At 34.0% G+C, this 72,089-nt stretch overlaps 1 protein-coding gene and 2 long non-coding RNA genes across 3 annotated transcripts in view; 2 read left to right on the top strand and 1 right to left on the bottom strand.

Annotated features, from left to right (window-relative positions):
* Positions 1 to 33,684: 33,684 nt before the first annotated feature.
* On the top strand, positions 33,685 to 48,870 carry LOC126699817 (disease resistance protein Roq1-like). The gene is made up of 2 exons (XM_050397794.1): positions 33,685 to 33,857; positions 48,399 to 48,870. Exons 1-2 carry the CDS (start codon positions 33,685 to 33,687, stop codon positions 48,868 to 48,870), a joined length of 645 nt encoding a protein of 214 aa, XP_050253751.1.
* A 5,946-nt stretch (positions 48,871 to 54,816) lies between these two features.
* Positions 54,817 to 56,898, top strand: LOC126700458 (uncharacterized). Its single transcript, XR_007647165.1, has 3 exons — positions 54,817 to 55,884; positions 56,384 to 56,495; positions 56,657 to 56,898. It is a non-coding gene; the product is annotated as an uncharacterized LOC126700458 (long non-coding RNA).
* A 14,674-nt stretch (positions 56,899 to 71,572) lies between these two features.
* LOC126700469 (uncharacterized) overlaps positions 71,573 to 72,089 on the bottom strand; it is a 2,239-nt gene continuing 1,722 nt past the window's right edge. Inside the window, exon 3 of the long non-coding RNA XR_007647183.1 lies at positions 71,573 to 72,089. This exon is cut by the window's right edge and continues 873 nt beyond it. This is a non-coding gene — a long non-coding RNA (uncharacterized LOC126700469).

The following is a 72,089-nucleotide window of genomic DNA, read 5'->3' as shown; positions in this document are numbered from 1 at the left end:
AATAATCAATATATTATAAAAGATAAACAAATTAAATTATGTTAGGCTAAATAATAATTAATAATTTTATAATTAATAAAACAATAATATAACAAATTATAGTTTATAAAAGACAAATAAATTAATGAAACAACTAAACAATAACAATTAATAATTTTATTAATATTTCAAATTAACTTATAGTTTATTATTTATTCTTTTGCTAGAATTATGGACAAATATTTGATAAAAAAAAAAACTACGTACCCCAGATTCATCTACTTGATGATGGCTTTGGCCTTTGGATCTTTCAACTAAAAAAAGAATTTTAGGAACACCATGAAAAAAGTTCTTGGAGTCGTTACTGCAGGAATCCCGTACCCTGTGTCTCACTTTGTTCTTTACTTCTTTTGGTTAGTCACGCTCATGCAGGCAGAAATCACTTCCACGGTTCCACCAATGATGACTTTCCTTATTCGGTTTTTTTTTTTGAGAGGAATGACTTTCCCTATTCTTTTCTAACTTTTTCGAAAAAAGAAAAAACAGTAACGTTAGTCATGTTAGCTTTTGAATTTAAGCAAGCTTGTCATTTGGGCATTATACGAGGACTTTTGTCGCTGCTCAATGCTTTCCTCCGAAACTTAGTTGGAGTTTTATTTATTTATTTATTTATATATATTTGGAACAGCTTATTTGATTTCATTTAATTTATTTATTTTATATACAGTATTATATATTTTTATTTTTTTAATTTATGTTTTTGATCAATTAATTTTTTTAGTTAAAATAAGTTAAGGAAAATAAATTATAACGATGGCAAGTTTACAATTGTAACCTAATTTAAATATTTTCTAGAACAGCATAAATAACTAAGGTAAAATGTTGACACAAACGGTTATGATATAGCCAAAACTAGACTATATGTGTAAGTCTAGGTATCTTATAGCTTTCTATAGTTTATTTGCAGAATATTTATTAAAATATATATATTTTTTAATTTTTATGCTAAATGTATAATAAAAATAGTTTTGTTAAAATTTAAAGCAAAAAAAAAAAAAAAAACACAAAGACAAAAAGCAAAAAGTATACAAATTTTGCCAAACAAAACTCTTGAGAGCACATTCTCCAACATGTTTGATGAGTACATTTGTCATAGTATTTTCACTTCATTATTGTTCCTTAGGTTCTTTTAAATATTAGTAATTTGTCTAATTAATAAACTCAAAAAATTAAGTTAAAAAAGAACTTCTCTTTCTATTATCTTTTTTTTTTCTCCTTTTTTCTCAAAGTTCATAAAAAACAATGTGTCAATTAGTTCAAAAATATGTAGAGATCTATCACTTTTTGAGTACTCAAGTTTGGTGAAATCGAGTTTTCTGTGGTACTTGAGTTTATGGAATCCACGTACATGGAAAAATTTTGAAAATTTTTTACAGTACTCGAGTTCCGTTAACTTAGTACCATAAAATACCAGCTCTATAAAAAACTTGTTTTTGTTCGTTTATTTAAGATACGAGCTAAATTCAAGCTCAAATTTATGTGCAGTTATTAAATAAGTTAAATTTAAACATAATAATGTGTTCGTGAATAAACTTGTTAGACTTATAGTTAAATGATTAAATTTACCATTTTTTTTAATAGTTTAAACATTTGAAATAATCATTAATTTAACATAGTATTAGAATATGAGATAAGTTCAATTCTTAGGCCAAAATGGCCAAATACCACCATTTTCAGAAATTTGTAGTAAAAAAACACTGTTTCGGAACTATATAGGGAAATACCACTTTTTATGGTACCCAAGTTTCTCAAACTCAAGTTCCTAGAAATTTTGCCATTGTGGCACTGCTGAGGTGGAAATTGGGCAATTAAAAAAAATTATGTGGTACTTGAGCATGGTAAACTCGAGTACCACGCAACACAATACTCGAGTATACCAGGCTCAAGTACCATTTTATAATAAAATGCTTTTTAAAAAAAAAAAAAATTTATAAGGTACTCAAACTTCTGTTTTTTTTTTTTTTTTTTTTAATTTCTAAGGTACTCGAGCTCAACAAGCACGAGTACCTTGTAATTTTTTTTTTTTGAATTATCGACAAATAAACATAAACATAAAATGGTGTTTATTTTACTTATAGAGTACTCGAGCTCACCAAGCTTTAGTACGTAGATTTTTTTTTTTTTGGGGATTATCGACAAATAAACATAAAAATAAAAATAAGTAGCTTTTTACGTTTTTATATATTTAAATAGCATTTTGCATAAAATTATTTTTTGTTCAGCATTATTGACAAAATTGATCACTCTCTTTTCTGCGAAAATTATTTTCTATTCACTATTTAAAAAATTGTTCACTATTTTCACATAAAACACCTAGTCTAATCGTTTTTTCTAAATCTAAACGCCAAATATGGATGCTTTTTCATGTTTGAATTTTCACAATAATCGAATATAATTTTTTGCATTAATAAAATCTGTTTCAACATTAATAAAATTTGCCCTCTGCCCATCATGTTTACTGTATATTCAAATCTGTTTACTGCATTCATAAAATCTATTTTTTGTATTAAGTAAAACTGTTCTCTGTTTTCTCATAAAAATTGTTCACTGTTTTCTGCATAAACTATTTCTAGCATTCTACATAAAATTATTTTTTGATTAGCATTATTTAAAAAAATTGTTCATTCTCTTTTCTGCATAAATTATTTTCTATTCACGATTTAAAAAATTATTCCCTGTTTTCTCATAAAACACCTAGTGAAATCTTCTTTTCTAATTTTAAAAGCCAAATCTTAATGTTTTTTCATGTTTAAATTTTAAAATGAATGAATTTGTTTTTCTGCATTGATAAAATCTATTTTTACACTAATAAAATTTGCTCTCTGTACATCATGTTTTCTGTATATTCGAATTTGCTTACTGTATTCATAAAATCTGTTTTTTGCATAAACTATTTCTAGCATTTTGCAAAAAATTATTTTTTGTTTAGCATTATTTACAAAATTGTTCACTCTCTTTTCTGCGTAAATTATTTTTTGTTCACTATTAAAAAAATTGTTCACTGTTTTCTCATAAAACACCTAGTGAAATCGTTTTTTCGAAATCTAAACGCCAAATCAAAATGCTTTTTCATGTTCGAATTTCACAATAATCAAATCTATTTTTCCACATTAATAAAATCTATTTCTACATTAACAAAATTTGCACTTTTCCCATCATGTTTACTGTATATTTGAATCTGGTTACAGCATTCATAAAATTTGTTTTTTGAATTATGTAAAACTATTCACCGTTTTCTCATAAAAATTATTCACTGTTTTCTACATAAACAATTTCTAGCTTTCTGCATAAAATTATTTTCTATTAAGCATTATTTAAAAAATTGCTCACTCTCTTTTCGGCGTAACTTATTTTTTGTTCACTATTTAAAAAATTTATTCCCTATTTTCTCATAAAACACCTAGTGAAATCTTGTTTTCTAATTGTAAAAGCCAAATTTGAATGCTTTTTCACGTTTAAATTTGAAAATGAATGATTTTTTTTTCTGCATTGGTAAAATCTATTTCTACATTAATAAAATTTGCTCTCTGTACATCATCTTTACTATATATTCGAATCTACTTACTGCATTCATAAAATCTGTTTTTTGCATTAAGTAAAACTGTTCACTGTTTTCTGCATAAACTATTTCTAGCATTCTGCATAAAATTATTTTCTGTTCAGCACTATTTTAAAAATTGTTTTCTCTCTTTTCTGCGTAAAATATTTTCTGTTCATTATTTAAAAAATTATTCCTTGTTTTCTCTTAAAACTCCTAGAGAAATCTTGTTTCTAATTTTAAAAGCCAAAATCTGAATGCTTTTTCATGTTTAAATTTCAAAATGAATGAATTTGTTTTTCTACATTGATAAAATCTATTTTTACATTAAGAAAATTTGCTCTCTGTACATCATGTTTATTGTATATTCAAATCCGCTTACTGCATTTATAAAATTTGCTTTTTGCATTAAGTAAAACTGTTCACTGTTTTCTCATAAAAAATTTTCACTGTCTTTTAAATAAACTATTTCTAGCATTTTGCATAATATTATTTTTTTCAGCATTATTTACAAAATTGTTCACTCTCTTTTTTGTGTAAATTATTTTCTGTTCACTATTTAAAAAATTATTCCCTGTTTTCTCATAAAACACCTAGTGAAATCTTGTTTTCTAATTTTAAAAGCCAAATCTGAGTGTTTTTTAGGTTTAAAATTCAATATGAACAAATTTTTTTTCCTGCATTAATAAAATCTATTTCTACATTAATAAAATTTGCTCTCTGTACTTCAAGTCTCTGTATTTTCGAATTTGCTTACTACATTCATAAAATCTGTTTTTTGCATTAAGTAAAACTGTTCACTGTTTTCTCATAAAAATTGTTCACTGTTTTCTGCATAAACTATTTCTAGCATTCTACATAAAATTATTTTCTATTCATCATTATTTAAAAAATTGTTCACTCTCTTTTCTGCGTAAATAATTTTCTGTTCACTATTTAAAAAATTAATCCCTGTTTTCTCATAAAACACCTAGTGAAATATTATTTTCTAATTTTAAATGCCAAATCTGAATGCTTTTTCTTGTTTAAATTTAAAAATGAACGAATTTGTTTCTCTGCATTGATAAAATCTATTTTTACATTAATAAAATTTGCTCTCTGTACATCATGTTCACTGTATATTCGAATCTGCTTACTGCATTCATAAAATCTGTTTTTTGCATTAAGTAAAACTGTTCACTATTTTCTCATAAAAATTGTTTACTGTTTTCTGCATAAAGTATTTCTAGCATTTTGCATAATATTATTTTTTTCATCATTATTTTTTAAAAAATTCACTCTCTTTTAAACGCAAATTATTTTCTATTCACTATTTAAAAAATTGTTCACTCTTTTCTCATAAAACACCTAGTGAAATCGTTTTTTCTAAATCGAAATGCCAAATCTGAATGCTTTTTCATGTTTGAATTTCACAGTAATCAAATCTATTTTTCTGCATTAATAAAGTTTGTATCTACATTAATAAAATTTGCACTCTGCCCATCATGTTTACTATATATTCGAATCTGCTTACTGCATTCATAAAATCTGTTTTTGCATTAAGAAAAACTGTTCACTGTTTTCTCATAAAAATTGTTTACTGTTTTCTGCATAAACTATTTCTAGCATTTTGCATAAAATTATTTTCTGTTCAGCATTATTTAAAAAATCATTCACTCTCTTTTCTACGTAAATTATTTTCTGTACACTATTAAAAAAATTATTCCATGTTTTCTCATAAAACATCTAGTTAAATCTTGTTTTCTAATTTTAAAAGCCAAATCTGAATGCTTTTTCATGTTTATATTTCACAATGAACGAATTTTTTTCTGCATTGACAAAATCTATTTCTACATTAATAAAATTTTCTCTCTGTACATCATTTTACTGTATATTTGAATCTGCTTACTACATTCATAAAATCTATTTTTTGTATTAGGTAAAAATTGTTCATTGTTTTCTCATAAAAATGGTTCACTATTTCCTGCATAAACTATTTCTAGCATTTTGCATTAAATTATTTTCTGTTCAGCAGTATTTACAAAATTGTTCACTCATTTTTCTATGTAAATTATTTTCTGTTCATTATTTAAAAAATTGTTTACTGTTTTCTCATAAAACACCTAGTGAAATCGTTTTTTCGAAATCTAAACGCCAAATCTGAATGCTTTTTCATGTTTGAATTTCACAATAATCAAATCTATTTTTCTGCATTAATAAAATATGTTTCTACATTAATAAAATTTACAGTCTACCCATCATGTTTACTGTATATTCGATTCTGCTTACTGCATTCATAAATTTTTTATTATTTTTTTTGCATTAAGTAAAACTGTTCACTGTCTTCTCATAAAAATTGTTCACTGTTTTCTACATAAACTATTTCTAGCATTCTGCATAAAATTAGTTTCTGTTTAGCATTATTTAAAAAATTGTTCACTCTCTTTTCTGCGTAAATTATTTTCTGTTCACTATTTAAAAAATTATTCCATGTTTTCTCATAAAACACCTAGTGAAATCTTGTTTTCTAATTTTAAAAGCAAAATCTGAATGCTTTTTCATGCTTAAATTTTAAAATGAACGAATTTTTTTTCTGCATTAGTAAAATCTATTTCTACATTAATAAAATTTGCTCTCTGTACATCATGTTTACTGTATATTCAAATCTGCTTACTGCATTCATAAAATCTGTTTTTGCATTAAGTAAATTTGTTCGCTGTTTTCTCATAAAAATTGTTCACTGTTTTCTGCATAAAGTATTTCTAGCATTCTACATAAAATTATTTTTTGTTCGGCATTATTTAAAAAATTGTTCACTCTATTTTCTGCATAAATTATTTTCTTTTCACTATTTAAAAAATTATTCCAAGTTTTCTGATAAAACACCTAGTGAAATCTTGTTTTCTAATTTTAAAAGCCAAATCTGAATGTTTTTTTGCGTCTAAATTTCTAAATGAACGAATTTGTTTTTCTGTATTGATAAAATCTATTTCTACATTAATAAAATTTTCTCTCTGTACATCATATTTACTGTATATTCGAATCTGCTTACTGCATTCATAAAATCTGTTTTTTGCATTAAGTAAAACTGTTCACTAGTTTCTCATAAAAATTGTTCACTATTTTCTGCATAAACTATTTCTAGCAGTTTGCATAAAATTAATTTCTGTTTAGCATTATTTACAAAATTGTTCACTCTCTTTTTTGCATAAATTATTTTCTATTCACTATTTAAAAAATTGTTCCCTGTTTTCTCATAAAACACCTAGTGAAATCGTGTTTTCAAAATTTAAACACCAAATCTGAATGCTTTTTCATGTTTAAATTTCACAATGAAGGAAATTATTTTTCTGCATTGATAAAATCTATTTCTACTTTAATAAAATTTGCTCTCTGCACATCATGTTTTCTGTATATTCGAATCTTCTTAGTGCATTCATAAAATCTATTTTTTGCATTAATTAAAACTGTTCACTGTTTTCTCATAAAAATTGTTCATTGTTTTCTACGTAAATTGTTTTTAGCATTGGCACGATTGTTGCACTCAAATGGTTTTTGTTTTTTGTTTTTTAAATATGTAACCATATGAATAATGGACAAACTCCATGAAAGAAAAATGAATGGTTTGTATAAATCTCCTAATGGTAAATGCCTCGAATAATTCGAATTTGTAAAAAAGTTCGAATTAGTTGAATGTAGAAATTCGGGAAAAATCGATGGAAAATCAATGAACATACCAAATCGTGAAGGTGTACATAAGATGTATAGATAGTCTAGACTATTTGAGAAATTTGACTTTGTTGAAAGTACAAAATAATGAAAATTCAATGGAAAAGTATGTACATTAGATGCATAGATCGTATGAATTTGTTTAAAGTTTTGAATTTGTTGAATGTACAAAACCGTGAAAACTCAAGGAAAAATAGTGTACATTAGATGTACAGATAGTACGAATTTGTTGAAAAATTTGAATTCTTTGAGTGTGTAAAATCGTGAAAATTCAAATGAAAATTGAAGAACACACCAAATTGAGTAAACACAATGGAAAATTAATTACATTAGATGTACAGATCGTCCAAATTTGTTTCCAAATTTGAAGTCGTCAAATGTACAAAATTGTGAAAATTCAATTTAAAACTGTGTACTTATATACTAAGCATTCTGATTTGATGAAAATTTCAAAATTGTTGAATGAACAAAATCGTGTAAACTCAATGGAAAATCAAAGAACATACCAAATCGTTGAGTAGCACATGCAGCATTGCGAACATCAGTGTAGCAATGGTGGACAGCTCACCCCCAAAATTGATGCATAAACTTTCCAGGGATGCTTTGCATCCTTGAAAACGGTGCATTACAAAGGGTTGCATATCTATGTATTCACGTGAGTGTGGATGGGTACTTCTAGTCAGGGCTCAACAGTGCCGAGCTGTTGAGCAGCACATGTAGAACTGTTTACTATCTTTGGTCATTTTCAAGGATGCTAGTCGAAATGCTCTTCCCATAATCTGTAACTACTGGTTAGAAGTAATAGCACATGGGTACTTCTGGTCAGGGCTCAACAAGTAATGTACAATAAATCTAATTTGGGTGATAAGTGTTATGTGTGTAACATTTCAAATTACACAAACAGAATATTGGAAACATCAACATATCTAACTAGAGGCATTTCACTTCCTAAGGTGTTTCCTACATTACAAAGTAGAGGACATTGCCCAACCAAAGCACAAGAATCATATGTAGCAACAAAGAACAGCAGGGAAAAAATGAGCAAGTGATTTCATATAAACTTAGCCAAAACTAATGAACAATTAATCCTTAGATTTGCAAAAGTTGAATGTACATGATCATCAGTTGTCAGACATTAACAACAACATTTTGTATTGCACAGAACGTGTAGACATTAATAACAGCGTCCAATGTTCGTAGGTAGAAATTTTTGGAAATCATCATTACTTGAATCTGAGAAGTCTGAAATATCTCTTTCATCATCTAATGCAGTAACTTCATTAATAGACTTGATGGCTCGCTCTTGCGCATTCCCCTTTAGATGCTTCCTAGCTTTTTGGATTAAATGAAAACGGTCTAATCGCCTTTGCATTTGATTGTTCGCTTGTTCAAGACGAGCAAGTATGTTAGCAGGTTCATCTCTAGGTAACTCGGCTGAGCGTGCCTTAGGAACTCGTAACCCATGCCATCTTCAATACACCTCCAACTCACACCTCTTCTCGTAAAGGGTTGACCATGGTGGTTCTACTACGGTGAACTCTATTGCGGTGGTATTTGTACTTAGTTTTGTAGGTTTGCCAACCATGATGTGCTTGACGCTTCCAAGACTCTCGTACGTGTATATTGGCATATTAAAGAAATCTCTCTTCTTTCTAACCCATTTCCCTCCATAGTGGTCTGTGTATGTCGTAGTTGTTGATCTGTTGGAACTTGTGATAATCCATTTGTTGAAGTAGAACCAAACCTGTTTCGCATTGTACAATTTGATGTTGAGGTGTTGCGACTTATAGCTTAGTCAATCTATAAAGTTAGTGGGGGTAGAAATAAGATTATTATTGTGGTGCATTTATAACCTCATTTCATATTCCAAGCATTATAATTTCAGTTATTAGGGTTTGTCATCTCATTACAGGCTGGAAAAACACTACATGAATAGGATTTTAAATGTTCCCAATGTCACAGTGAGATTTGAAGATGTTGGCGGTAGTTGTAGTGTTCTTGAACAGAGCATCATATTTAATTGACACAGTGCTATGTCCCTGGCACCAAGGTATGATTATTCATATATTTAATTATTCTCATGAATGTGGATGATATGACTGGACAGTGTGTGAAATCGTGTCGAGCTGTTGAGCAGCACGTGTGAAATAGTGGCATCTGTTGGCGCATGTGGTTTGTATGACTACAATTGGTGCTACAACAACAAGTTGGTGATGTGTCTTCAAAAAACTACTCATGCCACAGTTGGTGCTACATCATGTTTACTGTATATTCAAATCTGCTTATTGCATTCATAAAATCTGTTTTCTGCATTAATTAAAATTGTTCACTATTTTTTGCACAAACTATTTTTAGCATTCTGCATAAAATTATTTTTTGTTCAGCATTACTTGAAAAATTATTCACTATTTTTTCTGCATAAATTATTCACTGTTCATTTGGTGTTTTATGATCCGAATGCTCTAATACAAATGACTACCCAGGAGAGAGTACAACAGTAATATGGAAGCATAAACAATGATAAAATAGATAATAAAGAAGTAAAATGGAAAAATAGATATATTCAAAATAAGGTTAAAATGAAGTATGGAATATGAAAACATTAACTAGTAAAATCTTACTTGAATAAAAACTTCAATCTTTGATAAACTTGAAAACAAACTGCTGTCTTTGATACAAGCTTGAAAATAAAACTGTCTGAAGAGAAAGGTTACAAGAATACAAGATGGGGAGAGAGTACAAAAGCCTTTTTGAGGGAGAGGGAAGGCCATTACAAAAGGCTTTCTAAAACTTGGAACTTAAAAGCTTAGAATCTTAGAAACTTAGAAACTTGTCTTCTGTCTTCGTAGTCCATCTATTTTATAGGTGAAATGAACCATGGTAAAGTAACCCGAGTAGGTAACTTTAACTCAAGTTAATCTGTCGGTGGTATGGAAATTAGTACTGATGAGTAACAGTCTGTCTGCGTCTGTCTGGGAATCTTTCAGATCTTGGGAATCTATCGGATCTCTTTTTACACATGCTAGTAAACAGTAGTAGCTTTTGAACATCTGTCTGTATTTGTCTGGACTGTCTTGATTTGTCTGGAAGCTATTCACGCATGCTAGTGAATAGTGGTTTGTTGCCAGTGAAATAGTGATTTGTAGCCAGTGAATAGTGATTTGTCGCTAGTGAATAGTTATCTATCGCCAGTGAATAGTGATCTATCTATTTGTCTTTCAATCTGTATCATTCTAGGATCCTTAACAATCTTTCTTTTCCTAAATAGCCTCCTTGCTGAAGGTATTGGACCATATACGGCTATCCTGTTTGTGTAACTATATAAGTAGAAGCCTCTGTCTAATTATTTCTATATCTCATAAATCTTATTACTCATGAAATTAGATCATTCTTGAGCCAGAGCATCTGGATCATCAAGTGGTAAATAAGTATCTCTTGTATACCAGTTGTATTCAAGGATACAACCCCAATCATGAATAAGAACCAAAATGTGTGCTGGCCAAGCTTCCATATAATAACTACTATCCCAATCTGGAAGAGTACTCTAGATAGTGATCTTCATATAATTAAGTCCTCCAATCTATGCGGCTACTTCTTGGATGACTTTGGGAAATAAACTAATTTGAATTCCAGCTTGTCATGCAGACTTTATTGTGAAATTTCTGAAAAAATATTGTGTCCATAACTTGCATTAAGAGAGGTAATTAAAAAATAAATATTTATATATATATCTTGTCTTTTTTGGTAATTTACAACTCAAACTGCCAGTTTTATAAGTATTAGCCAAACACTCAACTTTGTCAAGAAGCATTTTTTGATAGATTTTACCAAACATACTACTTAAAAAAAAAAACTCAATTTTATATTTCACTTTTTAAAACTTCCACTTTTTCCAAAAGAACTGTTTCAAAAAGCTGAATCAAACTCGCCTTAGTAGAACTAATAGATCGTGGTTTTTTAGTCCTTTGAGCCCACTCATTTTTTTTTTTTTTTTTTTTTTTGGGAATTACACTTTACCCACCTATGATTTGTCTCAAATTTAACTTACCCACCCATGGTTTCATTTTTGACACTTAACCCACTTGTGTTTCACTTCGTTACTATTCCGTAACCAACCTCCCTATCAAAATTTTAAAACTTATATACATTCACCAATAGTCTTGCCATAGAATCTCTCTTGTACCCCACATTTTTGTTTATTTTTTATTTTTTAGTTGCAACTTACGCATATGCAAGTAACAATAATATGCAAGTACTATAAAAGATTTAATTTCTTGAGTTAAAATCATCTCCTTCATTAATAAATAAGGAGTTATAAAAAAAAATTAGAAAGGTTTTTATTGATAATTTAATTACAGATATTATATATAGGGACAAATATACAAAATTATGCATGTTATATTATAATAATCATTCATTTAGTTAGAAAATAATTCAAAAATTATGTAATAATAACTCATTTAGTTATAATTTCTCAAAAATATATATAAAGAAAATTAAGGATTAAAGCCATGCAACGCATGGTACTTTCACTAGTATCTTTTATAAATTTAAGCATTATAAAACATTTCACCCACACTTTAAGGGTGTCATTTGGTTCATTTCTTTCAATTTATATTTTGAACAAATCCTTCTATATATATAATCATTCTATTACATTCCTTCCAAAATGGCAAAATGATAGATAGTTTGATAGCCATCCAAACGCATCACAAAACAAATATCTTTTTTTTTTTTTTTTAATGAAAAACAAAAATCTTTTAAATATCATAGGACATTTCACTTTTGTTATGTTTTGAGTTGATACCACTTTTATTTCTTGCAAAGTGACATTGTCTCCAAGTTCTTGTTCCACGTGCAATAGACAGTTTATTTAATTCACTGTTAACTGTATCTATGTATCTTGTTAGACTTTGTTTCATAAAATTGCTAAAGAAACATGACTTATTCTTTACCTCTTGTTTCAAATTTAATTGACTTTCCTCTACTAATGGTTACGTTCTAATGTCAACTCGTACTTTTGATTGGAAGATTACTGCATAAATTAAGCCTATGTGAGTGGACTCTGATTGGACCATATATTGTGTATTGTTCCCCATTCAGCAATCAGCTAGAAAATCTTTAGGTTTCTAAAGCATGGAAGCAATAGGCAGTAGAAATCTAAAAGAGACATTTAGCACTTGTGTTGCATTAAATTTTGTAGAAATACAATGTAGCTTAGTATGAAAATAATACACATGAAAAATACTTTAAAAAAAATTATGAGAATGGTATAATAATGAAATTAAAAATGTGCAATTCCTAGTGTTTGTACAATGCAGTTGTGCAATACTAAAGATTAAGTACCCAGGCCATGAGTATGAAAGAAGTGGCTGCACAATCTGCAAACTGGCCAGCTTTAAAAGACAACAATAGGAGGTGTATGCATCCCTATAAAAGTAGATTTGTTCCTTGCAAAGCCTGAAGGTAGGCAAATAGACAGACACAATCATTCATCTACTTGATGCTCCAGAAAGGTAGACTGTATGGCTAAAAGTAGATTTTATCAATGCAGAAAAACAAATTCGTTCATTGTGAAATTTAAACATGAAAAAGCATTCAGATTTGGCATTCAAATTTTGAAAACACGATTTCACTAGGTGTTTTATGAGAAAACAGGGAACAATTTTTTAAATAGTGAACAGAAAATAAATTATGTAGAAAAGAAAGTGAATAATTTTTTAAATAATGTTAAATAGAAAATAATTTTATGTAGAATGCTAGAAATAGTTTATGCAGAAAATAGTGAACAATTTTTATGAGAAAACAATGAACAGTTTTACTTAATGCAAAAAACATATTTTATGAATATAGTAAGCAAATTCGAATATACAATAGACATGATGTGTAGAGTACAAATTTTACTAATATAGAAACATATCTTATCAATGCAGAAAAATAGATTCGATTATTGTGAAATTCAAACATGAAAAGCATTCAGATTTGGCGTTTAGATTTAGAAAAAACGATTTCACTAGGTGTTTTATGAGAAAACAGTGAACGACTTTTTAAATAGTCAACATAAAATAATTTACACAAAAAAGAGAGTGAACAATTTTGTAAATAATGCTGAATAGAAAATAATTTTATGCAAAATGCTAGAAATAGTTTATACAGAAAACAACAAAATTTTTTTATGAGAAAACAGTGAATAGTTTTACTTAATGCAAAAAACAGATTTTATGAATACAGTAAGCAGATTCGAATATACAGTAAACATGATGGGCAGAGTGCAAATTTTATTAATGTAGAAACAAATTTTATCAATGCAGAAAAATAGATTCGATTATTGTGAAATTCAAACATGAAAAAGCATTCAGATTTGGGGTTTAGATTTAGAAAAAACGATTTCACTAGGTGTTTTATGAGAAAACAGTGAACAATTTTTTAAATAGTGAACAGAAAATAATTTACATAGAAAAGAGAGTGAACAATTTTGAAAATAATGTTGAACAGAAAATAATTTTATGCAAAATGTTAGAAATAGTTTATGCAGAAAACAGTGAAAATTTTTTTATGAGAAAATAGTGAACAGTTTTACTTCATGCAAAAAACAGATTTTATGAATGCAGTAAGCAAATTCAAATATACAATGAACATGATGTACAGAGAGAAAATTTTATTAGTGTAGAAATAAATTTTATCAATGCAGAAAAACAAATTCGTTCATTTTGAAATTTAAACATGAAAATGCATTCAAATTTGGCTTTTAAAATTAGAAAACAAGATTTCACTAGGTGTTTTATGGGAAAACAGGGAACAATTTTTTTAAATAGTAAACAGAAAATAATTTACGCAGAAAAGAGAGTGAATAATTTTTTAAATAATGCTAAAATGAAAATAATTTTATGCAGAATGCTAGAAATAGTTTACGCAGAAAACAGTGAACAATTTTTATGAGAAAACAGTGAACAGTTTTACTTAATGCAAAAAACAGATTTTTTGAATGCAGTAAGCAGATTCGAAGATACAGTAAACATGATGGGCAGAGTGCAAATTTTTATTAATGTAGAAACAGATTTTATCAATGCAGAAAATTAGATTCGATTATTGTGAAATTCAAACATGAAAAAGCATTCAACTTTGCCGTTTAGATTTAGAAAAAACGATTTCACTAGGTGTTTTATGAGAAAATAGTGAACGATTTTTTAAATAGTGAACATAAAATAATTTACGCAGAAAAGAGAGTGAACAATTTTTTAAATAATGCTGAACAGAAAATAATTTTATGCAGAATGCTAGAAATAGTTTATGCAGAAAACAGTGAACAATTTTTTTGAGAAAACAGTGAACAGTTCTACTTAATGCAAAAAACAAATTTTTTGAATGCAATAAGCAGATTCGAATATACAATAAACATAATGGGTTGAGTGCAAATTTTATTAATGTAGAAACAGATTTTTTCAATGCAGAAAAATAGATTCGATTATTGTGAAATTCAAACATGAAAAAGCATTCAAATTTGGCGTTTAGATTTAGAAAAAACAATTTCACTAGGTGTTTTATGAGAAAACAGTGAACGATTTTTTAAATAGTGAACAAAAAATAATTTACACAGAAAAGAGAGTGAACAATTTTTTAGATAATGTTGAACAGAAAATAATTTTATTCAAAATGCTAGAAATAGTTTATGTAGAAAACAGTGAACAATTTTTGTGAGAAAACAGTGAACAATTTTACTTAATATAGAAATTAAATTCATATTTCGAAATTAAAATTTCTATATTTTACAATGCTTCTATTTAAATAAACAAAAATGTAAAAAAGCTACTTTTTTTTTTTTTTTTTTTATGTTTATGTTTATTTGTCGATAATCCCAAAAAAAAAAAAGAAAAAAGTTACTAGGTACTCGAGCTTGGTGAGCTCGAGTACTCTATAAATAAAATAAACACCATTTTATGTTTATATTTATTTGTCGATGATCCCCCAAAAAAAAAAAAAAAAAGTTTACAAGGTACTCGAGCTTGATGAGCTCGATTACCTTAGAAAAAAAAAACATTTTATTATAAAATGGTACTCGAGCCTAGTATACTCAAGTATTGTGTTGCATGGTACTTGAGTTTACCATGCTCGAGTACCACATAGTTTTTTTTAATTGCCCAATTTCCACCTCTGCCGTGCCACGGTGGCAAAACTTCTAGGAATTCCAGTTTCAGAAACTCGAGTACCATAAAAAGTGGTATTTCCCTATATAGTTCCAAAACAGTGTTTTTTTACTACAAATTTCTGAAAATGGTGGTATTTAGCCATTTTGGTCTCAATTCTTAGCTACGTACTCTACCACCCACAAAAGCTAAAGATTTGGGATAATTGACAATATAAAGAAACTTATATGTATGATGCTAAGTAAATATAATATTAATTCATAAAAAAGTACATATAATATTAATATTTCAATAAGAACCCATATATTTCTATAATTCTATTTTATTTATTTTTCCCGGGAAGATTCCTAGAAGATTGGGCTTGGACTTGGGAGGCCATGCAAACTGTAGAAAAACTGAATACTTGAATCGTGAATCCCGTACCAAGTTATACCTAAGGAAAAATAATCCAATTATACATGTATACTATAACATATAATGATATATATACTTAAATTAAGTTTTATGTTTGCGAGATTGTTCACGAGCCAATTATTATGTGAGTTTGACTTGTTTAACAATCGTGCATAAATTAGAGCTTGAGCGTAGCTCGTTTGCTAAATAAATGTAAATATATAAACAAACTTTTTTTTTAGTTGAGCCCAAATTGTTTATAAATATCTTGGTTAATTTATAACCCTCTAACTCTATAAAGGTTTTGAGTGTAAATTCCATGAAATTTCGAATGTAACACAAAACCCTCATGTAGTATTGTTCTATGTGAAAATAGTATCGATACTTGTCAATATATGAACAATTTAGTTTGTTTTTACAAATGTACTCCATGGGATTTTGAGTGTAACACAAAACCCTCATGTAGTATTGCTCCATGTGAAAATAATATCGATATTTGTCATTATATGAACAATTTAGTTTGTTTTTACAAATGTTCGATGATTTATACATATAATACCACATTTTTCTAAAAAGGAAAAAAAAATACCACATAGTGTGATCTCTTAGTTTAATACATATACAATGCCACATGTTTCTTAAAAAATAGAAAACCACATAGTCTAATTTCTTTCTTGAAGGTCTTCCAACATTCTTTGTCGAACAAGTGACTCAGTGATTTTCTATGCATCATCAGAGATAGTCATAAATTCTCTAATATAAAAAAAATTATGTTGTCATATCCTGTTTGGAAACCAATTTAAAAAATAATAGCAATAAATTTTTTAATAGATTGGATAGAATTTCAACCTATGCCATCAGCTCCATGATGATTGATGCCTATTATCATGTTGAGACACCAATCTATTTTTCGTGTAGGCAGAATTTGAACACAAAATCTCTTATTCGAGTACAAACAACTTTAATAGTCAAGCTAACTAGAATCTAAAAAAAAAATATAAAAAAACCAACTTTGAGTGCAAAACAAAATTTTTATTTTTTTTATAATTCGATCATTACAACAATAGGAAGGGGAGATTGGAACCCTAAAGGAGAGCATTACAACAATAACTTGTCAACAATAGGGTTAGGGGATTGGAACCCTAACCCTAACCAAGGGGTACTACTTGATTCGAAAGTTTAAATTTATAAGTTCGGACTCGCTTTATAACTACTCATTTTTCTCATTATTATTCAATATGAAACTCCACTTCTCAACTCTAAGAATAGGAAGTTTGGCCCAACCCTATGTAAAAGGGGGTCCCTAAGGGAGCCTAGGAAGAAGAAAGGGACTGGACCAGGATACCTTGGAGCTACCAAAGCCAGGGGGGATCCTTGGGAAGTGCAGGGAAGAACCAGTTGGGATGTGGATAACTCAGGGAGGCATGCCCATAGGCACAAGGAACAAAGGAAGTCATGTCCCATTAGCTACCCACAACTCAAAAGAAAAGCTTTAGGAACAACTAGTGGCTTAGGAATCAACACCTGATGAAGGGAGCCTAGTACCTCGGGAAAAGCAGGAAGGGGAACCAAGAAGGAAGGTGGTTGGGAGCCTTTCAACATGTCAAGAAGGAATCTACCTATTTGAAAGAAAGTGACAAAGGGTGATACAACCAAAAAGGCTTTGAAAAGTCTTTTTAGAAGCTTTGGGAGAAGGATTATAAGCCTTGATTTAGGAAAGGTATTTGAGCTTGCCTCATCAAGATCTCCCATAAGAGGAAAGTCAACTGGGATCTTTTAGGAGACAAATCTCCAAAGAAGAATACAATGGAGAAATAAGGAAAGGACCAGCCACTAATGCTGCTGACACAACATTGGTTTTGGTACTCGGAACAGCAAAAGGAAGGAATCAATGGCATGCCAAAAACCCTAGAATGGTACTATAAAAAGAGGATTAAAGCACCAATAAAGGGCATTCAACAACTATTAACCAGAGCATAAAAAGCATCAGAGAGACTCATTAGGCAACAAAAAAATAGAGAGAAAACAAAAGCATTGTGAAGGATCCTGTAACAAGTACTTAAGGATACACTTGGATTCAGGGAGATTCAAACCTCACAAGTCTTGAAAGTCTAAAAAGAGCTATCCAAGTTTGTGACTTTTGAACTTATTTGAACTTCGTGACATATCCCAATGAGAAATAGGGTCCAATATACTAAAACTTAATATAATGACCTATTGCTCTATTTTCTAAGGATCCCTGACGTTCTTACTTGCATTTACTTAATAATTCTTTTATTGTTCCTTAGCCACTCATTTTACATTGTGTGTGTGTGTGTGTGTGTGTGTGTGTGTGTGTGTGTATGTGAATGTATATGTGTTGTAGGGCCCATGTTTTGTGCACAAACTAGTTCGTAATTAGCCTAATACAGTCGCGAAGAGCCAAGTCCAGTCCACCAACCAACAAACATTATTTCTTGGGAGGCCTAGGGTCCTTATCATCATTTGGGCCTGGGTATTGTCCAAAACAGGAACCCACATTTTAAGGCGACTTCACAGGGGATTGGGCAAAAAAGAGGGAAGAAGCAATCTCTTCGCAAAGCATGGCACCAAGGCTAAGGAATAGTAAGGGTACCAACTTGCCACCTATGGAATCCGAGCATGTGGGAAAGAATGAAGTGGCCTCTAGGCAAAGGAATGAGGTATCCCCAGCAGAACATGAAGTTGCCTCAGGGCAAAGGCGTGAGACACAAGAATTAGATCCCATGGTCTGAATGGCAGAAATGATGAAGGATCTCCAACAAGAGATCCGTCTCCTCAAGGAAGGAAGAACCTAGGAAATCAGGGACAAAGCCCTTTCACTATTTAACCAAGAGAGAGGTTAGCCAGAGGGAGGGGCAGTATTAGGAGGGGGAGTTAATCCCCAATATCTCACCCTGGCAGATGTAAATGGCTAAATAATTTATCTTCCACCTTCAGATCCTCATCGGAAAGACTAATATCAAAGGGATTCTCATCTCCAAACACCGGGAGGAGGAAGTTGTTCACCACATCCTCCAAGGTGATCGTAAGCTCTCCAACAGAAAAGAAGAAAGTATGAAGAGAAGGGCTCCAACGGCGTACCAGATGCCTGAGGCCCTTAGAATCTCGGAAACCTTCAAGGTTCCTGGAAATCGCCACTGCCTTTAGGATCCCGATGCGCTCCAGACGACCCATAAACTCCTCTTCAAAAAGTTCCCTGTCCACCTAAATAGGCCAACCTTGGATCCTCCCAAGAACGAAATCAAAGAAGATAGGGATTGCCTCGCTATATCCCCGCCTAATCTGGAGATCTAAAATCTCTCTGGGGTCCAGGACCTGAGTAGAACTGGCAAAACCTGCCTGATTGGAGAATACCTAAGTGTGAGGGGATGGAGGAAAGAATAGACTGGGGGTGTACCAGGGATCCCGTAAAGGGAAGGCAGGGCACTTTGCAACCCCATGCGACTCGCCCTGTGCAAAACCAGAGGAACTCTTGCCCTCGGAGGGGCTGGGAGTATGCTCCCTCCTTTTGCATGAGGAAGAGGAAGCCATCAGGGCGGTAAGTGTTTGGGAAATAAGCAAAGCGAGGGAATAAGGAAGACAGAAAAGGAAAGCAAAGAAAGCAGATTGACTATAAGGGAGAAGATAAGCTTAGAATTAAAGGCTTAGGGAAGTAAAAAGAGAATATGAATTGACTGCAATAATGGCGCAAAGAGCAATTGGAGGAGACGATGTATGGAAAGACGCGCCAGTTGCCAAAATTTAATTTTTTTCTTTTATAGAAGAATGTTACTGGCCATAAGTTATGGGGAGCGTGAAAAGTGGGTGGGGAAAAGTTTTCTCCAAAATCAATTGCCACGTCCTGTGCAAAGGGGGGAGTTACAAAAGAAAGAAGCGTAACATGCAAAGAAGGCCGGGATACCCAACGACAACAAGGAGTCAAGATCTTGAAGGAAGAAAAAGTGGACCCCAAGAAAAGAGATTAAAATAGTGAAGAAAGAAGTCCCACAGAAACTAAAACTCTAAATTACTCATGCATGGGTTGCAGACAAACCACGAGCTCGGGGGGCTAAATGTTGAGGTCCAAAAAAATCATGACATAAGGCCCAAAGAAATTTGTCATTGGGCCAACCCCATGGGAAGTAAAATTAAAAAGGGGTTCAGCTCACAAAAGAAAAGGATGGTAGGCCAAAAAGATTTGAAGCCCAAAATCCATGAAAGGGCAGGTTTTAAGAACCCATGAAATAGAGGGAAGAAAGAAAAGGGCCCAGTCTGCCAAGATCAGAGGACCAAAGAGAGTCTAGTAGAAAGAACTAGGCCCGAGATCCCTGGGACATATAGCGTAGACAAAGTAGGATTGAGACAGCTCAAGAGGCGAATCGAAAAGCAAAAGAAATGAAGGACAGATATGTCCTTTTCGAGCACACAGTGATGCAGTAAAGAACTAGAGGGCTTGGAGTGCAACAACTCATGAGCAAAAGGCTGGTACTTTGGGCAACCCAGAAAGAAGAACCAAAAGGGGAAGTAGCTGGGAAAACCTTCAACTGGGCAGGGAAGGATTCAGCTTACTTGGGAAAAATGACAAAAAGGAAAGGCAGCCAAAAAGCTAAGTTTGAAAAGGTAAAAGTGTGGAAGCATTTGAGGAAGAGAGATTGAAGAACAACTCTTCCAAGATTCCCCATAATAGAAGGTCAGTGAGAGGCTTTTTGGGAAACAACACCAAAAGAAGGAAACTATGAGAAACAAGGAAAAAATCAGTCGTCAGAAGGGTTGGAACAACAGGGGCTCTGGTACCCAGGGAGCCAAGAGGGGGGAATCAGTGGTATGCCGGGACCCTAGAGTGACATTATAAAAGGAGAAGCGGCTAACATTGAATGGGACAATTTTCAGCAATAGTAAATCATAACAGAATCATTGAGAAAACTTTGTCAAAATCTAGAGAAAGTAGTAAAAGAAAGAGAAATACCCCCGGTATCCCAATACAGCCGCTGTAGAACTGTGAGAGTGCTTTTTTCTTTAGCACATAGGCCCAAGGATCCTGGGCCAAATAGTTTTGTTTTGGTGGACTGGGCTTGGTTCACCGCAGCTAAATGGGGGCTGATTACGAACTAAGTTGTGCGCAAGTCACATAAATCTCCTCAAGGCAAAAATGCGATTCCTCCCCGGGCGTACTGTCGTGGGATCCCGGGACGTACTGTCGTGGGATCCCGGAGCGTATTAGGCCTGTAAGAACCCAGAATCTCTGGTTCTGTGCACTATACAATCTTTCTCCATGCTTGTTATGCAATGAAGTTTTGTCCTTTCCTTTTACCTCTATAAGTCCTACACAAGAACAACTATACAATGCACATATCTTCAAATAATTGTTAGTTTCTTAGATTAGGATATATATATATATATATATTAATACATATACATATATGTAAATGAATTTCATAAGAATGATTCAGCCACGAGGATCCTGGCCCCAATTCTCACAGACTTATGCTTTTGCACAAGACTTGTGGGATTTGGAACTCAAGTCTGAGTGGCTTTGCTTGGGCAAGGACTCAGCTTTACAAGCAAGAATATATATGTATTGAGCAGCAAGAAGCAGTAAAGAAATATGCAAAGTAATTGTTAGAAATTCTCAAATCAATATGAGATATTTCATTATTTTTCTTGATTGTGGATTACAAATGTGCTCACTAAGACGTGATACAAGGTTCAAATAAGCTCAAAAATTACAGACTTTGATGGCTATTCAAGCCTCTAAGACTTGCAAAGTTTGAATCCTTTTGAATCCAAGTATGTGCTATAGTGGCTGTTTCTGGGATACCGGGAGACATTCCTCTGTTTTTCTTAAATTTTACAGAGTTCTAATGACTCTGTTATGATATTCTCCCTACTGAAAATCCTCCCCCCTTCAACATGGGTTTTCTCTTCCTTTTATAGCGTGTTTTCTAGGGCTCTGAGGTACCAGTGATTTCTCTCTTTTGGCCCTCAGAGCTCGTGCTGTGTCATTTTCTTAGGAGCTGGTTTCTTCCCTTTTTTCTCATGGTTTTCATCTTTTAATACTGTTTCTCTAAAAGTCACTTGCTGACTTTCCATTCCGGGGCGTCCTAGCCTTCAATCTCTCTTCCTTCAAGATTTCTCACTTTTCAGACTCAGCTGCTGTTGTATTTCCTTGCTGTCATTATTCCTAAATAGTTGGAATCTTTTACTGCTGGGTTGAAAGTTCTCTTCCAATTGCTTCTACATATGATTTTCTCATTCTTGGTTCCTTGTGGTACAGCTCCTTTGTTCATGAATGTTTGCTTTATACTTTCTGATTCTTTGCTGCACCACTGGGTACTTGAGAAGGACATCTCTGTTCTTCATTTCTTGTATTTCGTGGTACCTTTCTTGAGTTGTCTCAATCCTACAGTAGCTGTGCTGCACGTCCCGAGGATCCCGAGCCTCTGGCAGCCTCTGGGTATCCCGGCCCAGTTCTTTCACTGAATTTTGCTGGATTTTTTAATGGCATTTTTGCTGGAAATCTGAACATAAATTGGGCCTTAATGTTGATTCTTCTTGCTGCTTGAATTGGGCCTTCTTTACTTTTCATGGAATGGACTTTCTTGTGAAATTTTAGCCTTCAACATTAGCCCCCCGAGCTCGTGGGTTACCTGTAGCCCACGCGCGAGAAAATCCAGTGGAAGAACTGGGCCGGGATACCCAGAGGCTGCCAGAGGCTTGGGATCCTCAGGACGTGCAGCACAGCTACTGTAGGATTGAGACAACTCAAGAAAGGTACCACGAAATACAAGAAATGAAGAACAGAGATGTCCTTCTCAAGTACCCAGTGGTGCAGCAAAGAATCAGAAAGTATAAAGCAAACATTCATGAACAAAGGAGCTGTACCACAAGGAACTAAGAATGAGAAAATCATACGTAGAAGCAATTGGAAGAGAACTTTCAACCCAGCAGTAAAAGATTCCAACTATTTGGGAATAATGACAGCAAGGAAATACAACAGCAGCTGAGTCTGAAAAGTGAGAAATCTTGAAGGAAGAGAGATTGAAGGCTAGGACGCCCCAGAATGGAAAGTCAGCAAGTGACTTTTAGAGAAACAGTATTAAAAGATGAAAACCATGAGAAAAAAGGGAAGAAACCAGCTCTTAAGAAAATGACACAGCACGAGCTCTGAGGGCCAAAAGTGAGAAATCACTGGTACCTCAGAGCCCTAGAAAACACGCTATAAAAGGAAGAGAAAACCCATGTTGAAGGGGGGAGGATTTTCAGTAGGGAGAATATCATAACAGAGTCATTAGAACTCTGTAAAATTTAAGAAAAACAGAGGAATGTCTCCCGGTATCCCAGAAACAGCCACTATAGCACATACTTGGATTCAAAAGGATTCAAACTTTGCAAGTCTTAGAGGCTTGAATAGCCATCAAAGTCTGTAATTTTTGAGCTTATTTGAACCTTGTATCACGTCTTAGTGAGCACATTTGTAATCCACAATCAAGAAAAATAATGAAATATCTCATATTGATTTGAGAATTTCTAACAATTACTTTGCATATTTCTTTACTGCTTCTTGCTGCTCAATACATATATATTCTTGCTTGTAAAGCTGAGTCCTTGCCCAAGCAAAGCCACTCAGACTTGAGTTCCAAATCCCACAAGTCTTGTGCAAAAGCATAAGTCTGTGAGAATTGGGGCCAGGATCCTCGTGGCTGAATCATTCTTATGAAATTCATTTACATATATGTATATGTATTAATATATATATATATATATATATATATATCCTAATCTAAGAAACTAACAATTATTTGAAGATATGTGCATTGTATAGTTGTTCTTGTGTAGGACCTATAGAGGTAAAAGGAAAGGACAAAACTTCATTGCATAACAAGCATGGAGAAAGATTGTATAGTGCACAGAACCAGAGATTCTGGGTTCTTACAGGCCTAATACGCCCCGGGATCCCACGACAGTACGTCCCGGGATCCCACGACAGTACGCCCGGGGAGGAATCGCATTTTTGCCTTGAGGAGATTTATGTGACTTGCGCACAACTTGGTTCGTAATCAGCCCCCATTTAGCTGCGGTGAACCAAGCCCAGTCCACCAAAACACAACTATTTGGCCCAGGATCCTTGGGCCTGTGTGCTAAAGAAAAAAGCACTCTCACAAGAACATACTCGGATTCAAAGAGATTTAAATTTTGCAAGTCTTGGAGGCTTGAATAGCCATCTAAGTCTGTGATTTTTGAGCTTATTTGGACCTTGTAACACATCTTAGTGAGCGCATTGTAATCCATAATTAAGATAATAATCAAATATTTTCATATTGATTTGAGGATCCCTAACAGTCATTGTGTGCTTTTTCCTATTACATTGTTTTTTCCTTTTGCTGTTTTTCTTGCTGTTTAATACATATAATCCTGCTTGTTAGTGTATACGTGTTGCAAGATCCTTGCCTTGTGCACCACTTGGTTTGTAAACAACCCATTTAGCTGCGGTAAACCAAGCCCAGTCCATCAAACCACAAGTATTTGGCCCAGGATCCTTGGGCCTGGGAGCTAAGAAAAAAAGCACCCACACAAACCCCAAAGTTCCACCCGTTTGATGGGAGGAATGGGAGTGCTGTGGAACATATGAACAAATTCATTCACAATATGGGTCCTTATGCTAGGGACAAGGAACTATGTCTAAGGGAATTTGCTAAGTCCCTAGTAGACAGAGCATATACGTGGTACACCACCTTGAGGGCCGGGTCTATCAAGACTTGAGATGAGATGATGGAGAGATTCTGTGCAAAGAACTACCCAAGCGAAGATAAAGTCACTTTTTCAAGTCTTCAGATGGTAAAGCCAAGGCCTAGAGAGGATTCTGTTGAGTTTATCAATAGATTCGAGGATGTCTCCCTAGATTGTTTTGGAGACCGTGAAGAAAAGGTGGAGACCTGCATATCTAACATACTCTTTGATTATAGAATTAATTTAGACAACCTATGTATAACTCAGCTAGCTAATTTATTGCAAAGAACTAGGAGGATGGAGTTAACTATGAAAATGAAGAGGGTACCAGTCTCCCAAGCCATGACAACCTTGGTAGGGGAAAATAAGCAAAAAACCTAAAGGAAAGGTGACCGAGGAACCCCCTATGATCCTATGTACTATAGAGGAGTTGAACCATGTCCTAGACAAGTGGATTGGAAATGGAGTTGTCTAGCCATTCCCTGTGTCAAAGCTGCTTATTGAAGTGGAGAGAAAAAGCCATTTATTTTGCAGGATCCACAACTATGTCAAGCATTCCACCAAGAATTGTTGGCCCATCCGGAGAGTTTTTCATAAGAAGCAGAGGGAGGGGACCCTAGTGCTTACCCGACGAGAACCTGAAGTACAAAGGAACCCTTTGCCCAATCACAAAGGAAAAGGGATAGTGGCTGTAGTAATTCATGGGAACCTAGTTGATGTAGAAGCAGAGGATTCAGAAGGATCCTTCCATTTAAACATAGTCAGGACCATCCAGAAGAACCCCCCCAAGTTGAGGTCCTTGTTTATCCAGTTAGGATTTGGACCAGAAGCAAGAAGGATCGAAATAGAATCCCTTATGAGTATAGCAACAAACTCAGGGGTGGAGTGTTTCATAGCGAAATCCCATGCAAGTAAAGCTTTCTTGAAAACAACTAATGCAATAACCTCCACGGATGAAGATATGGAGGTTGAGTACCCAAACCATCAAAGGCCCCTCTATTTGACTGCTACCATAAATGGTGTATAGATTAGGAGGGCATTGGTAGATATAGGGACTTCATTCAACCTCATTGCCCTAAGTACCCTAGAGGCTATTGGCATGGCTGGCAAAAGGATCCTAGGGGCTCCTGTAAAGATAACAGGATTTGGAGGAGCTGTAGAATCTACTGGAGGGTACGTGTAGTTGACCTTAAGGGTGGGCCCTATAGTGACTTTGACTCAGTTCCATGTAATCAATTTAGAGGTTTCCTATCATATCCTGTTGAGGCGACCTTGGCTCCATAAACATCTCTTAATCCCATCGACGTACCACCAATGTGTGAAGGGGAGGCTGAATGGGAGGCCTATAGGGATTCCTGCCAACCCAAATCCACTTAATTGAGGGGAAATGAATTTTGTAGAAATTATGTTTTATGATGAGTTGGCACCAAATGACGAATGTCCCACACTAAGAACCCCAGGAGCACCTGTTTTAGAAGAAAAAGAAGGGGATAGCACTCGCGATCTGAGGGATCTCTTGGACAGGAAAAAATAGAAGAAGGAGGCCAGCTCCTCAGGATCCTGGGAGTGTGTAGTAGTCCAGGAACCCGGGGACAGATTGATATATCGCTTATGAAGGTACGTGAGACCTGAATACACTTCACAAAAGGGTCCCAGACCACCAAACTGCTTGACGGCTCAAGAGGAAGTCCTAGAGGACGTGGAGAAGGAAACACAAATTCAACCCAAAAAGGAGTTTGAAGAAATAAATTTTGGGGCTGACCTAGAAACCCTGAGACCCGTTTTTATCAGCAGTCGATTATCAGCAAAGGAAAAAGAGCAGTTAGTGGAATTGCTAAAGAGATATGTGTGTTTTCATGGATATATGACGAGATGCCTAGCTTGGATCCTGGGTTGGTGGTCCATTCTCTCAATGTAGATCCGGGAACCAAGCCAATAATCCAACTAGCCAAGGTCTTCCACCTTGAGGTAGGGGCTCAATCACTCAAGTGGTTAAGAAATTGTTGGCAGCAGGATTCATCAAGCCTATCCAACATCCTAAACAGCTTTCCAATATAGTTCTCGTGAAGAAAAAGAATGGCCAAATCAAGTGTTGCGTAGAATTTCACAACCTAAACAAAGCATGTCCTAAGGATGAATTCCCTTTACTGAGCGTCAATTCCCTTATAGACTTCACTGCAGGAAGTTCCATGTTCTCCTTCATGGATGGGTATAGTGGATACAATCAAATTTGGATGGTTGCCAAGGACGCCGAGAAAACAACATTCAGGACCTTGATTGGGAACTTTTATTATACTATAATGCCTTTTGGCCTTAAAAATGCAGGAGCCATGTACCAGCGTACCATAACAGCCATCTTCCACGATATGATGCATCAAGAGATGGAGGATTATGTAGATGATATTGTGGTAAAATCAAAGACTAGGGTTGGACACTTCCAAGTCTTAGAACGAGTCTTTGAAAGATGTAGGATGTACAAGCCACGCATGAACCCCCTAAAGTGTGCCTTTGGGATATCTGCTAGAAAGTTCCTTAGGTTCCTGGTACATCACAGAGGCATAAGTGTATATCTAGCCAAGGACACTGCCATAGCAACCATGAAGAGGCCCACATTAGTAAAAGAGTTCAAAAATTTTTCTAGGAAGGGTCTCTTACATCAAACGGTTTGTGCCTGGTCTAGCCTTGGTCACTAGTCGATTATCCAAACTGTTGAAAAAGGGAGCTGAGTTCACATGAGAAACTTAACAACAAGAAGCCTTCCAAAGGATCTAGCAAATCATGAACCATTTGCCTACCCTACAAGCACCAGTATGTGGGAAGCCACTGTTATTATATTTGGCATCCAACTTTTAGGCAATTGGAGCATTGCTGGCTAAGGAAGATGACGAAGGAAATGAATAGCCCATTTATTATGTGAGCAAGGCCTTACAAGATGTGGAAACAAGGTATCCCAAGATAGAGAGAGCACGCTTGGTGATTATTTATGCATCTAAAACGCTGAAACGCTGCTTCTTAGCCTATCAAATCATCCTAGTGACAAAGTCTCATCCTATAAAGGCCTCCTCCATTAGTCCTTGTTGACCGGAAGGGTGGCCTAATAGCTAGTTTTGCTCTCTCAATATGATATAGCCCTAAAGACCACTAAGTCTGTTAAGAGTCAGACCATAGCAAATCTACTAGCCTAGTTCCCCGGGGAAAATGAGTGCCCACTAAGCGAGGAGATCTCGGGGGAAGTGGCAGTAGTAGAGCTCTTGGGAAGGAAGTGGACCATGAGGTTTGATGGGTCAACAACGACAGCTTCAAATGGCATAGGAGTTGTATTGAGTTGTGAAGATGGGGACACCATGCCATTCTCCTTCAAACTTGAGTTCCCCTACTCAAATAACGCTGCTGAGTATGAGGCATACCTAACTGGACTGGCCATAGCACTTGGCATAGGGATTAAGCACATGAGAGTGCTAGGAGATTCCAACCTTGTGGTCTCTCAACTCAAAGGGGACTTCACATTACGGGAGCCAAGCCTGGCATCCCATCAAACTTAGGTGCAAAAGGTAGAAGGAAGGTTCCAAACCTTTAGTGTGGATTACGCCCAAAGAAGTGAGAACCAGTTTACTGACGCACTAGCCACCCCGGGATCCCAGGTACCTTTCAAAAAAGAAAATACCCTAATAAGGGTAAATAAGCAGTAAAGGTCCATCATAGAAACTCTTAAAAGAATGTTCCTAAAGGAACCAGGTGAAGAAGATTGGAAGAGTGCGATAAAAAGAGAAGTAGAAAAGTTAGAGCATGGAGGAAGTATCAAAGAGTTAAAGGACTATACCTTGATAAAGGGGTAGTTGTACAAAAGGCTGCTCGGAGGGATCCTGTCCAAATGTATTAGTGAAAAGGAAGGAAAGCTAAAACTAGAGGAACTGCACAACCAGACTTGTGGGGTCATAGAAAAAGTCAGCCTATACAGGAGGATGCAGTGCATGGGATACTACTGGCTTGGCATGAAAAAGGATGCTACCATTGTGCAAGAAAAGTGTCAAAGTTGTTAGCTCTCGATGGACAAAGAAGAAAGTTATGCAGTATTTGTTGCAGAAGATTGGAGGACTCCATTTGTTGAGTACCTAGATCAAGGGATCCTGTCAGCTGACAGAATGTTGGCCCACCAACTCAAGAAGATAGTGGCTGGTGGACTTTGAAGGACTAGAAGAGTAACAAGAAGTTCCAAGGAGGCAAAGCCAAAGGTATCAGCAAAAAATGATGAAGATTAATAGCATGAAGAGCAGCTTCGCCCCTAAAAAGAGCAGGAACTTTGGTAGAGAGAAGGAGAGCATGAACAGTGTCAAGAATATGACGAAGTTTTTGTTTGGCCCTACCATTTTGCTAAGAGGTACCTGGACAAGTTAGTTGATGAATAGTGTCATAGGAATGCAAAATAGCTTGGAAAACATATTAAGTGTATTCAAGAGCATTATCAGATCGAAAAATTTTGATTCGTTTGGAAAATTAAGTTTCAACCATTTTTTTGCAAAATTAGAATATATTTGTAAAAATTCAGAACGATGTTTCATATGAAAAATCCAGGTATAGCAGGAATAATCATCAACAAAGACAATAAAATATCGAGATCCACCAATACTAGAGATAGAGGAAGGACCATAGACATCAAAATGAATTAGGTCAAAGATATTAGTGGACATTGATTCACTAGTATTAAAAGACAAATCTGGTTGTTTTCCTAATTGACATGAAACACAATCAAAATATTCTTTAGACACTAAACCTAACAAACCTCTAGAAGCCAAGTGTTGTACCCGAGAGGAAGATGCGTGACCAAGTCAAGCATGCCAAAGTGCAAGGGAAGGAATAGAAGAAACTACAGCAGCAACAGAAACAGGATCAACAGGTGGAAGACGAAGGTTGTCCACGGGAAACATACGCCCAATTCTGGGATCGGTCCCAAGCTCCTATCCCATCCTCGAATCTTGCAAAATACACCTAAAATAATTAAAGGTAATGCGATAATCCAGCTCAGCTAATTGTCTCATAGAAAATAAATTGTAAGAAAGGTTAGGAACATTAAAAACTTAGCTCTGATACCATGTTCAATATTAGCTATGATATATTCCATGTTGAATATGCTTGAATAGATGCGGAAGAGAGAAGCATAAAATAGGAACATAAGAACACTAGGGTTACGTGGTTCAGCTTTATGGCCTATGTCCACGAAGGAAACCCTTAAAGGTTACATCTTTATTATATAAAAGTATAGTACAAAACTTGTGTTACAATGAACCATAATATGGGTATATATAATAGACTAAATCCTAGAATAATAGACTTCTAGATTAATGAAACCTTGAGATTTGATAAGGTTGAGAAGATCCCTTGAAAGAAGTTTGGCTCTGTGACGGTGGTTTGAGGAGGACAATGGTCTTGTAGTGTTGATACGACTTAATGTTTGCTTGACTATACCGAAGAGTTTTGACAGTAGCAATGGGAAGCCAAAGAAGATGAACATAATGAAGAAACACAGAGGAAGACAAAGATTACTTTTAAACACACCGTAAGGACAGAAAACCATGGCCATAGGAAAGTGGCTTTGATACTATGTTAGAAATACTGAATGAATGTATTGTATTTCTCAAATCATAAAATATACATGAGTGCCTTTATATAGGAGGCAGAATGTGTAATACAAGTATGTGTGCTATATAAATAAATAAGGTGGGCCTAAAGCCCACAACCTATTACACGTTAACAAGGCCAATGACTCATTTTGGTGTTTTCAACATCCAAAGTGCAAATCACCCTCCCCTAACTATTTACTATATATATAAAAATATATAAAATTACCAAGAAAGAGAAGAAAAAAAAAGAAGTTGTTGGGAAATTTATACCCTAGTTGATAGAATTGACAAGTTTTAAACCCAAGTTATTAATTAGATTTATTATGAATAACCTTGTTAAAACAAACTAACATCAATACCATGTCAATATCATGCACAATGAAAAAGTAAATAAGACAAGTATGATGACCTAGGAAAACCAATGAAACAAACTAATTTCACAATAAAAAAACATGAAGGGAAACCTTCTCGAAAAGCAATTCACTATAGTAAAGAGAAGTTTCAGATCTAGTACAAAACCTTTGTCCTTAGACTCTACAATCCCCGTAGATGAACTTACAACAGAAACCTTCTACCACTTCAGAACTTCTGAACTCTTTAATATATGAACGCCACCCTTTTGCACGGATCTCAATATGTGACTAACCAAAGATACATGACTTCCAGTATGTGACTAACTCCAGCAACTTGAAGATATTATTGGCTGCAAAGTTCTTCACTTCATCAACAATGAAGATCAAGAAGCACTTGGTTACAAAAGCCTAAGGCGCGAAGACGCAGTAACTTTTTTTAGAGAGAATAAGGCACTAGGTCACTTTTCACATGTGTTTTTCTCGTATTCTCTTATGTGACAACCTTTAAAATAAGCCTTATATATATCTAGGATTGTAAGAAAAGAAACTCTACACATACATGTCAGGATGCGCTGAAAATCAGATCTGGAAATTCTGATTTCGTAAATCTCAATAGATATTTCTATCAAGCTTTTGTCTAGCTTTAATAGATCTCGATAGATATTATTTGTCAAGATATTAATGAACAGCTTTTCTTCACTTGTTTCTTGGTCCAATCTTCATGGCTTTAATACTTAGCTTGAACAAAATGTTTATTGAAGTACTAAACCCTTCTTAGATCTACCCAATTACAAGTAAAATGCATTTTGTCAAAGGATTAGCCAATTTACAATAACATATGTCCTACCAAGTTCCACATATGTCCTAACAGAAGTTTTAAGAATAAAACATAACACATTACCTAAGAAAAATAAGTAAATATTTAATATGAATTGCATCTCAATCTACTCAATATGAGCAGTAGATCCAACAGTGAAAATATTATACTTGAAAATTGCACATCAAGTTGGGAATAAATTTTGTCAGTATATTTATCAACGACACAAAATTTTAATACAATTTTAGTATACAATAAAAATGAGTCAATAAAGAATTTAAATTTTATTACTATGACTATTATATAAATGTATTAAATATTACCTTCAAATCCATATAACCAACTACGAGTGCAAATCAAAACTCCGATGTTCTCGAGTACAATTTGAAATTGATATTGAATAAGGATTTTTTTTTTCAAAAGATCTTGTGCCGTTTACAAGAGCTCAAAAAACCCATTGTAATTCTCTTTTTACAAAATGAAATCATCTATGTTTGCATATTACCTTCTAACAAAAAAATTAAGCAAAAAATTTTTAATTTTATTTTTTTAAGAGTTTATTTATTTTTAAATGTTAAAAAGGGTGACCCAACTAGACTCGACATCAACAAGCTGTACACGGATTGACTCATTTTCCCAATGGGTCCAAAATTCTCGGTTGGGGTCCAATTTTACTAAGTCATAAGGAAATTTAGAGAAATATGTAGCAATACTTCGAAGAAATTAAAGTAAATAATAAAAAATACAAGAGCAAAAAACTCTACAAATCTCAAGGGATGAGGAATTGCCAAGATAAAAAATAGAGTAAATTAATTTCTTAATTACTTTTAGCATTTTTGTCAAACACAACGTTTTACTCTTGCAAGCTTCTCGCATATATGCATTTATAAGTACAACACCGTTAGTTAGACAAATATTAAGGCAAATGGTATTTTTTTTTTTTTGGTGTTCTATATTTGTGATTTGAACCTTATTTTTTTCTCCCTACTATTTATCTATACTAAAAAATAAAAAAAATACGATAAGGAAAAATAGAATTATTTATTAGAATTGTAATGTCCATGCCTATTTATATACATAGAGGACCATAATTATAAATTGTCACTTCTTAAAAATAAAAAAATTATTTGAAAATGGGATGAATTTTTTCCCTTTGTAAGAGCATCAGCATTGAAGAATGCTACTCTATCCTATTTTACCATCCCAAAAAGCTACTTTATCAATTATACCATACCATTTTACAATACACCCTACATCCAAAAACTCTATTATTTTACTTTTTTATTAAAATATTATTTTTGTAATCTTTCTTTATTATTCTTTCACATCATCACTTTTTTTCAACTAAGGGGTAGAATAAAATATATATATATTTTTTAGCATAGTGCTACAGTACAATTCTAAACTTAGAATTATACTGTAGCACTATTACAAAAAATCTTGCAATAGTGAGGTATAGCCTTTTTTGATGCAAATGTATTTTAACTATAAAATGTCAAAAAGACCCTAAATATGACATTAGCATTCTTCAATACTAATGTTTTAACGTGCATACAAACCGTTTAGCCTTCTCATAAAAAAAATAAAAAAAAATAAAATAACCGTTAAGGCTATGCTAATCACATCATAATGGCATGTCAGAAAAGTAAAGAAATCATGTACTGCTTGGTCAAAAAGCGGAATAGATGGGACATTACAGCTGGAACCAGGAAGTTTCTTTTTCTCCTCTTTGAGGACAAGGCCGAAGCACAAAGACACTTGTATAAATAAAAAGGTTCTAGTATCGGACATCCAGTCACATTGTTTCAAGAGGTTTTAGACTTTAGAGCTTTATAATCCTTGCTACGATTCACCGAATCCGTAAGTTCTCACTTTTCTATTGCCAGTTCTCACTTAGCCTGCTTCCATTTCTTTTATTTCTTTCTTTTCCTACTAATTCGTTCTTCAGTTTTAATGGAATGCAATTTTTATCTAACAAATTGTGGTTCACGGTTTATCAGGTTATTTTCAATGGCTTACATGCACTCTGAAAAAGCCCCATTCTCATCTTCATCATCGTCTTCCTCATCCACTCCTCGAATGAAATATGATATATTTCTTAGTTTTAGAGGCGAGGATACCCGCAACAGTTTTACAGATCATTTATATAATGCTTTGGAACAAAATTGCATTTTCACCTTTATGGACAATGAAAAACTTGAGAGAGGAAAATCAATTTCACCTGAGCTCTTGAAAGCTATAAAAAAAATCAAAATTTGCTATTGTCATTCTCTCAAAAAATTATGCATCTTCAACATGGTGCCTAGATGAACTTGAAAAGATTATTGAATGCATAGACAAGACAGGAATGGAAGTTTTTCCTGTTTTTTATGATGTGGATCCATCTGATGTAAGGAAACAAGAAGGAACTTTTGCAAAAGCTTTTGCTGAACATGAAAAGGAGAACATAGAGAAAGTGCAGACATGGAGAGTTGCTTTGAGAAAAGTGGCCAATCTCTCAGGATGGCATTTGCGGGACAGGTAATTTAATTTGAAATTTGTTTCTTTTTAAATGTTTAAGAAAATTCTTCCTATATGTTGCATGAACTATAAAGTCAACAATACAACAGGATTTTGCCTTAAATATACGTTATCTTTAATTCATGCACGCTATATTTGATATTTAATATGTTCTAATGTATATAAACATAATATGATTTGATGGTTTAATCTTTTAAACCAAGAGTGTTAACATGTTTGTTTCTCAAAAAAAAAAAAAAAAGTGTTAACATGTTTCTTATGCTCATATTTCTATCTCTAATTCGTGCACGCTATATTTGCTACTTAACGTAGTTGTACCACATTAAAATCCTAAAGTTGCCATTTTTTTTTTCTTCCCTCTTAACATTTTCGCAATTTCAAACTTAAGGTTTTTGCTATAAATTCAAAATTTTAATACTTAGAAAAAAAAAAGTTGAATTTCACATGATTGCGTTTTTTTTTTTCATAGATTAGGATCTGATGTAATTATCTCCTCCCCACTCACAAACATTCTTTTACCATTTTTACTTTTTAAATTAATTTTTTTACTAATTCTTTACTTTTTTTTATATTTTATTTTTATATTTAAGGGCTAGTATTGAAAGTTGTTTTTTCCATCTCTCAATTTCAACCCACTTTAATAACTATTGCATCTAAAGGTGTGCATAGGTCAAATTGAAGAGATTTTTTAACCCAACCCACCACGGTGGGTTAAAAAAATCCCACCCAATCCAATTCATCATAGGGGTCTAACACAGCCCAACCCAACCCATGTGAATCGGGTTGGACCCATGGGTTAAACAATTATTATTATTATTATTATTATCAGGAATGGAATCAGGATTTGAACCTGGGGCCAAAGCTTAAAACAAATTAAAAAAATTATTTTCATATTTTGTAGTTCTTTACACCAACTCTAAAAAAAGGATTTCGCAACTAAAAAAAAAAACCTAAAATCAAAATAATCACAAAAAGACAAGCACAAATTTATATATATATTATTAATATTAATCACATCACATAAAGTGACAAAAACAAAGTTCACAAGTTCATATATATATATATATATATATATTACTAATATTTGCGCCATCACATCAAGTGACAAAAACAAAATTTTTTGGATCCAAACAATTAGACCAAAGACTTGGTCAATTAGTCACAAAAAAAGTCACTTATAACTTAGTCTTACCAATGGTCAGCTATGACTACAGAACCAAGTCACTTTATTTCTTTATAGTTAAAACCAAAACAAAAAAAAATAAAATTACAAACATTGAAAGTTTGAAACCGGTCCACACAATCACAAAAAGCAAAAAGGAAAAAGCCACAAACAAGCTACACAGTAGTCAATACTCAATGGTCAATACAAAGCCACAAACACAAACAACTACGGTCCACACATTGACACAAGCACAGTAAACACACGTTACACACCAGTCCAATAAAAGCCACAACTCACAAATACAGTCAACACAGACACAGTCACCACAGTAGAAAAACGCAGAGGGCAGAGGGCAAACGGCCAAGGCACTTAGCAGAGCAATATAGCAAAGACAAAAAAAAACAAAAATATAAACTAACGAGAGGAGAGAAATTTCTTAGATTTACCGTGTGTGACTGTGATCAAGGATCTGAGGAGGAGCAGCAACAGCAACAGTCCGGATCTCTGTGGAAAAGAACAGCAGCAGGCAGCAGCAACAGTGATGGTTGGAGGAGGCGTTGGTGCTTGATGAGGTTGAGTGGAGGAAGAGTGAGCTTAGGGTAAAAATTTGAGAATTGTAATTTAGGTTTTCAGATTTCATTCCATATTTATTTTTTATTTTGTAGTTCTTAGTTTGTCGGTTTTTTTTTTTTTTTTTTTTTTTTTTTTTTAATTGGGGGCTGTTAGGACGAAAATTTAATATACTAGCTTTTTTTTTTTTTGTTGGGTACTATTTTTTTTTTGGGGGGGGCGGCGGGAGTGGCCTCTACCCTACTGTAGGTCAGTACTGATTATTATTATTATTAAATTGAGCATTAGAACAAAACCACCATAAATAAGATCAAATTTATAACTAAATAATCATAAGCATAACACTAAACAAACATAAATTGTATGAGAAGATCTTAGAGTTTGTGTTTTATTTGAGAAGAAGGATAAAAAAGTAAATAATAAATTTATATAATAAATTTTTTAAAATTCAAAAATATATTAAATATAAGTGGGTCGGATCGATTAGACAGATTTGTAAATCTCATTACTCAAATTTAACCTAATCTGCTATAAAAAAAAAAAAAAAAATTTATAATTCAACCCAACCCACCAATCCTTCAAAACTGACCCAACGAGTTGGGTTGGATCAGGTCAATTTTGGCAGATTCACTGCATATGGCATCAATACCTGATCTCAATCCTTTTTGTATTTAATTGGTAAGCATTTGAAACGGTGCATTTGGGTTGGGCTCACGAATGTGAGAAGTCTCGTTTACGCGTTGGACCCTAGGAGCATCAATACAAAAATGCACAAAAAACCTAATGGTTGTCTCTCCTGAACACATATTACTGTGTCTCGTTTAAAAGAAATCTTCTCATTCCTTATTTGAAAATCTTCGCAAATTACAAGTTACGAATGTGAAAGTAAACTTTCCTCAGCTCTTTCTCCAAAAAAAAAAAAAAAAAAAAAACCTTGCCTCAGCTCATTCCTTATTCAAAAATAAAAAAAATCTTCTCTCTTGCCTGTGTCTATGCTCTCCTTCTTGATCACCCTCAAGAAATGAGACCACCTGTGCCACAGATGAGGCCTTCCTCAAACTTTGTTTCTCTTCTTCATTGAGTTTTTCCTTACTCTCTCTCTGATTTACCTTGTTTTTGTCTTTTACTTCAAAGTTACTTGATTTTTAAAGAATACAGATTTCTTGTAAAAAATCGTGTACTGTTGCTCCACTTTCCAGAGGGTGACCACACTTGTATGGTTAAAATATAACACGCTTTTATGGTCAAAAAATCTTGTACTGTTATTAAAAAATAAATAAGTTGAAAATTGTGGTGGATTATGTGTGAATTGACACATTAATTGGGATTATTTTTATAATAATAAAGAACAATTATTTATGAATTTTAATAAAAAAAAATATTATAATATAATATTATTATTACTTTAAAATTTGATTATAATTATGACTTTTTGAAGATTATAATATAATTATGATTGATTTAAAAAATAATAATAATTATTATTATTAAGGTAACCCATAAGTACAAAACACTCAGCTTTTTCCGAAAATATTTTTTTACCCTTTTTAACAAACACGTTGCTCTTTAAAAAGATTACATGCATTAAAACCTCCATTTATTCAACAAGCATAATATGAAAAAGCTATTTTTTCAAAATGTACAATATAAAAAAGCTGAACCAAACTCACCCAAAGACATGTACGTATGGATGTTGCACACTCAATTCCTGCAACTAGCAGCTTCAGTTTCCCATTTTTTGAGCTCTTGTCCTTTTACAAAACTTATTGCTGGAGATCGATTATCAATTTTTTGTCTCTCTTCTAACATGACTCAGTGTAGTATTATCTTTTATTTATTTTTTCTATTTTTATTTTATTTTTTTGATAATCTGTGTAGTATTATCTTTAGTTGTTTGTGCATGTTACTGTTTAGTTGCAAATTTCTCATAACTTGGGTTTAATTAGTTATCAAAAATCACATATTAAAAGGGAGCTAGTTATATTAAAAGTCCATTGAACACCCCCCCCCCCCCCCCCCTCTCAATTGATTACAACAAGTGATGCAATAGAAGAATTTACTTCCATTGAATCAACCAATCTGGAGCTCTGATACTAATTGTTGTGAAAGTTCCAATTGAGAAAGTTCCACTATAAAATTAAGGAGACTATAATAGTAGTACAATAATACTCTTACAAGACCCAAACCCTAAATACACTCTTGGCTCTCACATACAAAAATTAGAACTGTATTTATACTAGTCTTGTAGTACCACTCTTTCACACACAATAATATTCAACTATTGCTTCAATATAGTATACATATATAAGCTGGCAAGGGTCGGTTGTGTCATGGTATACATGTTCAATAGCAAGTAGGTCTTAATTTCCTTGTTGCACATGGGTAACACAATCCTAGTTCAAATAGGATTCGGCCAAATACATCTTGACCAACACGCCACCAATTCAACACTTTTTTCTTTTTCTTTTTTTGGATGGAAACCAACTCAACACTTTATTTTAATTAGTTGTAAAAAAATCATATATGCTAGTTATCCTAAATTATGAGTGATATTATTATACTTCCTATAAGTTTAGCAGTGGAGTTTTACGTAGACAAATTTTTTTAATAATTTAAATTTATTTGTAATGTTCCACGTGGTCAAAGCACGTTGTATGAGTAACATAACATATATGTTGAGTCACATGGTACAAGCATGTGTACGGCGCATCAAAAATAGAGTTTAATTAAATTAAACTAGGTTAATAATTTTAGTCAGTTTACATTGTGACAAAAAAAAAAAAAAAAAAAAAAAAAAAAAACCAAAAAAAACAAAACAAAAAAAAGAAAGTAAAAAAATATCTGTGGGGCAGAAAATTCATGGCCCAGGCCCGCCCTATATCAAGGCCCAAGGCCTGATCTGGGGAGACCTATTGCCAAGAAAGAGTTTAATGCACGGATAGGATAAGTGAAAAGACTACTCATACTGTAAGAGAGAACTCTGTGCCTGACAAGCCCCTATTCTTGACCAAGCTTTTCAACCTTTACGTCTACTCCCAGCCACTGGAGGTAGGGGCGGATAGGACAAGTCTTCTGCCCGAAGAAAAAGCTCACACGTGGACCCTAAAGGGAGGAATACGAGTATAAAAGGAAACGAAGGCCAGAAGGAAAGGGGGGGATGGCCAAAAAGTAGAGCTTCCCATCTCACCTCCAGGAGAAGGACTCCAGGGGTGAGAACACCTTAACTATGTAGGCACACCACAACAAAAAACCCACCGCCGGGTAACCGGGGGAAGACCTTAATGCTCCTCGGACCGAGTCCGAGGAGTCCAATCCCTCAGGCTACGAAGCTGTAGGGCTTGGATATCCAGACCGAAACCCTTTTTTACATGAATTCCCCTAAAATTAGGTCCGGATCATCGCCCCGTGATCAAAAGCCAGCCTTTTAAGCTCACTCTCTACAAATCATATTGTGAGGGATCTTTCATGTGCGAGCCCAACGTCACTCTTGGGCCGTTAAATAATCGTGTCCCTACAATTGGCGCCGTCTGTGGGAAGGCTTGCGCATTGGCACAGGTGGCGTTTCAGTCAACTCTCTAGCAAGCAAAGATTCGCGGGTTTTCCCCCGTCTCCGGTGACATGCAGTTGTTGTTCCAACATAAACTTATGCCAGGGGCTACGTCCTACAGTGCCAACGGCACGGGCAGCTCTAGGGGCTTCCGACCTCAAGCCAACTCTCCCAGCCATGGTCAAGGGGCTGACCTGCGAAAAAAGCAAATAAGTACAAAAAAGTACTCAAAAAGTTTTGGACAGAACCAAGGCATTGCATGGTCCTCGGACTCAAGCCTATGGGGAAACCAAGTACACAAAAGAAAAAACAAAAGTTTTGGACAGAACCAAGGCCTTGCATGGTCCTCGGACTCAAGCCTATGGGGAAACCAAGTACATAAAAGAAAAAACACAAGTTTTGGACAAAACCAAGGCCTTGCGTGGTCCTCGGACTCAAGCCTATGGGGAAACCAAGTACACAAAAGAAAAAACACAAGTTTTGGACAGAACCAAGGCCTTGCGTGGTCCTCGGACTCAAGCCTATGGGGAAACCAAGTACACAAAAGAAAAAACACAAGTTTTGGACAGAACCAAGGCCTTGCGTGGTCCTCGGACTCAAGCCTATGGGGAAACCAAGTACACAAAAGAAAAAACATAAGTTTTGGATAGAACCAAGGCCTTGCGTAGTCCTCGGACTCAAGCCTATGGGAAAACCAAGTACACAAAAGAAAAAACAAAAGTTTTGGACAGAACCAAGGCCTTGCATGGTCCTCGGACTCAAGCCTATGGGGAAACCAAGTACACAAAAGAAAAAACACAAGTTTTGGACAGAACCAAGGCCTTGCGTGGTCCTCGGACTCAAGCCTATGGGGAAACCAAGTACACAAAAGAAAAAACACAAGTTTTGGACAGAACCAAGGCCTTGCGTGGTCCTCGGACTCAAGCCTATGGGGAAACCAAGTACACAAAAGAAAAAACACAAGTTTTGGACAGAACCAAGGCCTTGCATGGTCCTCGGACTCAAGCCTATGGGGAAACCAAGTACACTAAAGAAAAAACACAAGTTTTGGACAGAACCAAGGCCTTGCATGGTCCTCGGACTCAAGCCTATGGGGAAACCAAGTGCACCAAAGAAAAAACACAAGTTTTGGACAGAACCAAGGCCTTGCATGGTCCTCGGACTCAAGCCTATGGGGAAACCAAGTACACAAAAGAAAAAACAAAAGTTTTGGACAGAACCAAGGCCTTGCATGGTCCTCGGACTCAAGCCTATGGGGAAACCAAGTACACAAAAGAAAAAACACAAGTTTTAGACAGAACCAAGGCCTTGCATGGTCCTCGGACTCAAGCCTATGGGGAAACCAAGTACTCAAGAGAAAAACACAAATTCTGGACAGAACCAAGGCCTTGCATGGTCCTCGGACTCAAGCCTATGGGGAAACCTACTACTCCAAAGAAAAAACTACCTTGCATGGACCTTAGAATCCCTCCGAGGAGAACTCTCCATTAACAATTGGGCTAATTCCTAAGTTGCATGGATTCTCAAGTCTGCTCTCGGATCCTCAATACCAAAGGGATTGATACGATATGGAGCAATATGTTACCAAAAACACAACCGGAGTCCCTTACTACTCGGTTGCCCCCTCCGATGAATTATTTAGAGTCTATCGTTCTCGGATGGTTTCCTCACACTTATTACATGATATTCAGCTGTTATCTCGGTTAGTTTCCTAAATTTAACTTACTGTGAATTATCGTTATTATGTCTGGTAATGTCGGTAAATTAAAAATTAGTTGAATCCTGTTTTAAAGTTTTACTGCTCTAAGTGTCATTGAAGAAAAACACACATGGAGCACACCCATTCACAAAGTAATATTGCAAAAAAGAAAAATATTCAAAACAAATAAATAAATTTCCCTTTTATTAAAACAAAGAAATAGTACAGCTTACAATGAAAAGCTGGAATCAGCTTCTATTAAAGCTAAGTACATAATCGAAAAGAAAGATACAAGAGAATAAGATAAAGCCGATGAGGTAGTACAAGAGAGTAAGATAAAGCCGATGAGGTAGTACAAGAGAGTAAGATAAAGCCGAGGAGGTAGTACAGATGAGAGGTTGGCTGCTGCTTCAAGACTTTGTTCTTCCTCAATACTTTTACATGCCCATAACTCAGGCAGCAAAAGAACCCAGCATGGGACCTGCACCGTTGAAGAAAAGGTGCAGAGAGCGCCCAGCTTTAGGCTAGCGCAGCCGAAAAAAAGGTGCAGGGAACCCAACTTAAGGCCCACACCGTTGAAGAGAAGGTGCCGGGAACCGGAAGTTGAGGAGCCTACACCAAAATTTGCCTGCGACAAGGCAGACGGCGCTGATGGCGGAAAATCTTTCCTCTGACACACCAAAAATCTGGCGTGACCAGAACCTGCTTCGGATTTTGACTAAAAGAGGGGATAATACCGTCCCCACCATGTCTAAGCGGGAAGACACCTTAAATCTATGCCTCCCCTGCCCAGGCCACATCACTTTGCGTTTCGGAAGGGTCTGGTGTCTCTGTGAAGGGTGAAGTTCCTCCATCTCTGCCCAAGCCTCGAACATACAGCACAAAAGGAAGATGACACCGGAGGAGGGAACTGGATATGGACAAAGGGTGATGATTCTGAAGTGAGCGGAAGGGTTTATGTGTTAGGAGAACAGCCACTTGTCCTATTTATATAAAAGGTAAGGAGGGGCCATATAGCTTAATTTGAGCAGATTTCCAAGACACACTGCAGACAAGACAGCTTCGGCTCAATTTCCCACACCATCCACAACCGTAGGATCTCAAGATCCTCGGGAAGACGCGCTTCGACTGCTGAAACTTCAGGGTACTCGCGAACGAAGGGATGACTCTTGACTTGGCACGTCTCTCATGCAGAATTTGAACGAGTCGTGATGTGGGCCCGAAGTCACCAAAACCCTCCTCCCCAACTAAAAGTCGGGCAGCAGGATTTTGAGGGGCTATTGTGGGCCAGAAAATTCATGGCCCAGGCCCGCCCTATATCAAGGCCCAAGGCCTGATCTGGGGAGACCTATTGCCAAGAAAGAGTTTAATGCACGGATAGGATAAGTGAAAAGACTACTCATACTGTAAGAGAGAACTCTGTGCCTGACAAGCTCCTATTCTTGACCAAGCTTTTCAACTTTTATGTCTACTCCCAGCCACTGGAGGTAAGGGCGGATAGGACAAGTCTTCTGCCCGAAGAAAAAGCTCACACGTGGACCCTAAAGGGAGGAATACGAGTATAAAAGGAAACGAAGGCTAGAAGGAAAGGGGGGGATGGCCAAAAAGTAGAGCTTCCCATCTCACCTCCAGGAGAAGGACTCCAGGGGTGAGAACACCTTAACTATGTAGGCACACCACAACAAAAAACCCACCGCCGGGTAACCGGGGGAAAACCTTAATGCTCCTCGGACCGATTCCGAGGAGTCCAATCCCTCAGGCTACGAAGCTGTAGGGCTTGGATATCCAGACCGAAACCCTTTTTTACATGAGTTCCCCTAAAATCAGGTCCGGATCATCGCCCCGTGATCAAAAGCCAGCCTTTTAAGCCCACTCTCTACAAATCATATTATGAGGGATCTTTCATGTGCGAGCCCAACGTCACTCTTGGGCCGTTAAATAATCGTGTCCCTACAATATCCATACGTAGTTCCTATAAGAAAACAAAAGAAACATAATACGAACACAAATGACCTTTGTTTTAATATATATATATATATATATATATATATATATATATATATATATATATATATATATATTTATATATTGTTATGAAAGTAAATCCTGCATTAAAAAATATCTATACGTAGTTCCTATAAGAAATAAGAAAACTCACTCCCGGGTTTTGCTTGTACAATTCTCGATTAAATCTCTACTGCACTAGGAGTCTACGACACAGATAATAATACTATAATAGTGATACTACAAATATATAACTTTTTAGGGAAAAAATATATTTTTTCAAAATATTCCATTTTACATTGTATTTAGGCGTAGGATAACTAATTGAAAGAAAATATCTACTTGACAAATAGGATGCATTGTTGGCACACTTAAAACTTATGTTGTAATTAAAATAATAATAAAATTTTTTATTAAATTAAAAAATGCCACATCTGATAAAAAAAATTAGAAAAGAAAACTGGCTCTCTCTCTCTCCAGTGTTCTTTTTTTCTTTTTCTTTACACTGTGTTTTGGTTTGTTTGGAAGTAGGTTAAGTCTAGTATCCTGTGACACTAGATCCGTTGCGATTGTGATACATATTCATTTTTGGACACGTTTCACCATGTCTATAAGTCCAGTACAATGAATGTAATCCGCTCCCTAGTTTTTTCCCTCTTATTCTTCGATTAGATAGATCTAGGGGTGGCAAATGGGTGGGTTTTGGGTGGGTTTGGGCTGGGCATAATTGGGTTGGGCATATAAAACCCATTTACACATTTAAATCCCATTTAACTAATTATTTCTAACTCAAGTCCAACCCAACTCAATTATTATGGGTAAACCCCAACCCATTCAATTACCCAATTATCAAAATTACCAAAATGCCACTAAAGTGAAAATGACCAAAATACTCTAAAATCTTAAAAAATGACCAAAATACCCCCAAAACTCAAAAAATGACCAAAATACCCCCGAAACCCAAAAAATGACCAAAATACCCCTGAAACCCAAAAAAATTACCAAAATACCCCCAAAACATAAAAACTGACCAAAATACTCCCGAAACCCAAAAAATTACCAAAATACCCCCAAAACCCAAAAAATGACCAACGTACCCTCGAAACCTAAAAATTACCAAAATACCCCCAAAACCTAAAAAAAGACCAAAATATACCCAAAACCCAAAAAATGATCAAAATACCCCCGAAACCAAAATACCCAAAAAATGACCAAAATACCCCCCAGAACCTAAAAAATGACCAAAATACCTCTAAAACCTAAAAATTACCAAAATAATCACAAAACCTACAAAATGACCAAATACCCCTAGGAATCCAAAAAATGACCAAAATACCCCTAAAACCTAAAAATTACCAAAATATCCCCAAAACCCATAAAATGACCAAAATACGTCCGAAACAAAAAATTACCAAAATACCCCCCGAAACATAGAAAATGACCAAAATACCCCTGAAACCCAAAAAATGACCAAAATACCCCTCAAAACCTAAAAATGACCAAAATGCCCCCAAAACCCAAAAAATGTCCAAAATACCCCCGAAACCTAAAAAATTACCAAAATAATCTCGAAGTCTAAAAATTAACCAAAATAACGCCGAAACCTAAAAATGACCAAAATACCCCCGAAACCTTAAAAATGGCCAAAATAACCCCGAAGCCAAAAAATTGACCAAAATAACCTAGAAACCAAAAAATGATCAAAATACCCTCGAAACCTAAAAAATGATCGAAATACCCTCGAAACCCAAAAATTAACTGAAATACCCCTTGAAACCTAAAAAATGACCAAAGTACCCTTGAAACCTAAATATGACCAAAATAACCCCTAAACCTTAAAATGACCAAAATATCCTCGAAATCTAAAAAATGACCAAAATACCCCGAAACCTAAAAAATGACAAAAATTCCCCTTAAACCTATAAGTTGATAAAAATACACCCTAAATCTAAAAAAATTACCCAAATCCCTCCTAAAACTAAAAAGTGACCAAAATACTCCCTAAACATAAAAAATGACCAAAATACCCCCTAAACCTAAGAATGACTAAGATAGCTCGGAAACCTAAAGAATGATTGAAATATCCCCAAAACCTAAAAAGTTATTAAAGGACCTCCAAAACCTAGAAAATTACAAAAAATGGCCCCAAAATCTAAAAGTTAACGAAACACCCCTAAAACCTAAAAAATTAGTGACATTCCCTCAAAACCTACAAAATGACTGAAATACTCTTAGAACCTTTAATTTAATGAAAATACCCTCGAAACATCCAAAATTCCCCAAACCCCTATTTTGGTAATTTTAGAGGCTTTGAGTGTATTTTGTTCATCTTATAGGATTAGTGGTATGTTGGTCATTTTAGATATTTTGAGGGGTATTTTGGTCGTTTTATAGGTTTAGATGTATTTTATTCGTTTTAGGGGTTTCAGGGTATTTTTGGTAATTTTAGAGGTTTCAGGTTGTTTGTGGCCATTTTAGAGGTTTTAGGTTTGTTTGGGTCATTTCAAAGATTTAGGGGTATTTTTGTCACTTTATAGGTTTGAGGGTATTTTGGTCATTTTTTAAGTTTCATGGGTATTTTAGTAATTTTTTAGGTTTAGGGGGTATTTTGGTCATTTTTAGGTTTCTAGATTATTTTGATCAATTTTTAGGCTTCGGGGTTATTTTGGCCATTTTTTAGGTTTCGAGGGTATTTTTGTCATTTTTTAGGTTTCGGTGATATTTTGGTCATTTTTTAGGTTTTGGGGTTATTTTGGTCATTTTTTAGGTTTTGGGGATATTTTGCCCATTTTTTAGGTTTTAGAGGGATTTTGGTAATTTTTAGGTTTTGGGGGTATTTCGGTCATTTTTAGGTTTTAGGGGTATTTTGGTCATTTTTTGGATTTCAGGGGTATTTTGGTAAATTTTAGGTTTCGGGGGTATTTTGGTTATTTTTTGGATTTTAGGGGTATTTTGGTCATTTTTTGGATTTCAGGGGTATTTTGGTAATTTTTTGGGTGTTGGGGGTATTTTGGTCATTTTTTGGGTTTTGTTGGTATTTTGGTCATTTTTTGGGTTGAGGGGGCATTTTGGTCATTTTGTAGGTTTTGGAGTTATTTTGGTATTTTTTGGGTTTTGGGGGTATTTTGGTAATTTTTAGGTTTTGGAAGTATTTTGGTAATTTTCAGGTTTGGGGAGTATTTTGGTCAATTTTATGGTTTTGGGGGTATTTTGGTCATTTTTAGGGTTTTGGGGGGTATTTTGGTCATTTTGTAGGTTTTGGGGTTATTTTGGTAATTTTTAGGTTTTGAGGGTATTTTGGTCATTTTTTAAGTTTAAGGGAGTATTTTGGTCATTTATAGGTTTAGGTGTTATTTTGGTCATTTTTTAGGTTGATGAAGTATTTTGGTAATTTTAGTGGTTTTGGGGCATTTTAGAGTTTGGTGATTTGTAGAAATGATAGTTGGATCATAATTGGGTCAATTGGGTACCCAATTAAAACCCAATAAGCATTAATGTTAATTGGGTCTAATTTAAGTGGGTGGGTTTGGGTGGACAAATGGGTTTGGGTTGATTTTGCCACCCCTAGATAGATCCATGTGGGTATTTTAGATTCCATTCCTTGATTGGACCAATTGAGAGATAAGATAGGAAATTTTTAGATTGATAATATAGAATGGGAATGGTTTCGAAGATGGAAGGAACTTCAGCCCCAGCAAATCGAAGAGACCCTAAGCTACTGTGCGTTTCCAGAGATTCCCCCGATCAGGAAATCTAAAATGGCATATTGGAGACTCGCCCTCAAGTATGTTTCATTTCCAAAGATCGGTCAAACTAGTTGGAAAAAAACCCAGCACAATGAAGAAATACAGTCCCAACCCGTTCTGTCCCTAAATACCCATCTTGCTCTCTTTCTTTGCAGCCACAAACTTAAGCTAATTTTTGTGTAAATAGAGAAAGGGTGGGGAGATTACTAATGAGTGCAAGAAACGGAGGTAGGCCTTGTGAAGCTTGCAAGTTCCGAAGGCGAAAGTGCATATCAGTTGTGTATTTGCACCATATTTTGACTCAGACCAAGGGATCACTCACTTTACTGTCGTGCATTAGGGGTTTGATGTTAACAATGTTTCGAAGCTGCTGATATACAAAAGAAGAGGCAATAATAAATTCAAAACCTAGAAAAAGCGTTCAAAATTTCAATTTCTTTTTGAAATTATATTTTTATCTATACATATGAAGGATCTATCTATTCAAGAGAAGGAAAAACCCAGCAAAGTGTAAAGAAGAAGAACTATAGAGTGGGCGATCAGAGGAGAGAGAGAGAGGAACATTCGGGAGTGAGAGAACCGGTTATTTTTTGTTTTGTTTTTTTGTTTTCTAATTTTTTTTCTTAACTGATGTGCATTTTTTAATGTCAATAAATTTCTTTTTTATTATTTCAGTTTCCACATGAGTTTTAGGTGTACTAACAATGGGCACTATTTGCCACATAAACATTTTCTTTTAGTAAGTTAACAGTAGAGACCAGATAGACTATAAATTGAAAATAATACAGACTAAATTGATTGTTGTTAAAATGTAGTGACTAAATTGATTGTAATTTCAAAATGTAAGGACCAAAATAGTATTTTGGTCTTTTTCTTGTGTGTCTTTGTTGCGTGCGTCATTTTTATAAGGTTTACTATTGGTAATTTTTGTTATTGGGCTAATTTTTTTGGGCTTGTATATTTTGTTTTGGATTTAGATCGATTAATTTTTTATGGCTTTTAAAAGGAGGAAAATGTTGAAGCTATAATTTTTTTTATTTTTTTACAAATTGTTAATATAATGAGTGGTTATTAGTAAATAAAAAAAGATGTAAGTGGTAAACCCAGATGCTAACTAATAAAAATTTGCAACATTAACAATTTGTAAAAATTTTGTAGAAAAATTTATGACTATAACATTACTCTTAAAAGAATTGATGTTATTGTTAAGAAGACAAAGTGTAATTTTATAGAACAAAATTACTAAAATAAGTACCTATATATATATACTAATATTTTTTTAACAACACCCCCCCCCCCCCCCCCCGGGCCGCTCTTTACCTATCTACCTCTGTCATTGGATTAATGACCATTGCTACCCTAAGCAATGGGATTAGTTGACAGCATTGAATTTCCTCATTTCTAACTATTTTGCTCAATTTTCTTCCCTTTGGTTGCTTCTTCTTCTTCTTCTTCTTCTTCTTTCCCACCCCTTGTATATTCCCTGATTTTTAATGCCGGGATCTTGGGAAGTAGGGACCCGTTTCATATGAAACTAAAATCTAAAGAGGTAAAATAGGATAATGATTGGAGATGTACAATCTAGTAAGCTTCAAAGCATTTATCTATTGAAATTAAGAAATGAGTAAAGGAACGATTGTATTATTAAAATGATCTATAACACAATACATATATAGGTAGTTCTTTTGATTTTGGCTAGAAATATTCAGTTAAATTTATTAGTCCATTTTCAGTTTTAACCAACTAAACTGAATTTCATATATCAATCAAAATTTTTTTTTCTTATTAGTTTTTTTTTTCTTCTTTGTAGGTCGGAGGCAGAAGTTATCCAAGACATTGTGAAAGTCACATTTGATAAATTGAGGCATTCTCATACATTCTTAGTAGATACTAAGAAACTAGTTGGAATAAATTCTCGAGTTGAACAATTGATGTCACATTTAGCTATAGGGTCAAAGGATGTTCGCATTGTAGGAATTTGGGGTATTGGAGGAATGGGTAAGACAACTCTTGCTAGAGTGGTTTATGATATGGTTTTCAATCAATTTGAAGCTTGTGGTTTTATTGATGATGTTAGGGTAAATAATGAAAAACATGACTTGCTTTGGTTACAAAAAGAACTTTTGAAAAAACTTTTGATATGCAAGGACATTGACAAAAAAGATGTTAATGATATAGATCTCATGCTCAAAAATAGGTTACGTCATAAAAAGATTCTTCTTGTTCTCGATGATGTAAATGAATCAAAACAATTGGACAAATTAGTTGGGAGCCGTGATTAGTTTGGTCTAAGTAGCACAGTTATAATAACCACAAGAGAAGAACGTTTGTTGGAGACACATGAAGCAAATGAAAAATATGAGGTTAAAGCATTAAATAATGATGAAGCTCTTCAACTTTTCAGTTTGAAAGCTTTTAAAAAAGACTGTCCATTTGTTGAATATGTAGAGCTATCCCAAGCTTTTTTACATTACTCAAAGGGTCTTCCTTTAGCCCTTGAGACTTTGGGTTCTCTTTGTTGTTCAATAGAAGCATTGATGAATGGAAATGTAAATTAGATAGCCTCAAAGACTTTCCTGAAAAGGGAATTCTTGATGTTCTTAAAATTAGCTTAAAGGGACTTCAAGCTTCAGAGAGGGAAATTTTCCTAAATATTGCATGTTATTTTAATCACATGTATCAAGATGATGCCATAGAAATACTAGATTGTCTTCGGTTATACCCTACATATGGTTTAAGGGTTCTTGCTGGTAAGTCTCTCATAAAATTGGATTACAAAATATTGTGGATGCATGAGTTACTACAAGAAATGGGACGAGACGTCGTTCGTCAAGAGAGCTTTAAAGATCGTGGGAAGCGTAGCAGATTGTGGTTGTATAAAGACATTGATGATGTGCTGACAAATAATACGGTATGATGTTATGCAAGGAACATGAGCAAATACTTTATTATATTTTTATTTCATTTTTTTGAGAACAGTAAAGTTTAAATAAAAATAGTTTTAGTAATCATGCCTTCTTCCCTTTTTCTTAATTATTAGGGAACAAAAGCAGTTGAAAACATAGTATTAGAGTTGTCTGAGCTGAAAAAGGTATATTGGGATGATGAAGCCTTTTCAAAGATGAAATATCTAAAACTGCTCCAAATTCATGGTGCTCAACTAATGCATGACCCCAAACATCTTCCAAATAGCTTGAGAGTTCTTGATTGGAGTGAATACCCTTCAAAATCTTTGCCATTGAGTTTTCAATCAAATGAGCTTGTTAAACTTTGCTTGAACTACAGCAAGATTGAACGACTTTGGAAAGGAACAAAGGTAATTTAGGAACCCTTATGCAACTTTTTATTTTATTTTTATTTCAAGTTTCATTAAACTTTAAGACTTTGTAGAAGCTAATTATTTTATGTCTTAATTTTTTTTTTTTTTTTTGGGTGGCTTTTGACAGTCTTTTGGGAGTTTGAAATTCATCAAATTGAATGGGTCACAAAAACTTATTGAAACCCCAGATTTCACCAAAGTTCCAGTTCTTGAAAAATTGGATCTTGAGGATTGTATAAGTTTATGTCAGATTCATTCATCTATCAGTGTTCTTAAAAAGCTTACTCTCCTTAATCTAAAAGGTTGCAAAAACCTTAGAAGACTTTCAAACAAGTTTGCAATGGAGTCTCTTGAGATTCTTATTCTTTCTGGCTGCTCAAAATTAAAAAGAATTCCAGAGTTTGAGGTAAACATGAAACAAGTATTAAAGCTTTACTTGGATGGCACTACTATTACAAAATTACCTACGTCAATTGGGAATTTGACTGGTCTTGCTTCATTGAGTGCAAGAGATTGCAAAAATCTCATGTCTCTTCCCATAACCTTTTTTAATATGAAGTCAATTAAAGATGTTGATTTTTCTGGGTGCTCACAACTGGAGTACTTGGGAATGGCTGAAAGTGTAGAGTTTGATAAGAGTGGAACTTTTATAAGATTGATGTTTTCTTCCAATACCCTCTGCACAACTCTGAAAAAACTAGCTTTCCGTATATTTAAGCCAAGAAGCCCCTACCCCATGGGCTTGTTATCGACTTATCCATTGTGGACTTCATTTGTCGAATTAAATCTAAGCAACTGCAATCTAAGGGTTATCTCCGATGATATTGGTTGCCTTTTCTCTTTGAAAAAGATGTGTCTAAGTGGAAATAGTTTTGTTTGCCTTCCAGATAGCATTGGTCAACTATCTAATCTGACTTGGATGGATTTGGATAATTGCACTAGTCTTCGATCATTGCCAAACCTGCCAATAAATATTGATTATGTTAGGGGATTTGGTTGTACCTCACTGGAAATTGTGCCCAATCTATTAAAACCAAATTCTTCATGTGAGCCACGAATCTATTTTACAGATTGCCCTAAACTGGCTGAGAATCAAACCAGCATTGACATTTTTTTGGCACGAATAAAAAGGCACCATCAGGTTTCTCTCTCTCCTCTCTCTTTTTATCTCTCTGTCTCTATCTGTTCTTAACAACCTACTTTGTTTGTTTCAGGGACTCACTTTTAAAGAGAGATATGACACTCTACATTTTGAAAGGAGATATGACATCATTTTTCCTGGAAGTGAAATTCCAAAGTGGTTTATCCATCAAAGAACAGGGAATAAAGTGAATATAAAAGAACCTTCTCATTTGTGTGGTGAGTGGATGGGTATTGCTGTTTGCGCTGTATTTTGTTCTCGTCCACCTCACCAAATCCACCGTAACAATAGTGTTTTCTGTGAATTGATAGCCAATGGAAGACGTACAAATGGTGGCCCAACCACTTCAAATATCGTTGTTTTATCAGATCATGTTTGGCTACTTTATTTGCCTCGTAAACATTATAATCATCTGATAAAATCATTGTGGAAAAGTGATGCAAATGGATTCAGTCATATTGGAATTAGATTTGGAACCATACATTCAAGCTTTGAGGTGAAGAAAAGCGGGTTGCGTATGGTATACAAAAAAGACATTGAAGATCTCAACCAAACTATGGCTCAGAGTAGCAACAACAGCAGCATTCCTTATGAGGGCTTTGATGTTCTCCATCATAATTTTGACAATTCTGCAGCGGTAGTGGAAGGTAATAATGCCTAGCGTACCTATGGTGATTTCGACGGGGCTAGACCCAGTGGAGAAGGAAGCTCTCATTACATACCAAACCCAAAAAGGATTAAAAGGCACACAGAAACCTATGGTAACTCTGATTCTGAGGAGTCCAGTGAGTACGAGGACAATGATGAGGAGTTAAGCGATTGGGACGAATCTAGTGATGATCAATTTAGTGACGATTTGGACGAATCTAGTGAAAGTGACCTTGATGATTAATAAACTATTTTTCTTTTTATGACCAGTAAGTCACTGCCTTTCCTCTTAATTCAAGTTATGTTGGTTTCTGCGTTTTCTTTTACTTTTACTGTACATTTATTAATAACTTGCCCATCACATGTTTGACTAAAGTTGTCAATGAGACTCCTAGCGATTTGACAACAAAGAATGGCAAGAAAATGCTATTGTTGGTATTTTAAAAGCAGAAGAAATAATGGGATTTAAAGTGAGTAAACATCAAAACTGGAAGTTTTTGCTGCTAAATCTCATCTTAAAAAGACATCTTTTTCCCTTGCATTTTCTTAGCTAGACTCTTTTTTTTTTTTGGTCCCTATTCTATTTTTTCCACCCAGACATTGGGGAGCTTAACAATATATATATATATATATATATATATAGTGTCAAGTTCGAATGGAAAGGGTGCTATAGCCTATCACATGCATTGCCTCCTTCATATGTAATACAATTACCTCATTGATTTGTGATTTTAATACTTTAATACTCATTTTATAACCGCTCTTTAATTATGGAAGTTTTTGACATATGATTATTGTTCTTTGGCTCTTGATGTTCTTGAAATCTTCCAGGCCCATTTCGGATCATGACCAAGGCCAACCACCCATGATCATTTCACATGTTCATCTTTATAGTAACTAGACCCAAGCAGGCAAGCAAGTATTTAACAAGATTGAAAATGAGATAAGGCGTAGTATGCTTAGATTTGTAAACCCTACTTTACTTGTTATTGTTGTTTTGATGCATTACGCCTACAATTTAAGTTTTGTCACATTTTCCTCATTGTTTTGTCATTTTAGCCTGATTTATTACATCTCATAGTAAATTGATAATATACCTTTATAGACATCCAAGTATATATATATGGTTCCAATTTTTTTGCATGTCAACAAAGGGGTGTCCTATGAAACTGTTTAGGTTTTGTAAATGTTTTAGCCTAGGTGGAATTTTGGATTCGTTTGAAAACTCTACAGCCAAAATGATTCTGAGAGAATTTTACAAATTCATGTGTATATTGCTGACAAGCTCATAAGGTCTCATTTTAAATCTGGGGCTTATTTGGTTGAAAAGGATAATAGCTGTTGCATAGCAGAAATTGTAGAAACCATGCCGGCAGGTCCTTTTTTGATCTCACTAGCACAACCATAAGTAAAGACCTTGAGCATTGGAGCCATTTTGTAGGTTACAATCACCTTCTAAAATTATTGTCGTTCTTTGGAGGATTTTATTGGTTTTTCTTCTTGTGAGGGCAGAATTGAGAAGACTTGTGAGGACTTTTTTCCTGTGTCAAAGATACAGAAACCTTAGACCTTTTTTTTTCCTTAAAGTACTTCTTGTTGTCTTTTGTCTGTATCTTATGGTTTATGTGGACTTATAGGAACAAGGCAACTATGAAGAAAGAGCCTTTCTCTACCACTAATGTGGCCATGTATTTTAAAAGTTTGTTTGATTTCAATGTGTAGGGTAACTAACAGTTCAAAAAACAAACAAAAGCCTAAACAGCCAGGATAAGCAAACCCATACCATTAGAGAGGGTTCAACTGCAACCAATCCTGTTGGAGGAGAGCTGCAAGGGTAGGGGATGGAAATAGCGAGGATCCAATTTCTTTTTTAAAAATAGAGAATGTCCATGTCCATAGCATCTTGTGAGGAGTCCAGTGAGTGATTAGAGACCTAAGATTTTTTCATTGGAAGGTTTATCGACTTTTTTCTCTCTATCACCAGTAAGTCACCATCCTTCTTCTTAATTTGAGTTTTTTTGGTTGATGCATCATCGCTTTCCCTTGGCATATACTTGCACTTTTTTGGGTTAATTTTAACTTCAAAATAGTTTCTTGCAACCTATACCTTAGTTAATTATTGGCACTTATTCAAACTCCCACCTGGTTTGTTTCCTTAATCAAAAAACACAAAGCAATACTCCTAGCTAATTTAATATGCATATAAAAAACATAGTCTTATGAAATAAACAATGATTAGTGTCATCTTGATTTAGTGATTGTGTTACTTGTTTGTGCTGGTTGACCCCTTGATGTTGGATTATTGGACTATTTCATGAGGTGAAACTGTCACATGGCCAAGAGACATAAAGATAAGTGCAGTCCGTTGTATGCCTTTTACTCTCTCTTCATTGTTTTAAAAATTTTCAAGCTGCAAAAACAATATATGCATGCCATTGCAAACATTACAATTGAAATTAATTTTTATCTCGTTACATATTATATATGTGAAGTCATGCTTAGATTGCAATCAGAATGATTAGTCTAGCTAGGGGTAGCATCTAGCTTCCTCCCTAGTTGAAAGTTCTGTAAAGCTGTGTACTAACCTTCAACCAAAGAAAATGCTTTTTTATTGTTTAAGAGAATAGCTGAGTTTTTTTATTTTAGTTCTTGTTCCTTTTATTTTTGTTTTGCTCTGAAAATTCTTATTATTTAAAGTATGACGACAGTTATATAACCTTTCCCCACTCCACTTGCTATATGGCTAAGACAATCAGGATTCCAATTCTAAAATGTACAAACTTTAAAATTAAATGTAGTTATAAAATTTAAAATCTTTGGCAATGAGGAACTTGATAATAAATTTTATGAGGAATTAATTTGGCTATTAAAATTTCTGTTAAGAACAAACCATTAAAACCAGTTCTTGATACATCCAAATATCAACATTATTGACAATTGATCGCATTAGAATAATTAGTCTTCCTAGAGGTTGAGTCTAGCTTCCTTCCTTGTTGAAGGTTTTTTAGGGTTGTTCACTAACCTGAAACCAAAGCAGATGCTCTTTTTATGATTAAGAGAATAACTCATTTTTCTATTCTTTTCTTTTTCTTTTTTACTTTTTCTTTTCTCTGAATTTTTTATTTTTTAAAAGTAGGACAACAATCAGAAAGTTACTAAAATGATTTGCATTAGCATGTTTGAGGACATTGTTATTGCAATTCTCATAATGCAACAAACTTTAGAATCAAATCATGGTTAGTGATTGTTCAATATTTTCAACCATGAGGAGCTTGATCATAACTTACCTTAATGGGGACTTAATTTTGATATGAAAAATTTATTCAATGACCAAATCATTACCATGTTCTCAATATATCGAATATTGTAATGTTGTTGATAATTGATCAGCGGTAATATTCTTATTGAACCGCTTAAACTATCAGCGTTGGGAACCTAAGCTTGTACCTATATGTTAATAGATTTGCCTTCACCAACTAATTGAGAAGCTCTCACAGGAGACAATCTTCAAAGTTAAAAGTATTTAGTCCAATTTTATGTGTCACCAAAACGGTGTTTTGAATGACTACATATTACTCAATTGTTAGACCTGTCTTGTCAGATCTGTGATTTACCATAAGAGAAGTGTGTTTGAATCTATTATTAAATGGCCTTAGCCATCTGATGCCTTTATTTTACAATGTTGGGAAATCATCAAAGACTTCATCTTCCCATGTAATGCTTGTGAAGAAGAATTGGTGAGACCTATATAATATTTTAATTTCATTTTTAAAGTGTCATATCTTTCTTTCTTTGATTTCTTATTTAGATATTTCTTTCTTTCGTTCGTTCTTTCTTCGCCTTCCTCTTTTACTTCTGAGATTTAGGAGTTTAATAGGTGCCCTGTGACGTATCTTTTTTCTATTGTGCTTTCTTACATATACAATTTAGTAGACAGGTACGACCACATGTAAGTGTCCCGTTACTTTTTGATAGTAATAGTTAGAACTCTTTTTATACATAGTACTGCTCTTTAATTTTGTGCTATTTCCTCTTGATGTTCTTTAAGTTTTCTATCTTTTTTACCTTTTACTCTGAATGAAATTATTGACTGAAATTTTGTACTTACTCATATCAAATCATGACCAGGGCAAAACTGTTCATGCTCATTTCACAGGATAAAACAAACCAGAAGACTTATCTCCACAGGTAACTTGGCTACCCTATCAAAGTGACTCAACTAGGATTAGAATCAAAGGATAACAGAAGTTAAACCTGAGCGTACAACAAACTTAACCATAAATTACTAACCTAATTCTCTGGCGCACATTCCATCAGGCAAGCAACTCTACAGAAAAGGTTGAAAAATAGAGAAGATATCCTGCTTTGATTGATAAGCCCTACTCTAATTGTTATTGTTGTTTTGATGTGTTACATCCAGAATATAAATTTTCATATTTTTCTGCTTGGTTGTCTTTTTAGCCTGATGTAGTGGAAAGATCTTACAGTTTTATTTTGATGTGTTTTGTCTAGAATTTAAGTTTAGTGTTAGTCACGTATGTGTGTGTCAATCTTTTTCAATAATACAAAAAATATTATTTTGCTAGGTTATAAAACCCATACTTTAGTAATCCCTCAATTAAGTCAAAATAAGCTACTGCTATTAATAGGTGTTTAAACTTATCTTTACACTTTGGCTTGAAAACAGGACCTGATTAGAGAGCTGTACTCTCCAAAAGTGGCTGCTCAAATTTTAGCTATCCCTATCTCAAGCTGTTGAGTTACTGATAAGCTGCTATGGCCTCGTACAACACAACATAGTGAGTGAAACCAAGTTTTTTATGCAATGAGGAAGAGAACTTGGATCGTTTATTCCTGAAGCAGTCTTGCTTGGGCTGTATAACCTCAACACAATGATGTTTGAGGGTGCAAAACAGTGTACTATTGATATGCTAATGCTCAGTAAGGTTTTGTTTTGTAGGCATGCACAAGCCTATGATGCACAACATGTTGATTAGAGTAACTACTGGAGTGTACCAGGGCGAGTGTGTCCAGTCGTGGAAGGATGGCAAGTGTTGCTGACAGTTGAGGGGCACTGGCAGAGCAGGTGCAAATGGGTTTGTTTTGCCCATGTAGCTAAATCATGTGCTGGCAGATAATTTTTTGGCTGTTCCAGTAATGCCATATGCAACGAGTGGAAGCTTAATGTTTGAGAAGCATTTTTTCCAGGCTTGTTTTGGTTAGTGGAAGATTGGCAGACCTATGTTTGGAAAAGAAGAAGATTCCTTGGCACCTTGCTGCGCTGATTGAAGAACAAGAGTGCAAGGGAGTTGGAGAACGCCAGTGGTGTACATTGGCTGTGCATGGGAGTCACTAATGAGGATAGAGCCCTGGTTACTCTTGCTTCTAACTCTTTCAAGAACATTTTTTGGGCTTGTAACTCTATTACTAGAGAGTTCACTTTAGCAGTCTGGATAATATTAGCCAATTTGTTTCAAAAGTGGGACTTTAGAGTTACTTTCAGCAAAAATTGTTCATGTTTAGTTGATATTCTCCACATGTTAATAGATAGTCAAAATTGCCAATGAGCTGGGTAGCTCAAATGGTATCTTCAGTTGATGTCAAAGCAACTCTAATATCAATGATTTTGAAGTCAATTACAAACTTTGCTTGCTCCTAGCTCTTACTTTTTTTTTTCCCCAAATTATATTTTACTATCCTTATTTTCAGTTTTTAATTGTCTTAAGTAACCCTATCAGTTTTGAATGTATGATAAAAGAAACTAAAGTAATATGACCTGCTTTAACACTTTCTTCAGCTATTTTACACTGCTAATACTAAATTAATTAGTGGATGTATTAGTCATAAATAGTTTCCAGATTCCACTAAAGCATTTATGCGAGATACATCATAATGGAACCTTAATTGTGAATAGATAGAAAGAAAGCCATACGAATAAAAATAAGTTTATAGCTTTTTTAAAAAAATGGGTCATCCCATCACTAGCAGAAGATTTTGATTCATTAGAATCTACTCATGCATGTGTCTCACTCTCTCACATGTTTGAAAATAGTTTTGCCCCATTAGAATCTACTCAACACAAAAATTTACACTTTGACTTGGAACACAGGACCTGGTTAGGGAGCTGTACTCTCCTGAAGTAGTGAAGTGACTGCTCAAATTTTAGCCACCCCTATCTCAAGGCGAGGAGCTACTAATAAACAAATATCACCTCAATGTAACACGTGGTGATATCAAAATCAAGCTACTGTTGAAAGTAGGGGGAATTCAGGTAATGGATTCTTATTGGAGGGTCATAGCTCTTAGATGGAGACATCTATGGGAATTGAAGCTTCCTTTGAAGTTAATAATTGTTATGTGAAAATTTGGCATGAGGACTTACTGATTAAAACAGAATAGTGAAATGAAACATAGTGAGTGATAGTAATTGTGTGAGGAAGAGGAAAATTTGGTTTATTTATTCTTGAAATGCAATCTTGCTTGGGCTGTGTCGTTTAAATCGATTTGAGCCTTGGAACTGATTTCATTTCTCCTTGCTCCTTGATGCGGTGGTTGGCTCAGTGGATGCAGGATCCAAATTTTCAAAAACGGGAATATATTATGTTTTCTAGATTGATGTTTAAGGGTGCAAAATAGCTTCTAAAGAAGTGCTAATGCTTTGTTTTGCAGGTTTGCAAAAGTCTCTAATGCACAACAAGCAGATCAGAATAATTGTAGGAAAGGACCAAGGCAGGTGTGTCAAGTTGTGGAGGGTTGAAGGTGTTGCTGACAATTTAGGGGCACTAGCTGAGATAGTGTGAACGGGGTGGTTTTGGCTTTGTAGCCAAGTCAAGTGTTGGCAGGCTGTTGCAGTTCTTCCATATGCAACCAAATGGCATGCAGCTAGATGCCCCTCTGTTTGGAAAGCATTAACTAAGGCTACCCAGCTTGGTTTTTGTAGACTTGTTTCCATAATTTCTAAGAGTGGAGAAACTCCTTTTGAGAAGGTTTCCTTGGCAACTTGCTGTGCGGATTGAAGACCACAAGTGCATGGAAGTTGGAGAACAGTAGTGGTTGTATATTTTGTGCATAAGAGAGCTGCTATAGATGTTGGGGCCTTGCTGTTGCTTCAAAGTCTTTTGAACATTTTTGGACTCTACTACCAGCCAACGCTTCAGACATTATTGTATTAATAAACCATACCCAAAAAGAAAAAAGAAGACCAAAAGAAAGAAGTTAAATTAACACCTTTTCTGGACTAATTTAAGCTATGGCATGCAACTACATGCAATCATTAACATTGTAAGACATTATATAAGAGATTCATGTCCTTGCGTGGAAATCATATTCAACTCTCCTTTTAGATTCAAATAAGAGCAATTGAATTAACTATCTAATGGCTCTGACCGATTAACATGCTGCTTTTTTTTTTTTTTTTTTTTTTTTTTTTGTGCCTTTCCAGTGGATTCTTCTGTTAAACTTCTATCAAATACGAAATTTCTCTTCCTAATGTAAAGGTTGTTATATACTTCGATTGTTTTTATATTCCCCACGATAATCCAAAATATTTCATTTGTGTCTTTGGGGTCACATTAAATAAATTTTTAACAGAAAATTTTGGCTCCAGCCAAAGTCACATTAAATAATTTTTAATATAAACACTTGGCTCAAATTGGCTAAGGGGTAATGATAAGAAGATAAATGAAGGATAGAATAGCATACTTTTTGTTTCTTAATGGAAGGTTGAAATTTGCTTAATTGATTTCCAATTTAAAAGGATCTATAGAGCAAAATCATCTGGTCTTTTCAAGCAAAAAAAAAATAAAAAGTTATTTCTGCTATGCTGCAAAACTTGCGCATTTGATTTCATCCAAGGTTAGGCAAAACATATTAAGAAATGATAAATCTCATTAGTACTTATTTTTCTGTTCAATAAATATCATCATTGAAACTCTCATATAGCTCATGATGCAAGTACATTTGCAAAGTCAAAATTTTTTATGAAAGGGTTCCCACTGAATTTTTAGATTACATTTTCAATCTTCAAATATTATAGATTCCCCAAAAAAGAAATCTTCAGATATTAAAAATAATTTTAAACCGTTACATCTAAAATCAATAATAAGTCTTCAACTGCCTTCTAAATCCAACCCTACCCCCCCCCCCCCCCCCCTCTTCCCCCAGCTCTCCTTCATTTTCCTTTTTTTCTCTCTCTTTTTCAACGAACACAACGAGCCTTCTCTTCCTGTCCTGTCCCTAAAGATTTTTGGGCATTTGCTATACCTTCTGGATCTGCAATACAATCACATAAACTACATTACACATCGAAAATCAGCTATTTTGTAACAATTGTCAATGCATTAATGGAAGGGAAACATGTCAAAGGTTTGATCACATGACACAATTTTTTTTTGACTTTCAAAGAACTTGGGTGCAATCATGAGACCAAGATTAGCTTCTTCTTCTTCTTCTTCTTCTTCTTTTTTAATTTTCTTTTAATTTTAATTTTAATTTAATTTTTTTATTTTTATAATAAGCATGAGACCAGGTTAGCTATTGTTTGAAAAGATCAAACCAAAATATAGAATCAAGTGAAATGTCTACCAATTCTAAGTTTAAAAATTTTGCAATGTAAAATACTTGATTGGACATTGAAAATCTCTCTAAACCTAGTTGTATTCCCTGAATTTATATTTCTTAGTCCTTCTAAAAGAGGTAGGAGTCAAGCCCATTGTAACTTCTAGTGAAGTTATAAAAGGAAGACTAGGAAAAAGAACCCTCAAAAGTAATAAAGAGTGACATTGTTATCTTGTTCTATAGAATTTGTAATATATCCCATCTTCTCTGCTACCCATAAATGGCACAAAGAAATCAAAACTCACCAAAGAACTCGGTGAAAATGCGTGTGAAGAAGTTCAAGTTGCGGGAAACATTGTAGGCCATGGCAGGCGGAACAGGTTTCACAATGGTGTCAATGCTGAGTACTCGTTAAAAAAATTGCATACACAAAACTCAAAAGAAGTATCATATCACAAACTCAATTATGAATGGATTTAGATGTAAAATTATACAAAGTAAGCAAATGAAAGAAGAAAAGAGTAAAAATATTATTGAGAGCCAAACAAACATAGACGTAAACTGTATAATTCCAAGCAGTGAGTGATGGATAGGCTATAAAAGTGTCCATCAACAGAAAAACAGAACATGACAATAAAGACCATATCAATTAGTTGATATACATCCTATAGACATGTCCTTGCCCATAATAACAATGTGGATATTGATGGCATTCACACACACACCCCAAAAAACCCTCAATCAATTTCTGTGATCTACATCATAGAAGGCACAAATATGTAACCTCACTTCATAAAACTGAGGCTCCAACCATATTAAGAATCAACTATATGAAGCCTCAACAATAAGAGGCTTCAACCTCATGTTAATTTCCTTACCACTCATAACAAAAGCTTAAACGATTAAGAAATAGTAAATTTAATCATTTGACCATTATTACAACACTTTCTCTCACATGTGGGTCTATACTTCCCTTTAATAAGTAGAGCCCAACAGATTTGATTTTGAACTTTTTTTAATTGAGAGGGTAGAACAACGATAGGGTTCAAACTCAAGACCACCTAATTTGATACAATAATAAACTACTAAATGTCCCAAAAGCTTAAACTGTAGAAAATAGTGAGCTTAATCATTAACTATTACTCTAACCATTTGAAACAAAATGACCCTGCCATGGTCTATAAACTTGAAACTCTATATTGTGTAAAAGTTCTCATCCACTACAAGAATAAATTTCTTCTTTCTTTCCTTCTGCTTTCAGTTTTCTCTGCTGGGTAGAAGTTATCAACCACTACTACAATGGGTTGTCCCAGTTGTATTTCTAATTTGGTTTATTATAGTAATACTGGGGTTTTGAGTAGTTTAACCCAGAGATATCATAGAGTTGCAATACATTGGCCAACTGGTAGGAGCTCACATTCCCAATTTATCCTTAAACAAATTAAGAATCTCTCATATAACACATAACTCAAATCAATTAAAACACAATTGAGAACAACCAGTAATCCCCAACCCTGCAAAAGGGTACACTACTAAAGACAAAGACATGAACTTTAAACAACCAATAGCAAGTAATCAAGAAACTAAGAATTGGGTAACCAAAGAAACAAAATTTAAAGCAAGAAATCAAGAATTCTCTCAAGTGGGTAAGCAAAACAAAACCAAGAAATAAAAATGAAAATCAAGAAAATAGAGACCTGGTAGTTATGTTGAAAGCTGTAGCAAAGCTGGGGGTCAATCTTGACGAGGGAATCATCATTGTAATCGTCATGGTTGTGGCATTTGGACTTGTCTTTCTTCTTGCGAGGCACGTGCATCACTGACTCATTTCCAAGAACTCTTCTGCTTTGTGACTTTGAGCTTCGCGTCTTGAAACTCGTCATGGTCGTGGCATTTGGACTTGTCTTTCTCTTTTCTTTTTTCTTAATTAACTTTTTTTTTCTCTTGATTTTTTGTAAGTCACTGTTTTTCCTTCATAATTAAAGTTTTATTGGTAGTTGCATTATCTTTCTTTTTCCTTTCCTTTGTACACGTTAAGGGGAGTCCAAATCTTCTATCCTACTCTTCCTGCTCTACTATATACTCCACAAATAAAAACATGTCACATGTCCATCTAATTTATTAAATGCTAAATTTATGTCTTCTATTTTTTCATTTTCCTAAAATAAATAAATAAATAATCCATCATATTTAGGAAATTGAAATAATAGAAGGCATAAATTTGGCATTTAATAAATTAGATGGATATGTGCCATGTTTTTATTTGTGGAGTATATAGTGGAGCAGGAAGAGTGGGATAGAAGATTTCGACTTTGTTAAGGGTCTGTTTAGATACCGCTTATTGCTAAAAACAGAAAATTGAAACACTGTAACAAAATAATTTTTAAATGTGTGAATAGTACCGTGGGACCCAATTTTAAAGTTAAATTTGCTGAATTCTTTACTTGCGGGTCCCGTGAATAGTGGTCGAGACCCCAAAAAAAAAAAAAAAAAAAACCCTTCAAAATATAATTTTGCTAGTTATGCTTTAGCTTCATTATTGGCACTTATTCCAACCCTCATCTGTTCTATCTCCCTGATCATTGTTGCATTTTAGTGCAGTGTTTTAAACTTTTTTGTTAAAATTACAAAAGCAACATATGCATGGTACTGCAAACATTATTATTGCACTTAATTAAATTTGTCGTTACATATTATATGTATTATATATATGAACTCATGTATAGATCGCAATCAGAATGATTAGAATAGCTAGACATGGCATCTAACTTCCTTGTTGAAGGTTTTCTACGGTTGTGTGCTAACATTCAACCAAAGAAAATGCTCTTTTTCTGATAAAGAGACCGGCTGTTTTTTCTATTCTTTTTTTTTTTTTTTCCCTCTCTCAATTTTTATTTTTTTTTTTATTTTTTTGAGAAAGTTTCAATATATAGCGTCCACTCCTGAGGGTAACTTTTTATCATCATACCAGGACATTAATCGGTTTTTGGTGTAGATGGGGATTGAAATTTTTATTCTAACGTAAGATAACAATCATAGAAGTTACTAAAATGATTTGTCTTAGCTGTTTGAGGACATTGTTACTGTAATTCTTATAACGCAACAAACTCTACAATCAAGTTACAGTGGTGAATGTTCAAAATTTCAAACATTAGGAGTTGGATTATAACTTACTTTTTTAGGAGGAATTAATGTGGATATGCAAAATTTCCCCATTGACCAAATCATTCAATCGAGTTCTTGACATATCCAAATAACGTCAATGTTTTTCATAATTGATTGATCCATGGGTCAACTAAAAAAAGGATCTACATCAGCATAAGTTATGTTTTTGGTATTTTGCTTAATCTATCGTCATTAGAAACCTAAGCTTGTACCTTCATGTAAATAGATGTGTGATAACTGACTAAATAAAAGTTCTCACAGGAGACAACCTTCAAAGCTAAAAGCATTTAGTTTCAATTTATCTTCACCAAAATAGTGTTATGAATGACTATATGTTGCTTGATTGGTTTTTTTTTTTTTTTGTTACAAGATAGAATTCTACTCTATCTTAATCTAAATGTATATTGCTCGATTGTTAGACATGCGGTGATGGTTCAGTGATTTACAATGATTGAATATTGAATAGTAAGTAGTAATAAATGGCCTTTAGCTATGTGCTGCTTTATTCTGCAATCTAAAGGAAATCATCATTCATTTCACCGTCCTATGTAATGCTTGTGTAGAAGCATCTTTTTTCAATCCCACTTAAGAGTAGCATCCTTTTCTCTACCTTTTGTTACTGGGTTATATATATATAAGATTAATGATTTAAAACTCTTTTAATATGAAGCGGCTGTTTAACTATATAAGTTTATACCATAAGACTTTTGTGCTTTTGCCCCCTTGATGTACTAAAAGTTTTTCCACCTTTTAGAACTTTCACGAATCAAATTATTGACTGAAAGTTGTCCATACCCATTTCAGATTGTGACCAGGTAAAAGCTGAAATGAACCAAATGACCTATCTCTAACTTAATTGGGTTAGACCTTGTTAAAGAGACTCAACATGAATTAGAATTGAAGGACAGCAGTAGACATTAGAGAAAACCTGACCATACAACAAACTTGATTATATATTACCAACCATAACATCTGAGGGAAATTTGTCTTAACAGTACTCAGACTTGAGAAGGCAAGCAACAATGTAGACAAGGTTGAAAAATGTAGAAGGTAGCCTGCTTAGGTAAGCCCTCCTGTTGCACTTGCTATCATTGTTGTATTATATCTATAAATTAAGTTTCCTCACATTCTCGAATGTATTAAATTTCACAATGGAATGATACTACACTTTGATAATCATTATCATTCATTTTTGAAAATTTTAAAATTTTTATATAATATTTGGGGTTTCCCTTATATCAAAGAATCTGCATCTTTTAATAGGTATTTAAAGATATCTTTACACTTTGTCTTTGGAAACAGGACTTGGTTAGGGAGCGATACTCTCTTGAAGCTGCTGCTTAATTTTTAGCCACCCCTATCTCAAGGTGAGAAACTACTGATAAGCTGATACGGCCTCAATGTAACACATGGTTGATATAAGGTCATAATTAAGCTATAATTGAATGTAGGGGGAATTCAGGTAATAAATTCTCAAGGGAAGGTCATAGCTCTTAGATGGAGACATCTGTGGGGATTGAAGCTTCCTTTGAAGTTAATAATTTTTGTGCGGAAGTTTTGGCATGAAGACTCATTAACACATAATAGTGAAATGAAACATAGTGAGTGATAGTAAGTGTGAGTTATGCAATAAAAAAGAGGAAAACTAGGATTATTTATTCCTGAAGTGCACTCTTGCTTGGGCTGTATTGTTTGGATTAGATTTGAGCGTTAGAACTAAACTCATTTCTCCTTGCTCTTTGAAGCAGTGGTTGGCTCAATGGATAGAGGATCCAAAATTTTAAAAACAAGAATATTTGGTGTTCTATAAATTGATGTTTAAGGGTGCAAAAAAACCTGCTTAAAAAGTTCTAATGCTTTGCTTTGCAGGTATGCACAACTCTTTAATGCACAACAGCAAGATCAGAGTAACTGCAGGAAAGTACCAAGGCAAAAGTGTCCAGGTGTGGCTAACTATTGTGGGACACTAGCAGAGATGGAGGGTGGTTTTGGTTATGTAACCAAATCCAGCGCTGGCAGTCTGTTGTTGTTCTTCCACATGCAACCAAATGGCATGCAGCTAGATCAGATGCCTGGCTATACAGCTTGGTTCTAATTTGCAGACTTGTTTCGATAATTTGAGAAAGAAGGATCCTTAGCAACTTGCTATGCTGATTGAAGACCTCAATTGCATAAAATTTGGAGAATGCTAGTGGTTATATATGTTGTGCATAAGAGAGTCACTGCAGATGTTGGGTCCCTGGCTACTCTTGCTTCAAAGTCTTATAGATAGTTTTGGACTCTACTACCATCCAACTCTTCTGACATTATTTTATCAAAAACCCAAACCCAAAAAGAAGAAGAGGAAGTTATCTTTACACTTTTTTATGGACTAATTTATGCCTTTGGCACATGTCTGCATGCAATCATTAGAAGCAACAAATCCTTTTCCTCTGCAATTTATTAGTAAGATTTTTCTTTTCTTTCTTTTTTTCCTCCCTTCATCTTCTTTTCAGACATTTAGGAGTTTAGTAGAATATATATAATGTCAAGTTTGAATGGAAATGGGCGCTATACTTGATTTTCTCATCAGCCTGTAACATTAATAACATTGCTCTTTAATTATGCATGTTTTTACAATATGACTTTTGTGCTTTTGACATGCTTTTAAGGCCTCTTTCTAACACTGATTTATTTGGTTTAAAAAGTATACTGGCTGTTGCATGCTAGGAATTGTAGAAACCAAGCGGGCAGGTCTGTTGTTGATCTTATTGACACAAGTTTAAGTGAGGACATTGAGCTTTGGAACCAGTTATGTAGGTTATAATTACCTTCTAAACTACTAAACTAATCAGACTTCATTAGCAGTACAAACTAATCAGACATTGCTACTAAACTACCAAACTACTAAACTTGGCTTTAACTACCTTCCAACTATACTTAACAATCAAATACATAGTCAAGACTCCAATTTGATCAAATTTTTCTTTCTAACTTGCTATGCATGAAAGGATAATGTTTGAAACGGCAGGACCGGTCATCGTCTATCACTTGAAACTCTAGAGTAGTACAGTTGTACCTAGAAAAAAAATGATTTTAAAAAGTAGCGCATTAGCAAATATGCTAAAAAGATGAAAGCTAAAAGCAGATCCAACACGCACTCAGCCAGTCAGCCATTGTATTATAGACTGTAGTTCTCATTAACTAGTAGAATAGATTTGTTCTTTCTTTTCTGTTTATCAGTTTTCTCTGATGGGTAGAAGTTCTCATCCTCTACTAATAATTTGGTTTGTTGTGGTAATACTAAGGTTTTAAGTTCCTTAATTCAGAGTCATACTCATATCACAGAGTTACAACACATTGCCAACTGGTAAGAGCTCACATTCCCAAATGATCCTTAAACAAAAACATTAACAACCTCTCATATAACAACACATCACTCAAATCTATAAAAACACAATTAAGAACCACCAGGAATCCCCCGACACTGCAAAAGGGTATCTACTAATGACAAAGACACGAACTTAAAACAACCAATAGCAAGTAATCAAGAAACTAATAAATGGGTAACCAAAGAAACACAATTTAAAGCAAGTAATCAAGAATTCTCTCAACAGCAAAAAAAAAAAAAAAAAAAAAACCCACAAAATAGAGACCTAGTAGTTACCTCGACAAGGGAATCATCAATCGTTATCGTCTTGGAACTGTTTAGTGGCTTCCTCTTTGCCCCTCCATGGCGCCGATGACATCAACTTCTTCTTCTTCGCTGTTGTCATTTTCATTCAATTGCTGTTACAGAGAGAGGGGTAGTGTTGTCGGAAACTCGGAATACGTTATAGAAAGAGTTATTACCGTGAGAATTGTTTGGTAAACCGGAGATTGTAGGAAACTAGCATTAAAAAACTAACTATTCAGTTAGTTGGTCCCGTTTGCAAACAATTTGTGTTTGTAACAACTCGAGCCTTAGAGGGTCGATTTAGGGCCTCTAAATCGAGCCTCTAAGGCTCGGTTTACCTGGTTTTCCATGCCAAAAGTCCACGTGGAGTACATGCGGAAATCGAGTGTCTGAGACTCGATTTCCACGTGTACTCCACGTAGAAATCGAGTCTTATAGACTCGATTTACTCAAAGTAAAATCGAGTCTCTGAGACTTGATTTTTACGCATTCAGACCCCCAACTCACACGTCTTGGTCATGTCCATGTTTTTTGTCTCTTTTGGGCGTGCAGAGAATATCTGACCAGCCAGTATGCCATCATGTCTGTGTTTTGTTTTTGAGTGATTGGTCATGTCAAATATTTATTTTGAATGTGCAAAGTTTGTCTGTTAAAGCTTATAAAGAAAAAGTCTTTGGGCGTGCAGAGCTGACCAACCAGTATGCCATCATGTCTGTGTTTTGTTTTTGGGTGATTGGTCATGTCCATTTTTATGTCTATTTTGAATGTGCAAAGTTTGTCTGTTAAAGCTTATAAAGAAAAGTCTGACCAGCACTGTTTTGGCATTGGTCATATCCGTGTTTTATTTTTGGGTGATTGGTCAGTAATAAAAAACTCTCACACAACCTCTCACACAACTCTCAGAAAATATTTTGACTGCCTCACACAACTCACACCTTCAGCAACTTCTATCACAAAACCTCTCTCAACAACTCTCACAAAACATCATACAACTCTCATAAACTCTCATACATCAGCAGCAAAACATTGCTCCTCTCACTCTCATACAATCTTAGCAGTATATTTGCTCATCCTCATGTCAAGTAAGGGTCTCCTCCTCACTATCTAGTTGGTTGTTTAGTGTATATAGCTGCTTTAAAAAGTGTTGCTTGCATTGAATTTGTCATGCCATTTCTTGATAAAATATTTGTTTGTATTAAATATTTATATTTGTTTCCTAATAAGATATTTGTTTGTATTAAATATTTATATTTGTTTCCTGATAAGATATTTGTTTGTATTAAATATGTATATTTGTTTCATAATATTAGTTTTTTTTTTTGAGTAACCAGCCTGGAAGCCCAAGCAGGGCTCCTTATGTATATTAGTTGGTTGTTTAAATATGTATATATATTTATATTTATATAACTATATGTTTAAATATTTATATATATATATATATATTTATTTATATTTATTTATATTTATATATTTATAGAAATATATTTATATATTTATACAACTATATATTTATATAAATATATTTATATTTATATTTATATAATTATACAACTAAATGCAAATATAAATATAAATATATATATTTATATAAATATATAGATTTATATTTATATATTTATATATATTTATATTTATATATTTATATAACTATAAATATATGTATATATTTATACAACTATATATTTATATTTATATATCTATACAACTATATATTTATATAAATATTTAAATAATAGACACATAAGGAAAGAAAAAAGAAACAGGTTCAAAGAATTGTGCAACCTCCAACTTTTATGAAATTCCAACCATGAGAAAGACATTATTGAATACAGTAAAAGCTATGAAAATAATTGGGTCACCGGTCCAGTTGCACCTAATTAAGCAGCTAGCATTTTTCCATTTTCTGGATGACATAAAGCTGATGACATATTAGCAGATCCGAAACAAATTTACTGTCATGACGGATTTTTTATTGTATGATTTTTATGATTCAGAGTCAAAATTTGAGTTTGTATATCACATCTAGTATATTTCACTGTATATTAATGCCTTGATTTTCAAATTAGATGATATGTCTAATTTGATTGATCATGATCATATTCACATTAGTGTTTTTTTTTTTTTTTTTTCTTTTGTCTGATGAATCCTGCTCTATGTTATTTCATTAATAGTAGTGTAATAGGGTATGCCATTAATTTCCGTAGCACTAGAATGATGATATTTTTATTTATATTTTTGTTAGAGCTGAGTTTAAAATTTGTAATGGGGGTGAGTTTTGTTTTTATTTTTTTTACTAGTCGCTAACCCGTGCGATGCACGGGAAAATACAGAAAAATGTTCAAGAAATTCATTTTTTTTAATTCATCTTCCGCTAGATTGATGAAAGCTATAAGATTTATTCCTAATATTCATGTACTTAAACAGCAAGTTTAAATGGTTAAATGTTGCAAGTTTGATGAATCTATAATCATAACCTCTCCATTCCAGAGTTACAAAAGTAAATTTATGAATCTTTACTCCTCTTTCGGCAAGCACAATTATTTTCCAATTAAATCTCCTTTCAAATAGTGTTTCTCATTATTGGTACATTTTGTTGTTGGAAAAGAGATATGCAAGTCTAATCTTTAGTTCCTATTGCAAAGTTACATGGTACTTATAATTTGTTTCTAAATATTTGGTGATTGATTTATTTAATGAGGCTTGTTATATAAACTAATTCATTAAAAAAATGTCAAATGTTTCTCGAAAATTTAATTGGTTGAAAACAAAATCGGTGTTATTTAACAGATTTCCACTTTGAATTCATTGAATTTTATTAAAATGCAAAACCCCATTTAAGACTAACAGGTATTTGCTAAACTATCTAGCCATGCAACTATAAAAGTTGATAGTGTCTATATTGTGTGCAGGAGTGTGGATATGCATACACAAAACATACAAAATTAAAATACAAATTCTGTGTTCCTACTTCTCTATAAAATCTAAAAGGGAATAAAAACCAACAATAAAGTTGAATACAAATTGTATCTGAAAGCATAATATAAAAGACGTTTCTTATTAACTTATATCCCAAAATTTTAAGGAACATCTCAAATAGTTTAGTAGCTAAACATAACTTTTAGTAACTATAGCATTCAGCAAGAACCTTCAATATCTGGCCTACTTTACAATTTTCTTTTTCAATAAGTAGCCTAATTTACATACATGATAGCTTAGCAACTGAGAGAAGAATTCCACTGAAATTTCTATGGCACCATCAAACCCCAAACTTGTCAACATGCGCTAATAGCCTTTGAGACATATGTGACGCTTGCTCTCAACCAAAATGCTTCCTCTTTCCTTTAGATTCAATTTTTCCACCATGTTCTATAATGAGTTACATACAATCATCATAGAACTCCTAATCATAACTTGAGGCAAGTTTTCAAGAACTCCATAGAACTCCAGTTTATGGTTTTCTTCCATGCTATCTATGTGTGGGAGTGCACCATTAGGTACACAATTCAATGTAAACATTTCTCTCTAGTCTAGAAAAAAAAGGGCAAATAATCATCAGTTGAATTATTTCCATTTAAAACAGATTTTGGATGCATGTTTGATTCAATAACTTAGGAAAAAAAAATAATTAATAGGAGTTTCTTTGAATAAATTATGTTGAACCTATGACTATAAATAAAATCTAGATAAGATTTCAAAGAAACTATTACGCATTTACAGCTTAATATAAAGGAAAAACCGAAACCTTAACATAAGAAAGAACAAAGGAGAAAAAAAACTTCAAATGCAGTAATTAAATTAAGCTTACTACCAAAAAGAAATAAGGAAAAAAATAAACAATGAATAAAGAATCATCTGTAACCCTTGCTTAATGATGTACAACTACAAACATGGAAAAAAAAATGAAAGCATCTACAACGAAAGAAGAAGTTATTACGATTTTCTTCCCATATGAATGATGGTATGAGAGTTCCCAAATATGTTGGATTGAAATAACCAACACAAGTGAAATAGAATAGAATACCATAAAAACATCTTAGTAGAAATAACATAAAAAATACGTTTATTAGAAGAAAAAAAAAACACAAAGCTATAGGTCATTGCTTTGTTAAATCTCTCTAAAAAGAATACCTACCAAAACGTACAAAGTAATCCACAATTGGCAAATTAACAAAGCAAAATTCATAATTCACAAAGGTATCTAAAAAGAACCTTCACAATTGATTGTGCTTCCATTTACTTTTGCTTCACTTTTTTTTTCCTCAACACCCAAATAGATGCTCAATTAAAATTGTGAGAAGATAATCCAACATCCAAAACCCAGAAAAGTCTCTAAAAATCACATATTTGGTCATCCATATAAAAATATATATAATAAAAAAATAAAATAAAAACTGTTGGATTAAGGACATCAAAAAATAAAACAAAAACCAAATTATATGAAAAAAAAAAAAAATCACCACAAACAACCAAAACAGTCACCAAAAACATTGACAATGATGACAAAATTAAGGACATCAAACCCACTTAGAATTACCTCGTTATGATTTTTTGTTGATGACTCTGATTCTTTCTTGCTTTCATTGGCAAGTAGAACTGGTGCTCATTGCTTACAACCCCAAACCATAATCCACTCTCCAATATGTCCACTGATATATTTAAAAGCGAAACAAAAATTAACCCTGAAAAAAATATAAAAACCTCAACTTTTTTTTTTGATAAGTATACATGATAAGGATGATGTGCCCTTAATTTTATTAAAATACATATAAGAAGGATGTGGAATTAAATCATATGATTTGGGACCAGGCTCTATCTTTTCAACCGGACACATGATTCAATTGCATTCATTTATTTGTTTATTTTTTATGTTACACAACTTAGTAACTTCTTATTTATCATTCATAAGGAAATAAATAAATAAAATTAAACATTAGATTACTCTGTAATCATCTTTTAAAAAAAAAACTAATAATAAAAAGAGTTCAAATTTGGTAAGGATTTAGTAATAATAATAAAT

The sequence above is a fragment of the Quercus robur genome, chromosome 9, assembly GCF_932294415.1.
Source record: "Quercus robur chromosome 9, dhQueRobu3.1, whole genome shotgun sequence".
Taxonomy (NCBI): Eukaryota; Viridiplantae; Streptophyta; class Magnoliopsida; order Fagales; family Fagaceae; genus Quercus; species Quercus robur.
This window is presented reverse-complemented; position numbering and strand designations above follow the sequence as displayed.

What these genes read in the sequence shown, in the direction of transcription:
- LOC126699817 (XM_050397794.1), top strand. Translation starts at nt 33,685, where the DNA reads ATGGAAGTTTTTCCTGTTTTTTATGATGTGGATCCATCTGATGTAAGG. An exon ending in GGATGGCATTTGCGGGACAG is followed by an intron (nt 33,858 to 48,398) that starts GTAATTTAATTT and finishes TCTTCTTTGTAG; the next exon opens with GTCGGAGGCAGAAGTTATCC.